A 72,089-nucleotide genomic window follows, 5' to 3' on the forward strand; every position below is an offset into this window, starting at 1 on the left:
TTTTCCAATTAAAGGACAATCGAAACGGGATTTGTTTATTTATTTCAGAGTCGCCACTTGGGAGGTTTAGGGTGTCCCAAGTCACCAATTTTGATCCCGAATCGAGGAAATGAATGACTCCATATTACAGTCTGCGTACCAGAAATCCGGATAAGGAATTTGGTTAACCCGGGAGAAGGTGTTAGGCATTCCCGAGTTCCGTGGTTCTAGCACGGTCGCTCAACTGTTATATTCGGCTTGATTATCTGATTTTATACAAATATGAACTTATGTGCCAATTTTATCTTTTAACCGCTTTCATAATTATTATTATTTTTTACAAGGAATTGCAACGTCGTGAAAACATACCTCGAATCACGTTACATCAATGTACACGTGATTGTTGACATATCTCGACTCGGTTGAGATTTGGATTTGGGTCACATAAATGTGCACCCGAGTTAAGGAAAATAAATTATTAAAGGCGCGCTTAAAGCAACTAGTGTATTGTTATTTTGGGGAAAAGCCATGAAATTCGCTAAACGGCATGTCCGGAATTCTAAGTATTTTTATGTATATACATTTAGAGAGCCCCGCACTTTGTACATCTTTGTTTGTCGAGGCTCGTCTCATTCCTTATGAAAAGAATTTGCAACGTCATGGAAATGCATCTCAGACCACGCCACAATCAATGTACCCGTGGTTAGAGACACATTTCGATTCCGTTGAGATTTGGATTTGGGTCACATAAATGTGCACCCGAGTTTAAGGAGATAACATTATTAAGTACGCGCTTAAAGAGACTATCGCGTTATTATTCTGGGAGGGCCGTGAGATTTGCTAAACGACCCGTCCTGGAAACTGAATGCTTCGATAATATACATTTAACGAGGGCCCCGCAGCTTGTGCAATTTTATTTATTTTTGTCGAGGCTCATCTCGTTCTTATTTTAAAAGGATATCCTATAGCAACTACGTTTCTTGTCGTGTTTGTCTCTACTAATTGAAAACAGTAGATAGTCCTAATTAATTATGTGCTTGCAAGTTATCTATAATAGCATTCAGAAATGCTTAAAAATCAGAAACGAGGCTGCTTGCACAGTCAGCCGAACAAATAATCACGGGCCCAAATCCAGCCCATGCGTGATGGGCCAGACCTGGGCCATGGTTTGTTCGATGCGGGCCTGCTTGGTCCGTTTCGACCTGGGCTCGACCTTCGCGAGGTTGAGATTGCAAGCTATGTGTTCTTTGTCTTAAAACATGGTTTACCAGTTATATGAAACAGTTTATCGGAAAGGAAAGAACTTAACTAGTAGAGTACGATTTTCATGCTTGGCATACATTACAGAATTATACTACACCATTAAACTAAATCTAAGATACAACCTATTGCATTGGGCATGCTTTTATCTACCCGCCTGCATATACAATTGGATGTCAAATTACCCTACATATACAGTTGCTATGTGTTAAAGCTAACCCAGTATCCGAACAAAATACAAGCTATCATACATCCCGGATCATTTAGTGTACAGGCTATACATAAATAAATGATCTTCAACCCTTTTCTTTGTATTCATACTCAACTTCAGATTACATTGACAGTATTAGTTGTGTACCTGGTATAGAAGAACAAAAGAAGAAAGGAATGATCAGCTGGGCAGTATGCAATAAACACAGCAACAGCAGATACACAGCAACAACACAGCAACAAACCAACAACCACAAGTGTTTTCCACAGTCCACAGACAACCAGCAACAGTTTCCAGAACAAAGAAAACCAGCAGATGGTCGAGCACCAAACAAGTAATCCCAGAAAGAGTAATGAAACAAACAGAAGTAACAGAGTGTTTTATGCAACAACACCAGCAGTCCAACAATCAAACAGCTCAATCAGTGCAAACAACAGAACTTGGCCGAGACAACTTGGCCAAATACAAACTCTTATGTAGCTTTCAGACAGTGTTTGGTTACAGTGTTTACTAGAAATTTCCTTATGTTTCCAGTTTTTCTCTAAACTCAACAAGACCTCTCTTCAGACTCAATTTTCCCCCCCAGCCCATTTTAAGTTCTGAAATGGCCTATTTATAAGCCAAACGACCCAGTGCAGCTAAGCTGCCTGGATCCTCCCACTTGCAGACTGCCCATACTCTTTAAACCCATGCTTAAGCATCTTTTGATGCCAACCATTTTGTTCCCCACACCTGGCTTTTCTTTAATCAAGAGTTATGGGTTCGTTTAAGTATTCATTTTAAACCCCATACTCTTGTGTCTTGTTCCCCATTGGTATTAGTTTAATCCCAAATTAGTACCCTACTTGTCAGCTCATTTAAACTAAGCCTTTTTGTTCTTTTCAAACCCCAGACTACCCTTGTTAAGCCTTGCTTATTACTGCCCTGCCCATTGCAGCATCAGGGCATTCTGAACTCACAAAAGTTCAAATTCAGGACTGCCCTGGACTGAACCTTTTTAGTCATTTTTGCAATGCAAACAAACTTATTTCAGACGATGCCGGGCATTCAGTCAGTGACAAGGTTCAATTAGTCATGTGAAATTATTAGCTCATTTGATCCATTAGTTATAGAAAACTAATCGACGAGGTTTATCGAGTCGACTATACTAAATACAACAGGTAATAATCAATCGTTCACATAAACAATACGTACAGGGACCCAAAGGGCATCAGACAACTTTTGTTCAATTACTGGGAACCTATATGAACTATTTATGCGACGACTATCCTAATCGAACATGTTTATCATAGGATACATTCAAATCACACACAGAAAACAATCGACCAAATAAAAGGTCTTTGACAGAGATGGAAGAAATCAGAAAAATAACAAAAAGAACAAACAAACACAACGAAACATGCTGACAACTTAATTAACACTAAACAAAGGGAAAGGAAAACTTACCGAAAAATGTTTAAACCAAACTGACCCAAATCTGACTCAACTTTGACCATTTGAGGCCGAACAAATTTTAACCAGGGTGTTCTCACATGAGAACACCTTGGTTAAGATCCATTAAACCTCAAACCCTTGTTAAGGCCGGCTGGATTCCAAGGCTATCCGTGTTCTAGGTTTTGGATTTTCAGATCTGGTTTTTTAGGAGTTGTGGGTAGATTCGGACCAAACCAAGTCTGGTTTGGTCACGAGGAGGGTCCGGGGAGTGTCTGGTATGAAGATGGGGTGGTTTGGTATAGATCGAGTTTCGTCTCAAATCTTCAAATGAAGATTCGAGACGAAGGAAGGTGATTCGAGGCAAATGGATAGCAGATCCATGTTTAGGACAGTGAGGTGGTCCTAGGGTGTTCAGGAGGTGGTCACCGGCGTCCATGCCGCCGACTTTAATGGCGAGGGAGACTAGGGCGGCTGCTAGGGTTCGGGGACGGGAAGGGGTTGTGTTTGGGACGAGGGTGTACAGTGGGGAAGGTGGGGTTTGGTTTGGGGGGCGTGGGGTGTAATGGAGAGTTTATATATGTATTGAGGGTTTAGATCCTGGCCGTTGGATCAAGTGAGATCTATGGCCAGGATCTATTCACTTAGGAAAGACGGTGTCGTTTGGGCGTGATGGTGGGTGAGACCGGGTAAAGGGCATGGATCGGGTCATGTTGACGGGTTTAGAGGAGGGCCTGGATCCGTTGGATCAATGGGGTTGGACGGCTTAGATCATCTTGCCTGAAACGGCGTCGTTTGGGTAAACAAGCAGTCTGATCAAGACCGTCCGTTTGAATCAGATCAACGGTTCTAATAGGGGTATTGATACGATGTCGTTTGGGGTCCTGTTGGGGCAGCCTGATTTGGACTGGGTTTTGGGCCTTCAAAATTTTGAAATGTCATAGGCCCAATCCGATTTCTTGCACTTTTCTTTTTTCTTTTTTTTTATTTTGTTTTCTGATTTTTGAAATACAACTAAATTAAAAAAAATGAATTTAAAATACCCATTAATCAATACTTAACACAATTGTTCACACACATATATATATAAAACCTTTTAAATGGTTAAATTACAACCTAGAAATGCATACCTCTTTTTTTGTATTTTGCTTGATAATGATTAAATGAAAAATGGACAGACCCACAAATGACTAACAACACATGTCACGGAAAACTCGAGAAATTGTACAGCGAAATCATTTGTCACTATTTTTTATTTTCTTTTGGAGCGATTGTCCGTGAAGCAAAAATCACGTGCTTACAGCTGCCCCTCTTTGCCCGAAGACACGAAGGGTTTTCGCGCAAAGATAAAGCGGGCGATTTTTGCTCGTCCGAGTACTCCGTGTGAAGCATTTTTTGAAAACGACTTGACCGAACCTTTGCTTCAGAGGTTTCCTACATATCCTGGGCTAAACAGGAATCAGGTCAATATAGTTCAGGAAACTTTGGTAGCTGGGACTACCGTGTCACTGTAGTGCTTGCTGTTGTTGTGCGCTGTTGCCTGCCGCTGTAGGATGCTACCGCTCAACCGATCTCCTTGTTACATTGTTCTTGAAAGGAAAAACAAGAAGCTAAGTTAGAGTATGAGATCTCATCTATCTTCAACTTGTTCTTGTTGCCTTGCTTTCTTGTCGGCTAACGCTTTCCTCTGATGCCCTTATTTTGTGAATTTTTGGGAGATGATGCTGGCCCTTCGCCTTTTCTGAATGTCAGTTTTCATCACTTTGCTTGATTTTCTGGGAACATGGCTTTCTTCTTTAAATCTTTCAATGGTTTCTTCAGTGGTATGGCTTTCTTCATCAAAATTGTTATATTGGGCATGCTACAACGTTCCCAAACTGCTTCTTCTGAGACGTGTTCCTTCTTCCTTTTGAATCGCGCGCTTGCTTTTGCAGCTTTCTGCTTCTTGGTGCTGGGGATTTTATTGTATACTGCTTGGGGGACCTCTGTTGCAACCTTCCGTCTTCAGGTGGGGTCACTGATTCCAAAATCTAGAACTTAAATGTATTCCCGCATTATACTGGTGGGCGACCTAGAACTTAAATGTATTCCCGCATTATACTGGTGAGCGACCTAGAACTTAAATGTATTCCCGCATTATACTGGTGGGCGACCTAGAACTTAAATGTATTCCCGCATTATACTGGTGGGCGAACTAGAACTTAAATGTATTCTCGCATTATACTGGTGGGCGACCTAGAACTTAAATGTATTCCCGCATTATACTAGTGGGCGACCTAGAACTTAAATGTATTCCCGCATTATACTGGTGGGCGACCTAGAACTTAAATGTATTCCCGCATTATACTGGTGGGCGACCTAGAACTCAAATGTATTCCCGCATTATACTGGTGGGCGACCTAGAACTTAAATGTATTCCCGCATTATACTGGTGGGCGACCTAGAACTTAAATGTATTCCCGCATTATACTGGTGGGCGACCTAGAACTTAAATGTATTCCCGCATTATACTGGTGGGCGACCTGGAACTTAAATGTATTCCCGCATTATACTGGTGGGCGACCTAGAACTTAAATGTATTCCCGCATTATACTGGTGGGCGACCTAGAACTTAAATGTATTCCCACATTATACTGGTGGGCGACCTAGAACTTAAAAGTATTCCCGCATTATACTGGTGGGCGACCTAGAACTTAAATGTATTCCCGCATTATACTGGTGGGCGACCTAGAACTTAAATGTATTCCCGCATTATACTGGTGGGCGACCTAGAACTTAAATGTATTCCCGCATTATACTGGTGGGCGACCTAGAACTTAAATGTATTCCCACATTATACTGGTGGGCGACCTAGAACTTAAATGTATTCCCGCATTATACTGGTGGGCGACCTAGAACTTAAATGTATTCCCGCATTATACTGGTGGGTGACCTAGAACTTAAATGTATTCGAAATTATTTCCCCGTTCTTCCGAGAAAATTTTTGACAATCGCAGAAAATTTTCTGCCCCGGTTTTTGGTGACTTCCCTGGAGTTACATCTTGCTGCCATCATCAATCCTTTGTTTTCCTGCAGCAGACAAAAGGATTTAATTAGTTTTCATCGTGGTGGTAGAGGGTGCCTTTCCGGCGGATGATTTTTCCTTTCTTCTCTTTTTCTTGCTCTATGTCCCCATAATTGGTTAGTGGACAAAATTGCCTGCTGGGGGTCTCTAGCCTGCTGGGGCTGGTTTTCAATTTGTTCCCTTTTCTGCTTTCTCTTTAAGCACGAGCTGTGGGAATCTGCTTTTACTCCCGAAACTATTCCCTTTGGAGCTTACTTCCTCCAAAACTGCGAGGCACGATTATTGTATTGCCTGGTGCCGGCCTTTAAGACTATTTGTGTTATCCTGCATTGGATGAATTCCCATTAGGTCTCTGGTAGTAAGCTTTGAAAAATCCTTTTCAAGACAAATTTTAGGAAGAGAAATAAAAGCTAGAAAAGGAGAAAATCTTTCTGAACCAATATTTGGTGGGAGAAGAAACTCAGAAGAACTTATCTGGAGGACATGGCAGGTCCCCGTGATCATGACGTGCACCATAGATTCCCGACCCAGTCTATTTGTATCAATCGATTTGCCCGATGGTCTGACTTGCTGGGGATGATAAATGACTGTCCATTTTGTTGCTAATGTGGTCGCTTTTTGTTGATCTATCTCGTCGCCTCATGGTGCCCTTCGAGGGGTTTTCACCAATGAGACTCTCTCTTTTCTCTCATCTCCCGGCGCCTTATGGTGCCTGCGAAGGTTTTCACCAATAAGACTCTCTCATTTCATATCTCTCATCTTACGTCGCCTTTCGGTGCCTTTGAAGGTTTTCACCGATAAGACTCTCTCGTTTCATATATCTCATCTTACATCGCCTTTCGGTGCCTGTGAAGGTTTTCACCGATAAGACTCTCTCATTTTATTTCTTTATTGAAGAATCGGGGTGTTGTCGATACGACCCTCTCTTCTGGAGATCCCTTTGACCATCAATTCAACCCCAGTCTTATGATCTCTTCTTTGCTGGGGATCGGTGTATTATTCTCGGCTTTATTTGCCTGACTTGGCATCTCTTGGATATTGATCGGGAGGTCTTTTGGATGTCGATGTTGGTTTTGGTGTGGGGTTAAAGAAAGGCTATAAAAATGAAAATAATTTGATGGGTGATGTACTACAACTTTTGGAATCAAACCTTTGTTGAAACTTAAAACATAACCTCTGCCCCAGTTTTCTTGCTTGGGGAATTTATTTTTACACTTATGTTGCGCTATGTGCGTTACGCACACTGTGCCTATTATGCACACTATGTACATTATGCATCCTATATTCACTATGATGCATACTATGACCGAGCCGTGAGGCGCCTACGTATCCTCTTTGAGGAATCAGGTCAAACGTAGTTCCCACGGTTTTGTATTTCTTATGATTTTATCTTCCTTCTTTCTTTTCCTTCTTTTCATTTTCTTTTTCTTTTCTTCTTCTTTTTTTTTTCATGTCTTTTCCATTAGTGATTCCAAAAGAGGGGTATGAAAGAATAACTTAAGGCTCAAAGGGGGAAGCAAGGGTTAAAAGTGTTTGGATAGAAGAAAGAATTGCCTCCGTCATCTCATTATCCAATAAATGCCAAATACAAACAAATAAACCAAAAATTTCCATAATTAAAGAAATTACGCATAATATCTCTTGACTGCATCTGAATTGATAGCCATGTCGACACATCTACCTTCGACATCTGTCAAACACAAGGCACCGTTGGACAATACTCTAGTCACGATATAAGGCCCTTGCCAATTTGGGGCGAATTTGCCTTTTGCCTCGACCTGATGTGGGAGGATCTTCTTCAATACCTGATGCCCTACTTTAAACTTCCTAGGGCGCACCTTCTTATTATATGTTCTTGCCATTCTCTTTTGGTACAGCTGACCATGGCACACTGCTGCCAATCTTTTCTCATCTATCAGGCTCAACTGTTCCAATCGAGCTTTGACCCATTCATCATCATTAATCCCGGTTTCAGTGACAATTCGGAGGGATGGAATTTCGACCTCCGCCGGTATTACGGCTTCAGTTCCGTACACCAACAAATAAGGAGTTGTGCCTATGGAAGTCTGGACAGTAGTGCGGTAACCCAACAAAGCAAAGGGTAATCTCTCGTGCCATTGTCTGGACCCTTCCACCATCTTTTGCACTATCTTCTTGATGTTCTTATTGGCTGCTTCGACCGCTCCATTCGCCTTGGGACGATATGGGGTGGAATTGCGGTGAGTAATCTTGAATTGTTGGCATACTTCTCTCATCAGGCTGCTATTAAGATTCGCGCCGTTATCCGTGATGATCACTTTTGGGATCCCAAATCTGCAGATGATATGGGAATGAACAAAGTCCACCACTGCCTTTTTGGTTACCGATTTGAAGGTTTTAGTCTCAACCCATTTGGTGAAGTAATCAATGGTCACTAGAATGAACCTATGACCGTTGGATGTTGCCGGCTCGATGGGCCCAATGACATCCATGCCCCATGCCACAAACGGCCAGGGTGCTGACATCGTATGTAACTCTGTCGGCGGGGAATGAATCAAATCTCCATGTATCTGGCACTGATGGCATTTCCTCATGAAAGTGATACAGTCGTGTTCCATGGTGAGCCAATAACACCCTGTTCGAAGGATCTTTCTTGCCAATACATATCCGCTCATGTGTGGCCCACAAACTCCAGCATGTACCTCTGCCATAACCGTCATTGCTTGACTGGCATCTATGCATCTCAACAATCCCAAATCCGGGGTTCTTTTGTACAATACTCCTCCGCTGAGGAAGAAACCATTCGACAAACGCCGAAGGGATCTTTTTTGGTCTCCAGAGGCATGTTCTAGATATATCCCCATTCTGAGGTATTCCTTGATATCATGAAACCAGGGTTCGCCATCTGCTTCTTCTTCTATGGCATTGTAGTAGGCGTGCTGATCACGGACCTGGATGTGCAGAGGATCAACATACATTTTGTCAGGGTGGTGCAACATTGATGCTAAGGTGGCCAAGGCATCTGTAACCTCATTGTGAACTCTCGGGACGTGTTTGAACTTCACCGATCGAAATTGCTTGCTCAGATCATGCAAGCATTGTCGGTATGGTATGAGTTTTAGATCTCGTGTTTCCCATTCTCCCTGAATTTGATGTACCAAGAGGTCCGAGTCTCCCAAGACCAAGACGTCTTGGACATCCATGTCAGCAGCCAAGCGCAGACCCAGAATGCAAGCCTCATACTCGGCCATATTGTTGGTGCAATAGAAGCGTAGTTGAGCCGTAACAGGATAATGCCGTCCTGTTTCAGAAATGAGTATTGCCCCTATTCCAACCCCTTTCGCGTTTGCAGCTTCATCGAAGAAAAGCTTCCAACCCGGCTCCTCAGGTAATTCCAACTCATTTGTATGCATTACCTCCTCGTCAGGAAAATACGTTCTTAAGGGCTCGTATTTTTCATCAACGGGATTCTCCGCCAAATGATCGGCCAGCGCCTGGGCTTTCACGGCTGTCCTCGTCACATAGACGATATCAAACTCTGTGAGCAGAATTTGCCACTTTGCCAACCTTCCCGTGGGCATAGGTTTCTGAAAGATATACTTTAATGGGTCCAAACGGGATATGAGATAAGTAGTATACGAAGACAGGTAGTGCTTCAACTTCTGAGCTACCCAAGTTAGGGCACAACATGTTTTCTCGAGTTGAGTGTACTTGACCTCATGTACTGTGAATTTCTTGCTAAGATAGTAGATGGCCTGCTCCTTCCTTCCTGTGTCATCATGTTGCCCCAATACACAACCAAATGAATTTTCCAAGACCGTTAGGTAAAGAATTAAGGGCTTCCTAGGCTTCGGCGGGACCAATACTGGTGGATTAGACAGATACCCTTTGATTTGGTCGAAGGCCTCCTGACACTCTACCGTCCAACCTACCGCAGCATCCTTTCTCAGCAACCGAAATATGGGCTCACAAGTTGCTGTGAGTTGGGCGATGAACCTGCTGATGTAATTGAGTCTACCCAGCAAACTCATTACCTCTGTTTTGTTCCTTGGCGGTGGCAAATCTCTGATGGATTCAATTTTGGATGGGTCTAACTCAATCCCCCGTCGACTGACGATGAATCCTAGCAGCTTTCCTGATGGAACCCCGAATGCGCATTTGGTCGGGTTGAGCTTGATATCATACCTTCGGAGTCTTTGGAAAAATCTCCTTAGGTCTGCTACATGGTCTTCCTGACGCCAAGATTTGATGATCACATCATCGACGTACACCTCGATTTCTTTGTGTATCATGTCATGAAGCACAGCAGTCATTGCTCGCATGTATATTGCCCCGGCGTTCTTCAATCCGAACGGCATTACCCGATAGCAGTAAGTTCCCCATGGCGTAATAAACGCTATTTTTTCCGCATCTTCCTCGTCCATTAGGATCTGATGATAACCCGCATAGCAATCTACAAAGGATCTGATCTTGCGCCCCGCGCAATTATCGATCAAGATATGGATGTTGGGCAATGGAAAATTGTCCTTGGGACTTGCTTTGTTGAGGTTGCGGTAGTCGACGCACACCCTGATTTTTCCACCCTTCTTTGGGACTGGTACCACATTGGCCAACCACTCGGGATATCGAGTGACCCGAATGACCTTCGCTTGCAACTGCTTAATCACTTCTTCTTTGATCTTTACACTTATTTCTGTTTTAAATTTCCTTAGTTTTTGTTTGACCGGAGGGTATGCCGGGTCAGTGGGCAATTTGTGAACCACTAAATTGGTGCTCAATCCAGGCATATCGTCATATGACCATGCAAAAACATCTTTGAATTCCATGAGGGTTTTGATCAATTCTTCTATGACATTCGGCTCAATGTGGATGCTAATTTTGGTCTCTTGGACGTTATCAACGTCTCCTAGATTCATAGCCTCAGTGTCATTTAGGTTAGGCTTGGGTTTCTCTTCAAATTGGCACAGTTCTCGGTTTATCTCTTCGAAGGCTTCACCTTCGTCACATTCAGATTCATCATTACAAACGACCTCTTGCATCATTGAGTCGGATTCAGATTGATTTATTAGACTAGGTCGAAGATCCGCTGTGCATGCCATGTCATTAGAACCAGTAAAAAGAGAACTGTTCAGAAAGAAAAAGAACAAAACAAAATTAAAATGGGACAAAAGAAAAGAACTTCATTAAACTTGCGGGATAAAAGGGTTCACACTTTTACAAAAACGAAAGTAAAATTTGGATTACACCCTTGAATAATCCGGACAAAACAAAACACACAAAACATAAATCAAAGCCTACTACCAAGACTCCCCTCGGACAGGAAGAGGAGTAACTGTCCAATTGTTGGTCTTGGCCTCAAGCCCCACAAACTGTATTTCTGCTCTGCTGGAACCTTCTCCAGCTTCCACCATACTGACATTCTCGAATAGCCTCTCAAAACTCTGATTCAGGTCTTCATTTATACCGATCAAAGGTCCTAGAATCTTTGGGACCGGTGACCCCTTGGCACTTGCTTTAACAAAAGACCTTGAGAGGCGTGGCACTGGTTTAGGCAGAAACCAGACCCTCTTATTCATCTTTCGCGCTTGCTTCCTATCTGCTACGGTTGGTTTGAATCCCAATCCGAAAGTTTCCAGATTTTTAGGTAAGGTGACAGGTTGGACCATCCCTTGAAGCTCGACTCCCAGGCCTTTTCCTGGCACAAATCCATTACCCAGCATTTCTGAGACCATCATGACTGTTGCGGCAGCTACCCTAGGGTGCGGGATGATTTCTCCTTCAGAAATTTTGTTGGCCGACCCTGTATCGAAAATCTGGTAGACCCAAGGACCTTTGTCATCAGCGGTCTCTATGAAAGGTACAATGGTTCCGCCCATGGTGCACGTTGTATCCTCGCCGTGTAACACGACCTCTTGTATTTCCCACTCGAACTTCACCATCTGATGTAGGGTGGAAGGCACCGCTTTGGCTACATGAATCCAGGGTCGTCCCAACAGCAGGTTATAAGATACTGTGGCGTCTAATACCTGGAATTCCATGGTAAACAGGACTGGACCGATGGTCAGTTCAAGTACAACATCCCCCACAGTGGCTGTTCCGTTTCCGTCAAACCCTCGGACACAGATACTGTTCTTGTGGATCCTTCCGTGGTCGATCTTTAACTGGTTCAAGGTAGATAGTGGGCAAATATTGGCGCTTGAGCCGTTATCCACCAATACTCGAGTTACCACCGGTCTTCACATTTGACAGCTAGGTATAGAGCTTTATTATGCTCCGTACCCTCCACCGACAGGTCATCATCTGAGAATGTTACCCTGTTCACCTCGAAAATCTTGCTGGCAATGGTTTCCAGGTGGTTTACAGAAATCTCACTGGGTACATGAGCTTCGTTCAATATCTTCAACAGGGCCCGACGATGCTCCTCAGAATGGATCAGTAATGACAACAGTGAGATCTGGGCCGGTGTTTTTCTCAGCTGTTCGACCACAGAATAGTCTTGTACTTTCATCTTCCTCAGGAACTCTTCAGCCTCTTCTTCGGACACAGGTTTCTTGGTTGCAACTAGGTTGGTTCTTCTTAGCTCTACCAGGGCAAAACATCGACCTGATCGAGTCAACCCTTGCGCTTCACAACTGACTTCTTCCACCTGTTTTCCTTTGTACATCACTACCGCCTTTTCATATTTCCAAGGCACAGCCCTGCTGTCAATCATCGGCAGCTGGACCACAGGCTTTATGGTCACCAGTTCTCTACATACCCCTTTTAACACGACTGCCGGTGTGGGCGGGATCCCTGATATTACCAACTTGCTTGGCTCGGGTTTGCTTGTTATGGCGGACGGGCTCTTTCCCAATATCACTACCGGCTTGACGCCTTCTCCCTGCGACTGTACACTCGTTCCTCCACTGGTTGAGACTTCTTTCGGGGCGGCTTGGATCATCATCACTGTTTTTGAGGGTTTTCTCAACTCTCCTCCCTCACACACCAACTCAATCATGTGAGTTTCGTGGTGCGCTGGCAGTGGGTTTTGGTTGATGTTAGGAGTTTCTGGTGTCTAGACCTCGATCTTATTGGTGTCGATAAGATCCTGTATGGCATGCCTTAACTTCCAACATTTCTCGGTGTCATGCCCGAGCATTCCCGAGCAGTATTCACAACTGATTGATCGATCCAAATTCTGAGGTGGGGGATTTGGTTCTCGAGTCTGAACAGGACTAACCAAACCCAATTGCCTCAGCTTGTGGAACAAAGCGGTGTAGGTTTCTCCCAACTCCGTGAAAGTTCTCTATTTCCGCAACCTGTCATTCCTAGCATCTGGATTTCCCCGAAAACCTGCCCCTGGAGGGTTTCTATATGCCCTTGGTGGAGGATAGGTGTTTTGTGGTGGTGCATATATGTTCTGGGGAGCCGGCGCGCGCCATTGCGGGCGAACCGGAGGATGGGTGTATGCTTGAGCCTGGTGTACAGAACAATGTGGTTCTCGAGGTGGATAGAAATTTTGTGGTGGGTTGTATGGGTAGTTTGACCTGTGAGGTCTGGGTTGGTTGTAGTGCGGCCTGCCAGCCCTGGACCAACTGCCTGCCTCGATCGTGGCAACCTCTTCTTTATTTCTTCTTAGCGCACCTCCCGTGCCGCTTTGAATAGCCTGGGTTGTGGCTTTGAGTGCCAAATAGTTCAAGATTTTGTCAGACCTCAGACCCTCTTCTATCATGACCCCTATCTTGACCACCTCGTTGAAAGATTTTCCAACTGTTGTCACCAAGTGACCAAAGTAGGTTGGATCCAGTGTCTGCAAGAAATAGTCCACCATCTCTCCCTCTCTCATGGGAGGATCGACTCTAGCTGCTTGTTCTCTCCAGCGGAACCCGAACTCGCGAAAACTTTCCCCGGGTTTCTTCCCAGTTCTCAATAATGTGAGACGGTCAGGGACTATCTCGAGATTGTACTGGAAATGACCTGCAAAAGCCTGCGCCAGATCATCCCACATGTACCACCTGCTGGAATCCTGCCTGGTATACCATTCTAGTGCAGATTCGCTCAGACTTTGGCCGAAATAGGCTATCAACAGCTCATCCTTGCCGCCTGCCCCTCTCATTTTGCTACAGAATCCCCGCAAATGTGCCATGGGATCACTGTGCCCTTCATATAAATCGAACTTAGGCATCTTGAACCCAGCCGGGAGTTGGACGTCTGGGAAAGGGCACAGATCTTTGTATGCTACGCTGACTTGATTGCCCAGCCCGTGCAAGTTCCTGAAGGATTGCTCCAGGCTTTTGAACTTTCTCAATACTTCATCCTGTTCAGGGGCCTTAGCCGGCTTCTCAATCTCTGTCGGCACTTCCAAATGTGGATTGTAAGCCTGTGGTTCGGGGGCATGAAACGTAGGCTCGGGGGGATAGTATTGTGTATCGTGAGCCTGAAACAATGGCTCACTGGTCGTTCTTTGCAAAGGGGCTGATGTTGGTCCCACAAAAATGGGAATATTGGGTGTTGGGAGAGGTTGATGGGGTGGTGGAGCTTGGGAATCATGAGGGCTTCTTTCTTGATGATAAAGGGGATTTGGGCGGCTCGTGGAAGGGCCAGAGTGAGGGTATTCCGGCATATGTCCCAGTGTTTCAGGGCTCTTTTGTGTTTTGGCTAGGGCTAGCTGCATTGCATTCATCTCTAGTCCCATCCTTTCAATCTTTTCCATCGCTTCTTTTAGCAACTGGCTCATTGGCCTTTCTTCCTCATTACTATTCTCTGAAGTAGTCATGTTTGTTGCTACCGGTCCTTTGGATCTGGTTTGGTATGAGTGTGTTGCCAGAGTTCTTTAACAACTAACTTGTCTGGATCAGACAACAACAAACTTTGTTAGCGTTAGAGTTTAACAGATTTGATCATAACACGTAGAGGATGCAATGCACCTAGGCAGTTAACCGTTTCTACATGCTTTGCTTCAAACAACATGCGTCATCCCGGTTTGCTCATTCGTCCCTTTTTTAAAGTATTTTGGGAAACCCTGTGTTTTATTTTATTATGTATTTTCTTTTCTTTCTTTATTAAAAGCGGTCGAATCTTATGAGGATTGCCTACGTATCACGTCCCCGCGTGAATCAGACCAGGCGTAGTTCTGCCATGAGGCTAACGTTTATAAAAAAAGATGAACAAACATTACATTTGAAAACTTTGTAAAAACAATGTCTTGAAATACACACATTCAAATTGAAAAAAAAAAGATACAATTCTTAACATCTCATAACGTGCCCCACTTTCCACTTGTGTTGTAAATTATTAGATCATTTTCTCAAGGCGGGGCTTGACCCGGATGACCTCCCAATGTTCGATACATTCTTTCCAACTCCACTGCTAGATGACGGGCAAAGGTGGGTGCATGCTCTGTAAACCTTTCATAATCCATTCTTTGGCAGTTTACATAACTTTGAGAGGTGTAGACCGCCAGGTCGTGGATCTGTGCCCTGAAATCTTGGAGATGTTGGCCTTGATTCTGCAACTGCTGCTGGCGAGTGGTGGCTATATCTCGGATACGGCCTTCACGATCTAGGGCTGACTCTAATAGAGCTCGGAGTCTGGCCTGCTCTAATCTCATCTGTGCTCTTTCTCTATCAGTGTCCGCTTGTTGATGCTCTCTGTACCTTCTTGCCTCTTCTAGTTGTGCACGAAGTTGGTCTTCTGATCGTATCCAATGGTCTTTTTCCTTCTTGAATTGTGCCCTGTCTTTCTCAGATTGCCTATCTTGGCGTTCCTTATCAGATCTGGCTTCTTCGTTTAATTGTTGGATCCTTTCTTTTGCTTTGCTCAACGCCCTTTCTTTTGCAGCAAGAACGGAATCATAATCTTGCATTCTTTCAAAAAGATTGGCGATGGGTTTTTGATCCTTCCAATTCCTCATTTGCGTTTCAGAAGCCTTTTTCATTCTCAGAAATCGAGCATGAAGACCTTCATTCTTACAGGCTAGACTCTTCTTCTCGCCTTCAGCTTCTTGTGCTTGCAAATCCTTCTCCAGACTGAGGTTCCTAAGATTTTCCTTTAGGGCATGGATAGTTGCTTTGTACCCCTTCTCTTTTTCTCCCCAGATCAACCGCTCTTGGATTTTATCATTAAAGTTTTGAATATGGGGTCTTTTAGTTGGCCTTCTTAGCTCAGGTTCTGGTACATCATCCACGCGAGATCGTTTCTCGAACTACCTTGCATATCCAGGATTTATCTCACCCTTTGTAGTGTCTGGGACTTGAGTATCGCTTTTTAAGTATCGACATCCATTCCACATCTGCTGAAGTAACGCCTCAGGAATAGTGGCCTCTGGGTGTAATTCGATTTCTTGCGTACTCAAATCTTCATCATCAGGAACTACTTGATATCTTCCTAGTTGTCTTAGGACTCTCAATGGCGCATACGGCTGGATGCTTCTCAATCCCAATAGTAGCAGATAACTATTTGAGTTTGACATATGTATCACTTCCCTCATCGGTAGCCATCCCAGAGTCCATTCAATTTGATTTGCCGTTAGAGCCCTTAGCCGAGATACCCATGCTTCTATCCCTTCTGGAACCTGATAATTTTTCACTCTTTCCTCATAACCCTCGATGTAATTATCGTTGCTTGGCCCATACTGTATGATCTTGGGCTGTTGTTGGAGATGTTCAATCAGCCACATTTGCAACAAAATTTTGCATCCTTCGAAGACTTTTGCTCCTGCTTTACATAAAGTCAAAGCCCGATAAATGTCTGAGAGAATGATGGGGACAAGGGTGTGGTTTTCCTTGGTGGTGAGGATTTGCACAACCTTTGCGTGCGAATATCGATTGTTCGTTCTTTGTTCGGGAAGACCATGATTCCTAGCAAAGCCACCATGAAGGCGAAGCGACGGTGAACCTGCCATGCGTCTTTGTCTTGTTTGTTAGTAAGGCCTTTCTCATGAATTTCAAACCCATCTGACTTTCCGAACCTTGAATACAAAAAGTTGAAAGAACAACATCCGTTGACGACATTGTTTTTCCTGATTTGACTGCTGATGTTCAGAAGACCGAAGAATCGATGTACCGAGGGAGCCTTCGTGAATATCAAGCTTTGATTCCTTAAACTTCCGTCGAAACCAACATATCCAGCTACCTCCTCTAATGTAGGAGTGAGCTCGAAGTCAGAGAAACGAAAGACATTGTGAACAGGGTCCCAAAAAGTTACTAATGCCGCAATCAGATCATCACGGGGTTTAACTTTCATAATATCCGGGAGATTTCCCAAATGCTTGATGACCCACTTTTAACCATCTTCGCCTAATTCACACCACCACATTTGAAGCTGGAATAGAAACTCTTCTGTATTTGCGGATGAGAGGTTTTGTGTGGTGCTCATTTTGTATCTGAAATTTAATTTAATAAAGTCAAGACTCATTTTGAAAACATACTCTAATCATTTTCAGTCAAAACTATTTTCAAGATTTAAAACTATTTTTGAGAATTTTTCAAACTATTTTCAAGATTAAATACCTTTCAAGATTAAATACCTTTATTTCAAGATTTGAAAACTATATTTTACCTTTTTATTTTATTTTTTATTCTTTATTTCAAGATTTGAAAACTATATTTTATTTTTTATTATATATATAATTTTTTTTTAGTTATATATAAAAAAACCCATTTTATTCCTCAGCTCTTACCATGATTTCATTTAAACCGGTCAGCAAGCATGTTCGAGGCAAATGAATGCACATATAGCAAGTAGGATGCATCAGGATGGTCTTTTTATTTCGGGTTCACCAGTCCTAGCCAGACCCAACCCCTGTGTTGAGTCCCCTAAGTCAAATGCACATGATGCAAATAAACGTTCCTACTAGGGATCCGGTACATGGCTGAGTTATTCTAAGTGTGAAACCTGAGGTTGATTGTTCTAAACCTGGCTTACCCAAACGGACAGTTTGAGCCGAAGCGGGGGCAACGTACCGGGAGCACGAAAGTCTGCCCGGCCTAGTTACTTGTCCTAACTCCGTCTTATTTGGTATGACTTTAACAGAAAGGTGGGTCACGCGCACGTGTACACCATAAATTCAGAAGACTCGGAAAGAAGGGGGTTTCGTAACAGTTGTATATATTCACAATTCAAATAATATTAAAGCGGTAAAAGCATCATTTAGCACATTAGGCATATATCATGTAAAAATCAGATAATAAATAAATCCAACTATAACAATTATTCTAAGCTCGAATTCTTAACCCTGAACCAGCGGTTCTGGGTTATCATCCCCAGCAGAGTCGCCAGAGCTGTCACACCTCCTTTTTCCGCACCCGAGAGGGCGCAGGTGAGTTTTTCCAATTAAAGGACAATCGAAACGGGATTTGTTTATTTATTTCAGAGTCGCCACTTGGGAGGTTTAGGGTGTCCCAAGTCACCAATTTTGATCCCGAATCGAGGAAATGAATGACTCCATATTACAGTCTGCGTACCATAAATCCGGATAAGGAATTCTGTTAACCCGGGAGAAGGTGTTAGGCATTCCCGAGTTCCGTGGTTCTAGCACGGTCGCTCAACTGTTATATTCGGCTTGATTATCTGATTTTATACAAATATGAACTTATGTGCCAATTTTATCTTTTAACCGCTTTCATAATTATTATTATTTTTTACAAGGAATTGCAACGTCGTGAAAACATACCTCGAATCACGTTACATCAATGTACACGTGATTGTTGACATATCTCGACTCGATTGAGATTTGGATTTGGGTCACATAAATGTGCACCCGAGTTAAGGAAAATAAATTATTAAAGGCACGCTTAAAGCAACTAGCATATTGTTATTTTGGGGAAAAGCCATGAAATTCGCTAAACGGCATGTCCCGAATTCTAAGTATTTTTATGTATATACATTTAGAGAGCCCCGCACTTTGTACATCTTTGTTTGTCGAGGCTCGTCTCATTCCTTATGAAAAGAATTTGCAACGTCATGGAAATGCATCTCAGACCACGCCACAATCAATGTACCCGTGGTTAGAGAAACATTTCGATTCCGTTGAGATTTGGATTTGGGTCACATAAATGTGCACCCGAGTTTAAGGAGATAACATTATTAAGTACGCGCTTAAAGAGACTATCGCGTTATTATTCTGGGAGGGCCGTGAGATTTGCTAAACGACCCGTCCTGGAAACTGAATGCTTCGATAATATACATTTAACGAGGGCCCCGCAGCTTGTGCAATTTTATTTATTTTTGTCGAGGCTCATCTCGTTCTTATTTTAAAAGAATATCCTATAGCAACTACGTTTCTTGTCGCGTTTGTCTCTACTAATTGAAAACAGTAGATAGTCCTAATTAATTACGTGCTTGCAAGTTATCTATAACAGCATTCAGAAATGCTTAAAAATCAGAAACGAGGCTGCTTGCACAGTCAGCCGAACAAATAATCACGGGCCCAAATCCAGCCCATGCGTGATGGGCCAGACCTGGGCCATGGTTTGTTCGATGCGGGCCTGCTTGGTCCGTTTCGACCTGGGCTCGACCTTCGCGAGGTTGAGATTGCAAGCTATGTGTTCTTTGTCTTTAAACATGGTTTACCAGTTATATGAAACAGTTTATCGGAAAGGAAAGAACTTAACTAGTAGAGTACGATTTTCATGCTTGGCATACATTACAGAATTATACTACACCATTAAACTAAATATAAGATACAACCTATTGCATTGGGCATGCTTTTATCTACCAGCCTGCATATACAATTGGATGTCAAATTACCCTACATATACAGTTGCTATGTGTTAAAGCTAACCCAGTATCCGAACAAAATACAAGCTATCATACATCCCGGATCATTCAGTGTACAGGCTATACATAAATAAATGATCTTCAACCCTTTTCTTTGTATTCATACTCAACTTCAGATTACATTGACAGTATTAGTTGTGTACCTGGTATAGAAGAACAAAAGAAGAAAGGAATGATCAGCTGGGCAGTATGCAATAAACACAGCAACAGCAGATACACAGCAACAACACAGCAACAAACCAACAACCACAAGTGTTTTCCACAGTCCACAGACAACCAGCAACAGTTTCCAGAACAAAGAAAACCAGCAGATGGTCGAGCACCAAACAAGTAATCCCAGAAAGAGTAATGAAACAAACAGAAGTAACAGAGTGTTCTATGCAGCAACACCAGCAGTCCAACAATCAAGCAGCTCAATCAGTGCAAACAACAGAACTTGGCCTAGACAACTTGGCCAAATACAAACTCTTATGTAGCTTTCAGACAGTGTTTGGTTACAGTGTTTACTAGAAATTTCCTTATGTTTTCAGTTTTTTTTCTTTAAGCTCACAAGACCTCTCTTAAGACTCAATTTTTTTTTAAGTTCTGAAATGGCCTATTTATAAGCCAAACGACCCAGTGCAGCTAAGCTGCCTGGATCCTCCCACTTGCAGACTGCCCATACTCTTTAAACCCATGCTTAAGCATCTTTTGATGCCAGCCATTTTGTTCCCCACGCCTGGCTTTTCTTTAATCAAGAGTTATGGGTTCATTTAAGTATTCATTTTAAACCTCATACTCTTGTGTCTTGTTCCCCATTGGTATTAGTTTAATCCCAAATTAGTACCCTACTTGTCAGCTCATTTAAACTAAGCCTTTTTGTTCTTTTCAAACCCCAGACTACCCTTGTTAAGCCTTGCTTATTACTGCCCTGCCCATTGCAGCATCAGGGCATTCTGAACTCACGAAAGTTCAAATTCAGGACTGCCCTGGACTGAACCTTTTCAGTCATTTTTGCAATGCAAACAAACTCATTTCAGATGATGTCGGGCATTCAGTCAGTGACAAGGTTCAATTAGTCATGTGAAATTATTAGCTCATTTGATCCATTAGTTATAGAAAACTAATCGACGAGGTTTATCGAGTCGACTATACTAAATACAATAGGTAATAATCAATCGTTCACATAAACAATACGTACAGGGACCCAAAGGGCATCAGACAACTTTTGTTCAATTACTGGGAACCTATATGAACTATTTATGCGACGACTATCCTAATCGAACATGTTTATCATAGGATATATTCAAATCACACACAGAAAACAATCGATCAAATAAAAGGTCTTTGACAGAGATGGAAGAAATCAGAAAAATAACAAAAAGAACAAACAAACACAACGAAACATGCTGACAACTTAATTAGAACTAAACAAAGGGAAAGGAAAACTTACCGAAAAATGTTTAAATCAAACTGACCCAAATCTGACTCAACTTTGACCATTTGAGGCCGAACAAATTTTAACCAGGGTGTTCTCACATGAGAACACCTTGGTTAAGATCCATTAAACCTCAAACCCTTGTTAAGGCCGGCTGGATTCCAAGGCTATCCGTGTTCTAGGTTTTGGATTTTCAGATCTGGTTTTTTAGGAGTTGTGGGTAGATTTCGGACCAAACCAAGTCTGGTTTGGTCACGAGGAGGGTCCGGGGAGTGTCTGGTATGAAGATGGGGTGGTTTGGTATAGATCGAGTTTCGTCTCAAATCTTCAAATGAAGATTCGAGACGAAGGAAGGTGATTCGAGGCAAATGGATAGCAGATCCATGTTTAGGACAGTGAGGTGGTCCTAGGGTGTTCAGGAGGTGGTCACCGGCGTCCATGCCGCCGACTTTAATGGCGAGGGAGACTAGGGCGGCTGCTAGGGTTCGGGGACGGGAAGGGGTTGTGTTTGGGACGAGGGTGTACAGTGGGGAAGGTGGGGTTTGGTTTGGGGGGCGTGGGGTGTAATGGAGAGTTTATATATGTATTGAGGGTTTAGATCCTAGCCGTTGGATCAAGTGAGATCTATGGCCAGGATCTATTCACTTATGAAAGACGGTGTCGTTTGGGCGTGATGGTGGGTGAGACCGGGTAAAGGGCATGGATCGGGTCATGTTGATGGGTTTAGAGGAGGGCCTGGATCCGTTGAATCAATGGGGTTGGACGGCTTAGATCATCTTGCCTGAAACGGCGTCGTTTGGGTAAACGAGCAGTCTGATCAAGACCGTCCGTTTGAATCAGATCAACGGTTCTAACAGGGGTATTGATACGATGTCGTTTGGGGTCCTGTTGGGGCAGCCTGATTTGGACTGGGTTTTGGGCCTTCAAAATTTTGAAATGTCATAGGCCCAATCCGATTTCTTGCACTTTTCTTTTTTTTTTTTTGTTTTCTGATTTTTGAAATACAACTAAATTAAAAAAAATGAATTTAAAATACCCATTAATCAATACTTAACACAATTGTTCACACACATATATATATAAAACCTTTTAAATGGTTAAATTACAACCTAGAAATGCATACCTCTTTTTTTGTATTTTGCTTGATAATGATTAAATGAAAAATGGACAGACCCACAAATGACTAACAACACATGTCACGGAAAACTCGAGAAATTGTACAGCGAAATCATTTGTCACTATTTTTTATTTTCTTTTGGAGCGATTGTCCGTGAAGCAAAAATCACGTGCTTACAGGGAGGTTTCACTCGATGGCTAAATTGTTTCGAAGCCTATTGTTTGGAGCTGATATGATCGAAGATCTTTTGCTTATGCGGAGGGTAGCCTGATTAACCGGCTCTTTTTGAAGTTTTTTGAAGTAATTGAAGGCCTGTGATTTTATTGCGACGGTTGGGCGTCCCCGAGTCGTGTTAATTTGGCTGGTACAGCCTTGTAACCGTAGTCATTGTATTTGTTTGTAGCCTTTTAGTCCCCGAGTGAAGTAGTTTCGGCGTCTATATTGAGGGTATGCCTTTTTAGGGGTCTTACAAGTTCGGATATATAGCCTAAACTATAAGATCAGTATTACGCCTTTTGTAAGGTCTTATAAGTTTGAACATGTCTTACTTGAGGTCTTACAGATAGGTTACTTGGTACAAGTATAATTCATGTCTTGCTTGAGGTCTTATAGATAGGTTACTTGGTACAAGTATGGTTCATGCCTTGCTTGAGGTCTTACAGTTTTGGTGTTGCCTTTTGGATGTCATATGAGCTCGAGGTTTCCCGCACGGGGCATTATGGCCTCAAGTTTTTGACAGCTCAATGGGTGTCAGTCGGCGACAGTCCCCAAGGCATTGAGTGCTTGTTTGGCTCTAGAGCTGTTCTTTGTAAACTTTGGTATTGCCTTGTTGAGGGCTTACGAGTTCAAAGTTTTTGACCCAGAGGTCTTACCGCTTCGAGATTTTGACGTCAGTCCCCGAGTGTTCGAGGAATTTAAGGCCCTGGAGCCATTTTTTGTAAAGATAGCAGACTTCTTTGAAGCGCGAAGCATTTTTTGTGGTAAAAGATACTCCTTTGATTACTTGGTACAAGTATACATCTTTTCGTCATCAAGGGTTCAATTATTCTATGCGGACACGGTTCATTCAACCGTTTGGCCCAATACATCATTTTCCTATCGAGACCCTTTTTGGCTTCTCTTGATTTCTCTAGGGAGATGATCTACTGGGGGGATGCCCCCTAGTATTCGATGTTGATCGAAGAGAAGCCTTGAATACTTGTTAAGTTCTCCTTAGGCAGCATATAGATGTTGCCTTGTTAAAAACCTTGCCAGTAAAACCCTTCTTGGGATAAAATTTGGTCGAAGAAAAGAGTGTAACACATGCTTTAAAACCTAAGGTCTTCAAGCTGGAAGGTACTTCGATTCTTCTAACTGGACGCCTGCACATAGGTTAATGTAAGACGTAAAATAAAAAGGGAGGCGGTTATACCTTAGTTGTGATGGCGTTTCGAGCCTCGATATGCTTCAACTGGTTACTCCGGGGACGCGGTACGGTCATTTGTTCGTTCACTCAGGTGCAGTCGAGGATGTAGCTTGTGATTGCTACTTCTCTATTTGTTTATCCTTTGGCTCTTTCGATATTGAAAGTGTCGATGTTGGTGCTACATCGTGCACTACGAACATCTCCCTTGCTGCATGTTGTTCCCCGTATACCATTTTTATTCCATCCTTTATTGGAAACTTCATCATTTGATGAAGGGTTGGTGGTACAGCTCTCATGCAGTGTATCCATGGCCTTCCGAGCAAGGCATTGTATCTCATGTCTCCTTCGATAACATGAAACTTGGCATTTTGGGTTGTTCCAGCCACGTTGACCGGGAGGGTGATTTCCCCTTTAGTTGTCTCGCTTTCCATGTTGAATTCGTTGAGGACTCAAGAGGCGGGCACAATCTGGTCGAGCAGTCTGAGATGATCCACCACCCTCGACCTGATAATGTTGGCCGAGCTACCTGGATACACAAGTACACGTTTAATTTAAAATGTATTCACAAGAAAATAAATTACCAATGCATCATTATGAGGATGAGATAGGGTCTCGATGTCCTCGTCGCTGAATGTGAGAGCGTCCTCGGGTATGTAACCTCGAGTTTGCTTTTCCCTAGTGATGGACATTTTTGTTCTTCTGATAGTGGGTTCTAGTGGGATGTCAACTCCCCCAACAATCATATGGATGACATGTTGCAGTTCTTCTGTTTCATTTTTCCTGTTCGCCTCTCTTTCCCGGAATTGATTTTTTGCTCGGTCGCTAAGGAACTCTCGGAGATGCCCTTTGTTGATTAGTCGGGCTACTTCTTCTCGGAGTTGTCTGCAATATTTGGTCCTATGACTATGGGTTTCACACTTTAGGTTAGGATTTCTCTGTGACGGGTCTGATAGTACAGGTTTTGGCCACCTGGTTTCTCTGATTTTACCGATGGCAGATATGATGTCCGAAATATCGACGTTAAGGTTGTACTCAGATAATCGGGGTGCCGTCGTCGGCCCTGTATATCTATCAAATCCAGCTCTTCTCACGAGTCCCCAAGGATTCTAACCTCGGTCTGCCCTTCGGTCGTTTCGGGGTATGTTACGTATTGCGGCGTTTCTTTGATCTTTAGTGTATGGTTGGTACCTTTCCTTATTTGGTTTTGGCTCCTTTGCTAAGAGCCTGCTAAGATATATTGAGCCCTAGGGGGCTCCCAGTTGGTCTTCCTCGACCCTAATCTTCAACTGATATCGGTTGTGGATATCCGACCAAGTCACGGCGGGATATTCAACCAAGTTCTGGTTTAATTGCTTTGAAGCTACCGAGCTTCGTTCGTACAAACCTTAGGTGAAGGCCTGCACTACCCAGTCATCCGAGACTGGTGGTAATTCCATTTGCTCCATTTGGAAGCGAGACATAAACTCTAGGTAATATCTCGTTCTCTCTTTGTTTGATTTTGAAGACGTCGGATTTTCTTGTAGCAACCTTGATGACACCGGCATATGCCTTTATAAAAGAATCTGCCAACATGGCGAATGAGTCTATCAAATTTAGGGATAGGTTGTGATACCACATCATTGCCCCTTTTGAAAGTGTTTCCCCGAATTTCTTCAACAGGACAGATTCAATTTCGTCGTCTTTTAGGTCGTTTCCCTTTACGGCACAAGTGTAGGCAGTGACGTGCTCATTGGGATCCGAGGTTCCGTTGTACTTCGGGAGATCGGGCATTTTGAATTTCTTCGGGATAGGCTTCAGAGCCGCACTTTACGGGAATGGCTTTTGTACGAATTTCTTTGAATCAACACCCTTCAGGTTCGGGGGTGCTTCTGGGATCTGATTGACCCTTGAATTGTAGGTCTCCACCTTTTTATAATTAGCTTCTATCTTCTTTTCGCTTGATTCAATCCTCTTTGTGAGGTCCTCGAGCATTTTTATAATAGCGAGGTCGGTTGCTGACCCGTTGTCGATCGATCTTTTCAGCACTTGTTCGGCCTGAGAGGCCATTTTCGGTGTTGTTGTGCTTGGAGTTTTATTGTGGCTTTGCAGTAGAGCGATCACCAGTTATTGCCTGCAACATCTCAAAAATGACATGAAGGCTAACCTCTTGTTCCTCCTGAGCTGGGGTTTTCTGAGCTTCTTGTTGATTTTCTTGGCGTATACTCATGTTAGTGTGGGAGCTTATATCGACGTGTTGTTCATTGCGCGAGACCACGTCCACATAAATTGGTTCCGGTGCATCCTCAGGGTTTTTTGGTGGTACACCGATGCCTGGAACAACTACACCATTTTCTCCATGGTCTTCAAGACCGTTGTTTTCATGTACATTCACTGAGTTAGATATTTTGACCTGAAATCAAAGATTCTTTGGCAAGAAAAAGTGTAAAGAATAACTTGTGTTTTCAATAAACCAGCACGAAAACAATCACTATTATTTTTAGCCCCACGGTGGGCGCCAAACTGTTTACGTTAAAATTGGTAATTACAATTAGATTTGATTTTGTGGTTCTAAAAATACGTGATTTATTTTTATGCTAGTTGTTAGACAGTAGATGCTAAGTGTGAGTTAGAAAAATGATATAAGAGCTTAAAGACAATGTGATAAGCAAACCGAATGACCGAGAATCAGGGTCTCGAGCTAGCCTATACTGGGCCTCGAGGTTAAGCTAATAAGCTCGACTGGAAACGGTCGATGAAGGACTAACAGTTATAAGAGCTTTGATGAGGGCTCTTCATAATCAATGATGAGTAATAAATGAAGAATAATTAATGAAATACAATAAATGTAAGCAATGTAATAGGTATAAGCAATAAAATCGAGAGAGAATATGTTTGAGTTAGAGAGTAGAGAATGTTCTTGTTCTTGTATTGAATATTATGTGTGCAAAAAATAAGAAGGGTCCCCTTTATATAGGAGGGGGAATCCCAACATAGTACATATGCATTTATTACAAAGATAAACGGTTGGTACAACCATTTAATGCCGCGATACGGACTTGTACTATTCTTATAGACTTGGTCAGCCCTAACCACTTTCCTTGAGAATCTCTCACTCGTTCATCATAGCCGCCGATTTGCTCTGCCCCGAGGTCGAACATAGGAAACACTCGGGGTCGGGCCTCGAACTGTGCCTCGGGCCTCCTGAAGACGGGTTATGGGATGTCATAATGATCATAAAATCGGGCTCTCCCATTTTAGTCGTATACAATTTTATTTTGATAATATTATCAAGTGAATTCAACGATTCCTTACTCTTTTTAAATTATAAATATTTTGAAAATTGTTTGCTTTGCTTTAATTAATTAACAAGTTTTAAAACTCACCTTTCATCAATTTGATTCTCTCAAATAGTAGTAAAAATATTAAAAGTCTGTAGCCTAGATTAACCAATCTCTGTGGGATGATATCATAAACTATACTAGAATTTAACTTAGTGCGAACAAAAAAATCCTATGCACATTGATCTCGTCACTCTTGGCAAAATTATCCTTAGCAAAATATACCAAAATAATCCCACTTAATTTTATCTAATCTTTAGGTATTTTAATGGCAATTCTCCTCTGCATGCTTATATATATATATATATATATATATATATATATATATAAAAGATCATTATGACATCTCATAGCCAGTCATCTTGAAAGAATAAAGTACTTCTCAATTATTTTTATATTTAATTTAAATAAAAATTAATTAATTAATAATATTTTATAAAATTATTTATCTACATAAATAATATTAACTGCTAAGTAAATTTTTTCATGTTCTTCTTTGTAATTTGACACTTAAAGTACTTTTTGAAAATCTTGGCCAAACACAAATTATTGCTCAAGAGTCAAGAGTTAAATTGATTAGTCAAATACCAATTTCTTCTCTCAATAAATATATTTTCGAAAAGCATGTATTAAAACACATAACTTTAAGAAACTTTGCCATATAAATCATCAACTTAGTATCGCATAAATAAGGTCGTCAACTTGTGAAGACCGGACATGTCAATTTTATTTGTCTAGCACAATACCTGAACACTGTAAAAACTCAAATAGCATTACATAGGGAAAATTTCACATAAAAACAACTGGGATCCTTGCTTTTCAATTTTATAGTTCATATTTCAATTTACAACCAACTAGCTCAAAAATAATAGGTTAAGATTCAACATCCAACTCTAATATGTTCTCAAAATTACTATTTAATTTTTAAAAAAGATTGTTCAAGCTTTTAAGTTAATTTTCGAATCAGTAAATGTAACTCAAATATTAGTTCAACAAACCAAATCCATTTGGATGGTGAAAACTAAATTTTTCACAAGCTTGAATATGTAGGTTTAGATTTCGAATTTAATTTTGTGAGAAATTTGGAGTGGGTATTATCTAGAATTGTTAGAAATAGTATAAGGAGGTTGTATATAAAATTTGAAGTCATTTAATGGAGATTTGGACTGATTTTGAACAATAATTGCAACTGAAAATCGTGGAAGAAGTTCGCCTACAGACGCTTGTATAAAGGTGTATAAAAATGTATAATAGTGTATACGCTGTGTTTATACACTCATATACACTATTATACAAGATTATACATAATTATACAAAAAACTGACTTCGTCTTCTTCCTTGCATTTTTTCTGAAATTTAACTCAAATCTTGCTCAAATCTACTCCAAATTTAAATTTTGAACTCCTTTTGAAATTTTCAATCAATTGGAACAACAGCCAATCCAAACAACTAACAAATTCAAAAAATCATATTTTTGAAAGCAAAGCTGAATGCCCTTCAATGGTGGAATGTTGAACCTTCAATTTTTTTACATTGCAACTAGGTGACACAAGGAAGAAGCAGTAATGGGCGACGACCCCTTGAAGCATATGTAGAAGATGTGAGAAGAAAAGAGAGTGAAAGCAATGGTTGTGAGAATATAGATTTAACTCCATAGTTTTTAGAAGCAATGGTTATAAGAAAACATATTTTGAATTTACTAATGCTTTCAAAATATATACAATATGGGTTAGATCGGGTAAAACTTAAAAATATGAGCAACTTTTTGTTATGATGTGAAGTCAAGTGTATTTTCTTGTAATTCCTTCCATTATATAATACTGAACCTTTCAAAGGAAAGAATCGTCTGAAATAATTATTTTCCAACTGATAAGAAGAATCTACGTACAACCTTCCAAAAGCTGAGTCACGAATTATCACAAAATCTTATTGGTCCTTACTAAGGATTCCTTAGTAAAAAGGGGACCATCTTAATTAATACTAGTATATACCTTGGCAAGGGTTTATAATAAAGCACATGTATTACGGATTAACTATAGAACTAATTACTCTAAATCTCACGTAAATGAATAGAGAACTGCCAAAGGATGAATAATTGGAATGCCACTTGCAGGTCTCCTCACGTGTTAACTTTACCTCGACACATTCTAGTCACCCCCAAAAAAGTTTAGAAACAAGCTAAAGTGTAGAACGGCCCATCCCTTTAAATTGATTCGAAATAGCACGGGCTAGCCAGTTTTCGAATTGGTCATTGAAAAATAGTCACTATTTTGCTGAAACACGGAAAGTTCCAGCATAATATACTAGAGATTGATGCACTTGTGTATGAACTTCCAGCATATTATGCTGGAATTCCAACACACAGAAAGTTCCAGCATAATATACTGGAGATTGGAGCACATGTGTATGAATTTCTAACATATTATGCTGGAACTCCAGTGTATTATACTGAAATTCCGGTATATTATGTTAGAACTCCAGTATATTATGCTGGAATATCCTCAGAGGCTTGATGATGTTATGAACGCATATATATACCTATGCATTGTATGACATTTATACGCATATGCATGACATTATAAAAATGAAATGATTCTCAGAGCTATGCAAACATCATGTCGAGTTTTTTACTTCATGTTTCTCTCATGTCTATTATTTACTGATTTTCATTTCTTACATACTCGGTACATTATTTGTACTGATGTCCCTTTTGCCTGGGGACGCTGCGTTTCATGCCCACAGGTCCTGATAGACAGGTCGAGAGCCCTCCAAGTAGGCTATCAGCTCAGCGGAAGATGTTGGTGCGCTCCATTTGCTTCAAAGTTGCTTGTTTGGTTAGTATGATTTAGATGTGTATTGTTTGGTATGGCGGGACTCTGTCCCGGCCTTTATGAAAATTATGTATTCTTAGAGGCTTGTAGACAGGTGTCATGTACGTAAAAGATTGTATGGTCTTGTCGACCTATGTTCAGTGTACGAGTGGTTATTTTGGTCTTATAGGCCCGTATGTCTTATGTATAAGTTAGTATCACATGTTGTATTCTACTTATCTCACGGCAGCCTTCCGGCTCAGTTATTTATGATAATATGACATGAAAAGATACGTTATGTTGATACTTGATTGAGTAAGGTACCGAATGCCCATCGCGGTCTATCGGTTTGGGTCGTAACACTAGTAAAAGAAAAAATACTTTGCTTCTTGTTTGGTCAGAGAATAAGTAAGAAAGAATAATTAGTAAAGACAATGGTAAATCTAGTAAAATTTTGAATTAAACAATTTGCTAGTACTTTTAAATTTCGAAAGGGAAATATGAAAGTGGTAAAACCATTGGAGAGGAGAACAAAGATATGAGGACTAAGACAAAAAGAAAAGCAAGCGAGGCAGATTGTCCTTTTATATATCGAAAAAGAAGTGGACAGAACTCTCTCTTCTCTATTATTTTCTCTGTAGTAATTTTTTTTTCTGGGTTTTACGTCAAGGTTAATTAATTAATTAACTATTTGAGGGTAAAATTGTCAGGAAAGTGGACCTGCAAATTGTAATTGCATCTTGTGTCAGTTCTATTCCGCTGTCACATTTCCCTATGAAACGTATGGCTATTTAATTATAGATAAATCAGAATCTAATGTCTTCTTAATCCTCCCAAAATTTTCCACCGCATTGTCTCATGTAAATTGCAAACCACCTGTTATCCCGTGAGAGCTGCAAAGGAGAATACTAAAAGGAAAGAATACTAGCGTATTTAAGATTTGAACTTCATATCATAAAATAAAATAAAAAGGCAGCACGGTGCACTAAGCTCCCGTTATGTACAAGGTCCAGGGAAGGATCAGATTACAAGGGTCTATCGTACGCAACCTTATCCTGCATTTCTGCAAAAGACTATTTTCACGACTCGAACCCGTGACCTTCTAATCACATGGCAGCAACTTTACCAGTTACAAGTTAAATATATAAATTATTACTCCTTTCGTTATCATTTATGTGATGTTTAGTGGGCGTTTGGACATAAGAATTGTAAATTTCAAAGAAGGGCTAAAAAAAATTCAAGTAAAAATGATATTTGAAATTTAGAGTTGTGTTTGGACATGAATATAGTTTTAGGGTTTTTTTGAAGTTTTGTGAGTGATCTGAGTGAAAATTTTGAAAAATAACTTTTTGGAGTTTTTAAAATTTTCAAAAAATTCCAAAATGCATCTTTAAGTAAAAATTAAAATTTTTATGAACAAATGCTAATTTCGGTAAAAAGTAAACATTTTTGAATTTTTTTTATGTCCAAACGGGCTCTTAATCTATTTAAAAAATGATGATTTTATTTTCAAAAATAATATAACATTAAGTAGGCGTTTGGACATGAATTCCAAAAAAAAAAAATCAAATTTGGAATTTCACTAAAATTTGAATTGAAGATGAAGTTGTGTTTGGTTATAATTTTTGTAAAATATTTGGATGTCTTTTTTTCAAAATTATGAAACATAATTTATACCCAACAACTTGTAAAAAATATCAAAACCACCCCAATTTGATTATCCTACTTGAAATAAACAATCAAACATGTTATTGTTTAATTGTTATCATATTTTGCTTTACTGCAATACACAGAAGATGCAAAATCAATATCACATTTTTTAACATAGTCCGCTTCCCATTGTTATTACCATTGTTATCAAACATGTAGGTTAATAATTGATGAGGTGATTTTATAAAATTTTAAAAGTATAGGGTTAATTTGTAAAATTAAAAACTAGCAAATTCTCATTTTCAAGTGAAATTGAAAAAACTGGGAAGATTTTAATAACCAAACATTATTATAAAAAAAAACGAAAAAAAAAGAAAAATTGTGTATGTCCAAACAGGCTCTAAATTCTTCATTCCTATAATTTATAGTTACATAAGTATCTGTAAATATTTTAAACCACAAGTTTTACAAAATCCTCTCTTTCTTAAACTTTAACTTAGTAACCAGTCAAACAAAATTACTTTTATGAGACGAAAAGGAATAATAACTTTAGTATTAACTCATTTGCTTTATAAAGTCATAAATTTGATATTTGACGAAATTTTAGAAGTATTTTACATATGTATTGTATTTAATACTCCTTTTATCTCAATCTATGTGACATTTCTCTCGATATTTTGACTATTGGATTGAGCCAATCTAATATACTTTCAAAAATTGATCAAATTGAGAAACAAATTGTACCACATAAATTGTGATTTCACTTTTTTTTTCTTTTAATATAATATGCAGCACTAGAAGGGCGTAACTGGTAAAGTTGTTGTTATGTGACCAGGAAATCACGGGTTCAAGTCGTAGAAATAGCCTTCTGCATTTCTGCATTTCTGCAAGGTAAAGTTGCGTACAATAGACCCTTGTGGTCCGGCGTTTTCTCTGAACCTTATGCATAACGAAAGCTTAGTGCACCGGGCTGACTTTCCTTTTATTTTATGAAACACTAGTTTCCGAGTTCACTTAGAGTTCCTCAACAAAGGCTCGATCCGTTTCTTGTGAGGGAGATCACTTCTAACCAACATGGTTTCAAAACGTCAATAGGAGTTCCATTTCCAAGAGCGCAATATTACATGCCTTTTGTAACATGATTAATAGAATGGGAAAACAACAAGGAGAGATGATAAAAATGAGTAAAAACTAAAAAGTCTCAAGATTACTATCGTCGTTAATCCTTAGCCATAAGTGACCCCGTAACCGATGCCTTTGCATTTATCATTCTCCATTTTGGCAATTGCACTCTTCTTTCTTGCTCTTATCATTTCATTCATGACCAACCCCCACCCACAACACACCACCTTCGAAATTTAAACCAAGTTTCCATATAAATAGACTCGTGTCCGTTGAAATTTCAATATTACCAGACTGCCCATCATTCCTCAAACAGGTCATGCTTTGCAAGATTTCATGCATGTGACAACACTATGTCTTATTTGGTAAATAGTAAAACATCCTCAATAGAGCATTTTGGTTCACCTTATTAGGATTATAAAATTTTGGCACTCTGTCCAACAACTATTGCCTCTGTACAAATCCAAATTTATGTTGTTGTTTTGTTCTTGCTCTTGTTCCTTCCCCCATTCTCTCAGCCATCCCTCTTTTCCCTTTACACTGCATTTTTACTGACCAGAGGCTTAGTGAAAAGATCAGAGATAGAATTAAAGAAGCAAATCTAATTTTCTTTGTTTTGGGTGTCTGAGGTAAAGATTCAGTATTTGATCGGTCAGAGTAAAAAAAAAAAAAAAAAAAAAAAGAGTATCAGGAAGAGTACTTTTTAGTTTTTTTAATTATTCTTTTTGGTCTGAAATTGCTGTGTCAGTCATTGGAGTACAACACACATGGAACATGGTTGATAAATCAAGAAAGGAGAAAAAAGGTTAAAGTGAGGCTTAGCTTTGCTTTGCTCTCTTTTGAGTTGTTGATTTTAGTTTTGTTTGGAAGACAATAACAGAAAGATCAAAAAAATGGGTTGCTGGTATTCAAGATTAGAGAGAGAAGAGTTGGTTTCGAGATGCAAAGCTCGAAAGAGGTACATGAAACAGTTAGTGAAATCAAGACAAGCTTTTTCTGCTTCTCACTCTATGTACTTACGTTCACTTCGAAACACTGGCTCTGCTTTGCTTCAGTTCGCTACCGGAGAAACGGATCTCCACCCGCAAAACCACCACCTTCCTCCACTTCCGCCGTCACCACCACAACCGCGACGACTCGCCACCCCACCACCGCCGCCGCCGCCACCAATGAGCCCCACATCCTGGACTACCTCCACCACCACATCATCCGCACTCCCACCACCCCCTCCTCCGCCACCTCCACCGCCGCCGTCAAACTGGGATTTCTGGGACCCATTTGTTCCGCCTCCGTCATCTTCGAGGTCAGTGACGGAGGAGGAATGGGAGGAGACAACTGTTACGTCCGAGGTGGCGGTAACCACCACGGTCGGGGCGGCGAGCGTGGCGGCTCCGCCGTCAGTGGTAAGTCAGTTTTCTAAAGAGACCACAACTACGAGTGAGCTGGCGGTGGTGGTCTCTACGAAGGGTAAAGACTTGGTGGGAATCATAAAAGAGCTGGATGAGTACTTTTTGAATGCGGCAGATGCAGGTGGTCAACTCTCATTGCTTTTGGAAGTTCCCAGTTGTGCTTTCTCCGACCAAAGATCTTCAGGTATGTAACGTTTTAATTGCATGTGGATATGCACATGTACACATAAAAAAGCACATGGTACAACATGTTAAAGCACTATGTAATTGTGGTTTAAATTGTAGAGAAGTTGAGTCCATTTTCATGGACATTTGGAGGAAGTTCAAGATGGAATGGAATTGGAAGATTTTGTGATGATCCAATGAACAAAACTAGCAATGCGGTAAATGGTGCCAAAGCTTCCCATTGTTCTACAGTGGAGAGATTATATGCTTGGGAGAAGAAACTCTACCTAGAGGTCAAGGTAAACAACACCTAAATTTCCGTCTTCTTTATACAAAATTTCAGGGTCCTAGGTCACGGTTCGAGCCATCATCCAATCAGCCACTGGTACTTGTACCAGGATAGACGGCCTACGTCACACCCTTGGGATGCGACTCTTCCCAGACCCTGTGGGAATGCGGGATGCTTTGGATACCGAACTATTTTTTTAATTACCTAATTATAGATTGTGTTGTTTTACATATATTTTATTTAGTGGTTGCATTTTATGTTCTGATGCTATAATTTGGTTGTGATTGTAGCATGCTGAGGCATTGAAATTGGAGCATGAGAAAAGGGCAGCTCACGCGAGGAAGCTAGAGATGAAGAGGGCCGATTACGTGAAGACAGAGAAAGCGAAGAAGGAAGTAGAGAAGTTGGAATCACAAATGATGGTTGCATCCCAAGCTATTGAGACCACATCAGCTGAAATCATCAAATTAAGGGAGTCAGAGCTCTATCCTCAACTTGTTGATCTGGTCAAAGGGTTAGTCCTCCTCAACCCCTTTTGTCTCTGTAGAAAAATTGAAAGTAAATTTCTTTTATATTATCAGATCATTTAAAAGATAATTATATCTAACTGTTCCATGAGAAGTTGAATTAGCATATTAGAATGTAAGGCACATTTGATATTAAAATACCTTTAAATTATCAAGTGAAGTTAAAATTCCATCCTTCCTTCAATATTGTCCCAAATATCTTGTTTATTTTTCTTTACTTAAAACAAATGTTTTTTTTCCCTAAGAAGTACGTAGCAGATAGATCTTTTATTACAAGAAGTAGCAAATTACAGGAGGGCTGTCTCGTCTCGTGCCTGTCATAGCTCAGTGAATAAGTGAGTAAAGAGATTTTTTTTTTTGGGGGGGGGGGGGGGGGAGTGGTTTGTCAAAGTCAGCTCTAGGAATTTGTACAGAGATATTTCTGAAAAGCAACGCTTTTGACTCCTTTAACTGATTCGGTCCATGTCTTTGATTTGTCTTTTTACCACCTAAAAATATACGAAAGCAGCATATAACAGTGTGCTTTACTGTAATAAAAAAAGCGTGAAGAGACTGGGAACCCAACTTCAATCAATTCTTTTTTCTCCTATTTAGTTTTTATTTCTTTCAATTCAAAGCACTTGGTATTCAAGATTAAATTTTTCTTGAGTGTGGAACCAAAATATGGTTTATTTTTACTAAAAATACTCAAATAAGTGTAAAAAAAAAAAGTTACCAAAGTATATATAACGCCACTAATAGTGGCGTTATACTGACAAACTTACATAGCGCCATTAATAGTGGCGCTATATGCCTTATACCCTGACCCCACCAATAATGTCTGGTTTCAATAATTTAAATGTGTATAAAGCCACTTTTTGTGGCGCTATATACAAAAAAAAAAATAACCCGGCTAGCCATTTTCTATAGAAACATCGTAGAATCGCCCCAACTTCATTCAAAATTTTTTTTAACTCTTGTTGGTTTCTATTGTTGTTAAATTCTCCAGCATTTTTTCATTATGTCTGAAGAACGTAGAATAAGAGTATCATTATATTGGGGGGTGAGGTTGTGATGGAGAATAACTCTGTGGGCTACAGTTTACCTGCTAAGTGTAATGTTAAATTGCCACTTTCAATGGAGTACGAAACATTGATATCGTTGTTATGCAAAAAAATGAGTGTGAGAAAACGTTCAGTGATACTCAAAGTAACCGGAAGATATCCGTATTCCGTTACGCCGCAAGGGGTTGCTTTTTACTCAGAGTTTAACATCGACGATGATGACACTTTGAGTGATTTCTTGATACCAAAAACTATAAAACGAAATTTGAACTAAAAAAAGTAACTGTCATATTCGACTAAATATTGTTGTTAATGTACAAAAAAATATTATTTACACCAAAAAAACAAAAATATGGAAGACCGAATCAATGTGTCCCGCATCCGGTGTGTCTCAAAGTAGCCGTTGGCCTGAGGCGCATCCCCTGCCACCCGGGTACGCTATCAGGATCATCATCATCAAGTCGTCTCCTTATGGCCGGATGCGGCACAGGATGACATGTATCGGTGATGCTGTCAGGTCCAGTAGAAGGCTACATAATAATATCAAACTTAGTATAGAAAACTACATAACAATTCACAAAAATTTATATTGTCTTACCATAATCGTGTCTGGATCCTGAATGTAGTCATCTGTCGCAGCATCGCATGAAGCCTAAAAAAGTAAATTAATAAAGTTAAAACAAAATAAATAAGTTATAGTAAAAACAGTAATAAAATTAATACTAATAAACTCATACCTGCGCATGTGATGAGCTGCCATAACTCAGTCGGTGCCCACTATCAAAATCTCAGATCGGTCGAGCCTCATCAGTGGTAGACGGGCCAGGGAAATATCTACCCAACTCCACTCCTTGAAAATCCGAGCCCATGATCAAGAATTGACCCGATGGGGTCACTTGCGACGTCCCTGGAGTGTCATAAATGCCAAGGCTGTAAGACGGCATGTCGGTCTCATGCATGCCACCTCCCATATCAGCAGCAACATCATCAGCAGGAGCCTCAAAGCCCCCTTGCTGGGGACCTCCTCTCCGCCCACGACCGCGTCGTCCAACACCAGCAGGTCGTCGTGGAGCAGCAGCAGCTCGTCGGCCACCACCCCGTGGCATACCACGACCTCGCTGGTATGTGGCTGGGTCAACATAATCTGGCTGGTGTGCCAAACGCTGATCCGATCGGCCTCGCTGCAGTGTCTGGGCAGCCACATCCATTAAGCGACGACTATAGTCCTGCATGATCACAGGGTCGTGGACATAACTCTGCATCTGTTGCCCCATACGATATACGGTATGCAATCCAATCGCCTGCACAAAAGTTTTTAATATAAACTACGTATTTGACTAGAAATTACTATTAAAGTAATTGATAATAACAGAAAACATACCAGAGCCTCATGTCTCCCGGCGTATGAGACGTATCGACCATCTACCTGATGAACTGGGTTCCCGATAAAAAGTCGGGAAACAGTGCGGTACCATGCCATATAAACTTCGATAGGAAAGTGTTGCGGAGCTGGGGTCAAGTCCCCTCGGCTGTCCCAAATACCCAACTGCGCTGTCAGCCACTCAATAAATGTGTCGTCCACTCTCATCCTATCATCCCTCTCATAATGTAAAGGATCCCATGCAGGCTGAGTCGGTATAGACTGCGGAAATCCAAACTGACGAAATACTCGCTCTGAGGCATGATGCTCAACAATATCGAGGCACGTGAGAGGGGCGGAAGCCCTCCAAATATGGCGACCGTGCGTGCAATACGCTGGCAGGGTACCTATCAGCTCTTCGTTGTACGGCGTCCAGATGAACTATCAAATAATAACACAAACCGTTAGTTTGCGCAACACCTAGTTAAAAATTAATTGGTAAGTTTAGTTAGATATTCACCTGTGCATCCTCCAGAAAATCCAACACATCCCTACAGAAGGGGAGATTATGATGGCCATGATACTCTCGTGCAAGTCTACGACGCAATACCCACCTACAAGCTAGAGGGAGATCAGGAATATGTACATTAGCCGGTAGTTGTGGTAGAGGTGGCCGAAGTTGCAGAAATCGCTCCCACACCCAAACCTAAAACAGAAAGTTGACGTAAAGATTAACTCTAACTAGGTAGAATTGGAACTAAACGACAAATTATTTGAATAAGTTGTCACCTGTAGAAGTGGCAGAAAGCCAGAAACGTCTCTCTGTGTGCCCATGGATGCCCGGCACATCTGCCTGTACAAAAAAGATAGGACAGCACCACCCCAGCTGTAGCTGACTGTATCATCAAAGTCCGCAATATGATGCAGAAAACGAAGGCTCACTAGGTTCCCCGAAGTGTTCGGGAACAAGACCCCCCCAAATAGAAGGAGCAACAACAGCCTCGTATATTGCTCCACATCCACCTCCGCTGAGTCGTCGGTGATAGTATCGTGGATCTGCACCAAGTGGTCTCTAATGGGGACCAACTGCATACGACTACTCCCAATTGCTACATCTGGGTCCTCGGACCTGAAGCCCGTGAGCCTGTGCAGCATATCCATATATGCAGCCCGGTTAAAAAATCTCATGTTCCCAGGCAGTAAAACTGGCAAGCCATCGGTGGACAGGCCATATAAAATCTCGACGTCCTGGAGTGTGATGGTGGCTTCGCCGATGGGCAGATGGAAAGTGTGCGTCTCCGGTCGCCACCGCTCAATCAACGCCGTGATCAAAGCATAGTCGAGCTGTATCCAGCCAATGCTAATGATCCTATATAATCCCATCTCCTCCAGGTGATGGACCACACGGGGATGTAGAACACGGGGAGGAGTCAAAAACTCCCACAATAAATCCACTCTCCTGCCCCGAAAAGTCTGCGTAAGCAACTCTCCCCCCCATATATGCTCGGATCTATGCTGGGGCTGTAGGGGTAGTAGCTCCGAGGGCCGGGATGTATAGGTGCATCCATGTCGTCAACTGAAAATTTCATAATTTTTAATAACTATCATTAAAATTTATGTGTGTTTTTTATAATTTAAATTCATATTTTTTAACAACTTAATTGTAAAAATTATATATATACTTATGGGTTTCGTGCTAGATTTTCTGAAGCTCAGTGGTACCAAACTATCATTAATAATTTTATGTTTTTTTAATAATTTTTATTCATATTATAATTTAAATTCATATTTTTTAACAACTTAATTGTAAAAATTATATATATACTTATGGGTTTCGTGCTAGATTTTCTGAGGCCCAGTGGTACCAAACTATCATTAATAATTTTATGTTTTTTTAATAATTTTTATTCATATTTTTTAATAACTTAATTGTAAAAATTATATATATATATAACAACTTAATTGTAAAAATTATATATATACTTATGGGTTTCGTGCTAGATTTTCTGAGGCCCAGTGGTACCAAACTATCATTAATAATTTTATGTTTTTTTAATAATTTTTATTCATATTTTTTAATAACTTAATTGTAAAAATTATATATAAAAATTATATATATACTTATGGGTTTCGTGCTAGATTTTCTGAGGCCCAGTGGTACCAAACTATCATTAATAATTTTATGTTTTTTTAATAATTTTTATTCATATTTTTTAATAACTTAATTGTAAAAATAATATATATATATATATATATATATATATATATATGGGTTTCGTGCTAGAATATAAGATAATTAAACAATTACTACACAATACTACGCTACAAGGCTCTACATTTTACTACGCTAAAGGGGTCTACGTTTTACTACGCTAATAAAGTATACATTTTACTACGCTAAAAAATAATCTAAACTAAACGGCATAAAAACACATAAATATACATGAGGATATTAACAAACACATTTTTAGACTAATTTACATATTTTTATACAACACTAAAATTAAATCCGGATAAAATTTAACATGCTAGTTTCGGAAAAAATAAACACAAACCGAATAGAACACATACAAATCAAGTAATATGCATTGTTATAAAAGTTTCAACTTAAAATAAATCGAAATACCTCGATTTAGAATTTTTGAAATGTAGATAGATCGAAATTTTGACTCCGGAAGAGTGAATCCACAATAACACGAAGCTCTACTCGACAGTGGGACCACAAATATTAAACTTTTATGTGACGGGGGACCCAAAAAAAAAATTAAAAATGGGGGCAGAATCGGTGTGGGGGGGGACCAGAAGTGAAAATGAGGGAGATGGAAGTCGGAGATGGAACGAAGAAGAAGAAGAGGGGGGATTTGTATTAAGGAATATAACGCGCTATGTCTTCAGGTATAAGGCATATAGCGCCACTATTAATGGCGCTATGTAAGTTTGTCAGTATAACGCCACTAATAGTGGCGCTATACAGTAACGGTACAGTTAACGTTACTGTATAGCGCCACTATTAGTGGCGTTATATATACTTTGGTAACTTTTTTTTTTTTACACTTATTTGAGTATTTTTAGTAAAAATAAACCATATTTTGGTTCCGCACTCAATTTTTCTTAGGAGTGAGGCTGCCCTTTCAATCCCTAGGACAGATTTGACTATTTCAAGATTTTCATCATTCCAAGTTATGTCACTGGATCACCTATATTAGCCAATGGTTAAGAGTTAGTAGTATTAATTGGGTCATAATTCCTAAGTACCTTTTGCTTTTTAATTTCAAGATCAGGGGAAGTAGTCTTTAATTATCTATTTATTTTTTGGGGTAGTACTCTTTAGTGGGACTTTCATTTACTAAGAGTTCCCTTTCAAATTTTTAAAGTGGTCTACAGTTGACTGAAATTTAGGTTATCCTCCCTTTTCTTTTCCTTTTACTTTTTGGGTGGTGGGGGTGTTCAAATAGAAGTTAATAGCAAGACTTTTTCCTACTGCCTTCTGTTGCATAATGAACACTAGCAATATTAATAGCAAGACTTTGGCATTGGGATAAAGTTACGAGAATCAATTTCGCTCCTTTCTATCTCACGGGACAATGTTATCTTTGGCCGAATAAATTAATGTACAAATTAGTGCCTTGTGAGGAAGGATGGGTTAATTCTGTCACATTTTAGGGAAACCATTTTTCGAGCTTCATCAAAAAGGAAAATATCGCAAAAATCCTTTAAACTTTACCTTCTCTGTTTTGTCTTCCCTCTCCTTATTGTTTGTGGTTTGCAGATTGATGTATTTGTGGAGAAGCATGTACGAGTGTCATCACGTTCAAACACACATAGTTCAGCAGCTGAAGTATCTCAATACCGTGCCATCAACTTATCCTACCTCTGAGATTCATCGACAATCAACACTACAACTTGAACTTGAACTGGAACAATGGCACCTATCATTTTGCAACCTAGTGAAATCTCACAGGGAGTATATTCAGTCCCTTACCGGCTGGCTCCGTCTTAGCCTCTTCCAACTTGGCAATAATCCAGTACAGAAGACCAGCCAGGACAGTGCAGTTTATTCCCTTTGTGAAGAGTGGCATCTTGCAGTTAACAATGCTCCGGATAAAGTAGCGTCAGAAGGAATCAACAGTCTACTAACTGTTATCCATGCCATTGTGGTGCAGCAAGCAGAAGAGCTCAAGCAAAAGAAGAAATCAGAGATGGCATTCAAAGAGCTTGAAAAGAAGGCTTCCGAGCTTCGGTCATTAGAGTCCAAGTATGGCCCGTATTCTATACCCGACTCCTCTAGCAGTACGAGGAGCAAGAACCCTGTGACCGAGAAACGAGCTAAAGTGGAGGTGCTAAGAGCGAAAGCTGAGGACGAGAAGGCCAAGTATGATAAAGCAGTGAATGTAACAAGGGCAATGACATTGAACAATCTACAGATGGGTTTGCCTCATGTTTTTCAGGCTGTGACGGGTTTTGCCAATGTGTGGACACATGCATTTGAGTCCGTATATAATCAAGCTAAAAATACTGATCAGGTGCATGATTTGAAGAGGATTTTACCTTGAGATACAGATCAGCTTCCTTGTGGTCCGGGCAGCGTGCAGAAAAAATGTATATATGTGTTCTTGAAACTGTTTTCCTCCTGCAGCCTAGAGGGTTTCTTAATATGTGCTATAATTTATTGGGAAACTCATGAATGCAGATTTTCTTGAGAGTGAGCAAAAGAGATGATTCTGGTTTAAGCAATCTCTGCAGTGTAAGTATGGCTGCCGATGGAGGTAGATGATATAGGTTGCTAGCCTTTGGCATTAGAGGATGCTAGGATTTTTGAAGTATGTTTTTGCTTAGCTCAGGAAACAGTTACTGTGTTCCATTTTTCCTTTTGGATTGGATGTTGGGGAAAGTAGTTTTGCGAAAATTGCATTTATATGTATTTCTTTGTTGCTTTCAATCGTGTACTCACTGGTTTACTACTTGCTTTTTAGTCTTGAACAAGTGTGAGGCCTGGTAATTTCTAGGCTTGAATTTTCCCTTTACCGCAGGTCTTTGGCCAGCGTTGGGATTATAATCCACCCTCGTACAAGTTAAAAACGGGGTGACGGGAATATTGGTTTCTTGACAAGAACAAGTTAGATGCATATTTGAAGAATTGTACTATAGGTGAACGTATTCTAGTAACTACACAAGGTCACCAAACAAACAAACAAGTTGTCCCAACATCTGTTTCGCTCCTATTAAAGTTCCACAGGGAAGTGCATATGCTATACTTGATTGAAACACAACTCCCAGAAAATGGAATGCCTGAATTTTTTCAAAAAGTGTGTGCTAGTTCTGATCAAGTAACCTCGTTTTCCTTGATGGATATTCTTCACCTTAAATGTAGAGTGATAAGCTAGTACGCTAGATCCAAGTCGCGCACATTTCGTTGAATCTTCCTCAAATTTTAAAACGGAAGTCTTTACTCGCACTTCCACAATGTTCAAAAAATGACTTCAAATAGTATGAACTTAGCTGTACATTTTGGGAAATTACACCATTTCAGCTATGTACAAAATTTACAGGTGAAAAAGAGCTCCCGCATTGACCAAATATTGAATACACTGCTTCCAATTACCAATCTTCTATTTCATCGTCCGACATATCCAGCTTCTTCTCATGAAAACAGGTGCTACCCGAGTCATCTTCAACCATGTCGTCTGCTTGGAAACTTTCAGATGCTCGGCAACCAAGCCATTTCAGGGCAGGTCTATACTCGGTTGCCATAACTATCTGATTCGACAATGTTAGGCTATTACACAAGTCACCCCTCAGACTCAACATTTGACACTGCAAGCACATCAATTTAGTAAGGATGAAACATGAAATCAAGTCCAAATCAGTGGACTAGAGGTCAATTAGAACAGTAAGAAATTATAGTAGTGCTTCCTAAGCCACTCCTTAAGTGAGGAACATTATATTTAAGGACTTGATCTGGACTAATCCATGCGCTAAGATTTATATCAGCAAGATCAAGAGCAAGGTGCAAAGGACGTAATAGCAAAAAACTTACCTTATTGCGGCGCAATGATTGTTCAACCTCCCACAGTTTTGGACGTCGAATAGCATGCCACCTGATTTCTCACATGAATTTATGGTAAATGATTTTAGCTACTTCATATAAACAAATATAAACGGGTAACGTCTTTATACCTGGAAGGCACTGGATGAGCATTCCCAAATAATACTCCTCTGGCAGCAACTGAAGCAGCAGCTGACTGTACAATGTTCTCAGCTCCAAAGTCTCTGGTTAGAAGTCCATTAAGTGAAGATAGAAGAAACTCAGCATCACTTAAATATGAGGCCACAAGCCACGCGTCATCTATTGCTTCTTCATTCAAAAAGTCTAAAACTGCAATAAGATTGAAAATCAGAAGTTGAAAAAGACAAATACAAGGACCGTTAATCAGATGCATCAGCTAAGCTTCTATTGAAGTAATTCTTCAGAAAATGCAAGCTTAGTCTATGCACAGATATGATAATTACCAGTCCTTTTTTATCCCGTATCATGAGAAACCGTTATTTCTCCTCTAATCTAGGTAAGAATTTCAAAAACACATGCTATCTCAACATTCAGTTTGCTGGCAAAATCCAACACAAATGGAAATGCAGAACAAAATAGACCAAAAGAAGTTCAAGTCATTGGGTCTTGTGCTGAACCTAGTGCTGTTCTGATATAGCTCGCATACAAATCAGTTATGCACAGAATGGCAGATTTTGGTGCTAGAAACCCCCAAAAAAAAGAAGGGGGCTGGGTCTGGGGCTTAAACAGAGTCCAGTATCACTCCAGTGATGTTCATTCTAAGAACATGCAAAAGTCAAATAATATGACCATATTTGAAAAACCCATACACCGGAAGAACAAGAATTACCATTTTCATGTAGAAAATCAGAAAGAGTCCTCGCTTGCCCATGTGCTTGACAAAGTACAACTTCTGGAGCATCCATTTTAAGAGGAAATCTCATAAATTTTTCCTTCAGAATAAATGCATCTCTATCTACAATAAAATGAGTATGTATCAGAGGCTTTAAAGACAGTTCTCTCAATTATCCACCTTCATTCCATTGGCTGACTCTCATATCTTACTCCAAAGGGCATAAGATAACATGTTCAAAGATGAGCTATAGCCTTGTAGTAGAAAAAAATCTCACATACCAGGCATCTACATAAGAAGGTCAAAAGGTTAATTTCTATATTCCTCCAATCACTCCTTGGATAATCACCTATTTTCATATCAGCCATTCTTAACCAGTGGTTATTATTACATCTCAGGGAATCAGCTTTACAACTTTATTTAAACAATGTATTACTTGAAATGAAGAAACTCTCCCAAGATACAGTATTGCTCGTGTGGATTAGACATAACAACCCAAGATTGTAAGAATAGAGCATTCAAACTAATGCTAAAATGTGCATTTACCAGGAGGACGCATACTTGCAAAGGAGGAGAAATTCATTGCTGGTGTAGAATAGGTATGGAAGCACACAGTAACTAAGTTCTGTAAGCACTTGCGACTCACTTTATCCTGACAATGAAGTTTAGACAGATGTACCTGATGCAGTTGCGAGGTCATTTTCTCTTTTGTTGTGTAGAAATTTGCCTAATGCATGGAATATAGAGAGAGTTTCATCTTTTCCAAATGGCAAAGAAAACGCGTCATCCAAACAAATACTATTGTCCGGTCTTTCTTTTAAAGGTAGAATAGGCCTTCTATGTGGGTTAAGACAGAGATACTGCAGAGAAGTAATTGCATGTCTGATGTCACCTCCACTCGATTTTGCTATTAGCTCAATCGTATCAGCACTAACTTCACGCTGCTCCTTTCTACATATATTTGTAAGTGTTTTCTTGATCGAGTTGATAGTGACAGGGTTGAAGTTGACCTGAAAAGCATGAACTCCACTCAGAAAAAAGTTGACATACTCCAGTAACTTAGAATCTTATGTTGAATAACTACATCCTCCCGTGTTCGAAAAATGATTAACTTCCCCTCCGTCGAAGACAAGATAAGACCTTTAAGATTTAGATGCGAGAAAGATATATATATATATATATATATATATAGAGAGAGAGAGAGAGAGAGTGACCCTTCTGGCCTGCAGGCTATGGGTAAAATTGCAGGTGAAATAGCTTAAAGTTAGACAAGGAAGCTGCTTGGTTTGTTTGGTAAAATTGACATTTGATTCAAGATATACGGATGTAAAGAGTTCATAATGCAAAGTAAGTCTGTCAAGGAATGCAACCTTACAAGCACCAGCATTATGAAGAGACACAAGGAGTTCTTCCCAGCAGCGTGTGCTAAAGTCTGCAGAGTCATCCTTGTCATAGTTGGTGATCACTATGGCTGTTGGAATGCGGACTAATTGCACAAGAAGCTTCAAACACTTTTGAAGCTTTCCATATGCAACTCTTCCATTTACCACCGGAAGATCATCAACTAAGAGTATGACTGAAGCCTGTGATCCCTTCAAGGTTGGAGAAGTCAATCCATATTTTCTCACCCTTTCAACAAAACCTTCAAACTCATCCAGCTTTGACATGTATTGTAACCCTAGGCCAACATAAAACGAAATAAAGAATGATAATTTGATCAAACTAATTTTCTGAACATGCACTTGATGGCTTGGAGCAGATTCGTTTTCCATTAATTAAAACATGAATATGTACCTGAATTAGCGTTATACAAATGTTCTGACCAAACTGTTGGAGTAGGCGTGTTCCATTCCCATATTGTGGCACCAAGATGTGAAGCAATAGCATATAAAGTTGCCTAGACGATGATAAGCACTCATTGATCATGCATGGTTTGTGACCTCAAAGGAGTAAGACAAAATTCAAACATGGCACTCTTGATCCAGAATTCACAAGACTAAATTGTCGCACATCTCTCATGTTTAAATTCAATAAATGGTAAAGAAAAAAGTGGCATACAGTTTTTCCAACACCAGAAGGTCCAGCAACAAGAAGGGCATTATTATGATCATCCTGCATCAAGGAGAGGAAAAGTTTCAGTTCGGACAATGTAAATTCTGAAGACTGCAGAAACCACTTGTCATGTTTCAAAAAATACAGTAAAAACATGTGCACTTGGAAAGACTAATTTTGGCAAAAAGCACTTTTGACTAAAAAAGCACTTTTGGCCAAGAAAGAAGCTTGGTTGTTTGGCCAAGCTTTTAAAATCTACTTATTTGAAAAGCATTTTTCTCAAAAGTACTTTTCAAAAAAGTACATTTGGTAAGAAGTAGTTTGTGTTTGGCTAATTAATATGAAAAACACTTTTGAGCAACAAGTAGTGTTTGGCCAAACTTTTAAAAAGTGCGTTTAAGTGTATTTTTCTCAAAAGTGATTTTCAAAAAAGTGCTTTTGGAGAGAAGTTACTTTTTCTGTTTCTCTAAAACTGCTTCTGCTTCTATTCCAAAGCAATTTTTTTCCTTCAAAAAGCTTGGCTAAACACCTTAATTTTGGCAAAAAAACATTTTTGGCTAAAAAAATCACTTTCGGCCAAACAGGCTATAAAACCTCAAATTATTGATACTAAATGTCAGGGCTTGGGATTACCAACAATTATCTTTTCTAAAAGAAGTTACCAACAATTTTTTTTTTTTTTTTTGAGAATGAGAAGTCACCAACAATACCATATTACAATTTCCTGGATCAAACTTTTTTTTTCCTTTAAACGCCTTAACTGCTTACTTTTTCCACTTCAACATCTAAACAATTACCAAGGCATGCACAACCCTTATTTATTTTGGGAACAAGCAGGCGCAAACTGTGAAACAAAAGTATATTCCCAAACTGCTAAATTACCCTCTAGCATGATAACCAAGAGACAACGTGATGTCCATAATTGTAAAGTCCCAAGTGCCCCTTCCCCCAGGATTTCAAGGCATCATATTGCAAATAGGAAAACAAGAAAAGAGGCTTTATTATGAGAATGTGTATGCTTAATCTCTCTTCTCACTGTTCTATGTGTGCACCGACAAACACTCTTTTCCAAGGAAGCATAATAAGGCAACACACCCAAAAGGTGTGTACGCTAATAGACTATGCACCAATACGTAAGACAACATAACTATTGATGGTTATAAAACAGGACGAGATGACCGAATATCACATGAGCTATGTTGCTAGGAATCTCCAAAAATGTGGTTGGGTGCGCGTCGGATCCTCCAAAAGTAGTGCATTTTTTGAAGGATCCAACACGGGTGCGGCAGCATTTTAGAGAGTCCACGCAACATAGCACATGAGTAAAGGCACCAAAGTCCTACAATCTCTCGGAGTTAGTGTAGCTAAGAGCAGAACATAATTGAAGCAAAGGATTCATATAGGTGATACCAACTTTGGGATTAATGCTTAGTTGTTCTTATTGCACTATTATATCTGACTTTTGTCAAGAGTCTTTAAGTTTGGTTAAAGACATGTATGCCAAGGATAAGCGTAAAGTTTAGAGAACCTCTAGCTCTAGGAGAACCTTACTTTGAAAGAAAAATTATTTAGCATGTGAATGAAATGGAGCTGAGTAAAGCAAAATGGAAACTAATATGGCTTTAACTACCATAGCAGCATGTAGTCTTTCTTCAAACCATATTTTCACTTCTTCGACCTGCAAATTCCATCACAGGGAACCATTACTAAAAACTTCACATCTGAGAAAATTAAGAAAAAGTACATACAGCTCTATACCTTCTTCTTGTGAACTGCAAGCTCTTCCAGGAAATGAGGCTTATGTTTGTCAACCCACATGGCATTGTTGCTTTGAAGACCTGATTCAGTTTCATACAATTTGGTATTTTGGCAACCATGAGTAACTGAAGATGAAGAGATTGGGAGGACAGTGGAAATAAATACTTTTATGGAGGAGACATGTAATAGTGTGCAGTATGTTCGAATTAAACAATTAAAACATCACAAAATCAGGAGGAGTTGAGAGATGATCTTTCACTGTAGATGCAGGCCAATAAGCATTTACCAACTGAATCATCAATAGGTGGTGTATGGAGCTTGCATACCCAGATGAAACTTACGTCCTAGTTTTGCTCCAAAACCTTAATGTGTAAAATACAATATCTGGCACCCCAAAAGTGAAGAACAAATAAGATAGAGCAACAAATATTCTAAACAGGAGCATCTTAGGTAGTATTTCCATTCAACGCTTGGTGAGGAATAGTACTGTTAAGTTGACAAACCATAGCATCATGAGCAAGACTATAATATATCAACTGAAGCTTGCACTGCATGCAAAAGCTAATGGCTGTAGTCTGCAAAATGAATTGATAAAACTAGGACATCCAACTTCAGCACAACATTTTAATGAGATCAAAATATGATCCCATGGACGTAAAAGAAATGTGCAAAAATTGCTAATTCTTTTGATATGTAAATAAGGAATGTAGTTTATGAGAAACTAATGTTTATAATGACAAAACACTGCCACCTAACATGGGTCAGAAGCCTAGAATAAATGGAGAGGCAATATTGATCCCAGTTTATTCTTGAAATTAATATAAATAAGTACTACAACCAAATATTTTGAAACTAGCATACCAGCAGATACCTTGATGCCTGTGAAATTATCCTTAAACTCCTCACAAAACCGTTTCATCTGCATTCAATTATATCATATGTCATTAGTGTTCTGAGGTATACAAAAGTAAAAACTAGCAAAACAGTGCTTTTGTTTGGCTGCATAAGAAAATTAATCTCTGAATGACTAATGCAACATTTGTTTGTGGCTGCATAAGAAAATTAATCTCTGCATGACTAATGCAACATCTTTTTTAGCAGCTTAAGAAAAAATAGTTTCCAGTTAATTAATGTAGTTTTGTTGGCAGTAGTAAACCCATCATTACTTATGAGGGAATTTATATTATTTATGGAAGAGAGAATGTAAATGAGAATATGTGTATATATGCAGGTAAAAGTAATGATTATCAAAATTCCAACATCAAAATTCATACAAGACTAGCACGTGAACCAAACGGCCACTAAAGATAAAAAGTCTACATAAAGGCTAATTGATTATCATTTGCCGCAATCAGACAGTAAAACAAAAAGGCTGTGTGGAATATTAACCTGATAATCCTTTACCTGTCAATCTTTATCGGTTTCACAATGAATTGAGCTTTTAATGTGATAAGATTAGTTCGCATTTTTGAACTATAAACAAAACGGGAATTTAGAGTTTTAGCCAGTGAGTACAGAATACCACTGCACCTACTACTGCTTCGTGGCAATTGAGATTGAACTTAAGTTAAACATATATTTTTCGAAATACCTTAACTAATACATGCATGGATCAAACAGAAATCAGCGGATGCACCTGCACCAACTGCCTTTACTATACATCTGCCACTGCTATAGACCAAGCTTCATTTCCCGTTTATACAACTCAAGTTCACTCAAATGCAACGGCATAGTGAAATAGTAGCATTTGGTAAGTAGATAATACAAGTAATTAAGTCCAACGAATCCGATGTTCTACCTCATCGAAGCCACTAGCCTCTTTAGAGGAGCGTGGACATGACGCCGAAAGAAGCGCCGTTTTAGCCCTTTTAGGGTTCTTCCTCGGAACTGATGCCGATTTCGATTGTGATTTTGGTTTCGAGTGGGTGAAATTCGACTTCAATGAGAAGTCTTCATCGTCATCGGATGACGAAATCACAATGGCCGCGTTCCGTTTAGCTTTCTTCATTACCACAGGAAGGGTTAACTATTTTCTTTTTCTTTTCAGAATACTAAAGACTTTGAAGGTTCGAAGGCAGTGAATTTGAGCGAGTACGGTGAGGATTCGACGAGAATGGGATTATTGAAACCCTAGACAAAACTGAGACAAATGCATAACTGCAGACTGCAATGGGAAACTCTTCCACCTGAAATTGGTTGTTTTCGAAAGCAAAAACGCGGGTTTTTGTCAGAGCAAAACCCGCTAGCTTACTTGACAAGCTGATACCCCGCTCCTCAGTGTCTGGCAGAGCAAATAGTAAAACCTTTTGTAGTTTCTGAAAACTAAAGGGGTGTTCTTTTTATGCAAATGAACTTTAGGGGGCACAAATTGTCATCTTGGGATTTTACACAAATAGCATGATTATACACCTGGAATACACTTCTATTTTTTTAATGGTGAGAGATATTGGTAACAAGTTTTAGTACGTAGAACTATTAGATTTCTACTTTTTCTTCTTTTAATGGTCAGATATGTTCTCCCAAACAAATTTCAACGTGGATCTCTCAAAGTAAATATATCATAATTAATTTTACATAAGCATGGTCAATAATTAGAGTTAAATGAATTTAAAATTTTAGCTACGAACATGTTTTAACGTCTAGATGAAATATCATGAAATTGAAGACTGAAAGCAAAAATAGATACAAGCATAAGTGTTTATTTGATTATTCAGCCCTTTCTTAATTAATGGCCAGGGGTATTCACAACGAACTTTAGCAGGTATAACTATTTAGCTTTCTAATATTTGTTTTTTTTTTTGTCAAAAGGAAGAACATATATTATAGATAGTTAAATAGTACTAGTACATCAAACGTGATGCAACGTAAGCATCATAGTAGCTAGTGTAGAATGCATAATAGGAACTACAGGTGCCCCCGCATGGGGATCACTACTAGGTACTAAGTCATAAGTAGATAGTACATTAGTATTACAAGAACTAGTTATAGTAGGGAGCAACTGTGTTGAAACAGGTACAAGCCTCCTTTGTTGGGTGCCTTGTTGATCTTGCTGTAAATAAGGTGTAACAAAAAGTGGTGGTTGTGCAAAAAGTATGCACGTAGATTCTGCATGTGTGGATCCATATTTAGCTAAACAGTCGGCAACACAATTCTGCTCTCTATATATATGCTGGATGGATGGGCTACCCAACTGTAGAGGTAACAACCTGCAATCATTAATAATGTTAGTACAATGCATAGAAGTTATTTGAAATATACCGATGAGTTGTTGGGCATCTGTTTCGATGACAATTGGTGTCAAATGCTTTTGCACCGCTATTTTCACTCCCATGAGTAGTACAAATAGTTCTGTTTGTATGGTGGTACCCAATTTTGATTGTCCTGCAAAGCCCATAACCCAACTGCCTTGGTGGTTTCGAGAGACTCTACCAATGCCATATTGTTTATGTGAAAATGAAGTAGAGCCATCTATATTAAGTTTATATTAATTTGCAGCCGTCAGATGCCATTTAATATATAGAGGTATGAATTTGCAATTCTTTTTTCTCTGTTTGTAACTAGTTAAGTAATAATATTCTGTTGCCGTAGTAATTAGTAATGGAATATTTAATGGAAGTCATTTATTTTCCAACTTGTGTTTATTCCTTAGAAGCCAGATATGCCACAGGGCAAAAGGTATGAATGTAGTAGATGTGATGTGATGGGGGTGGGTGGTAGATGTGTATGAATAATGTCATACAACCAAGTGGTATAATCCATTGAAAGTGTAGTAGTGCACGAAAGTGGGAGAGGTATGCAGCAGTGGAAAGTTTATTATGGGGGATTAACCAAAGAAAGAACGACATTTTTGGTGGAATGTTCAAATTTCAAATCCAATTGTAACAAAAAAGTTGATTGATAGTAGGGTTGAGTGATGTATAACAAGATTTGACAGAGAAGATACCATCTAAGGTAAGAGCCCAAAAAATTTGATCATAGTTTGTTGTTGATAAAGGCATGTATATGTCCTTGATGCTTTGCTCAAATTGGTGTGGTAATATAAAAGGCAGTTTTTCCAAATGCCAAGCCTGGTTATAGTAGTAATTTGAAATTAGTTTTTTCTCCTCATATCTAGGTAATGGTCCAGTTATATAATTACGGAGTGTGAAATTTGGTTTGATCCAAGGATCAGACTAAAAATGCACATGGTTGCCATTGGTAAGGCTCTATTGATACCCTAAGTGACAATACAACCAACCCCGCATTATGTTTCTCCAGGTAGATGAGACAGTTCTTTTTATAAGATATTTTAGACGTAGATATATATGCAACAGTACTTGTGCCCAAAGTTGATTAGGATTTTTAAAAAGTCGCCATGCAAGATTTGCGTGTAATGCTTTATTTTTAATGGAGAGATTTTGAATTCCCAATCCGTCTTGATGTAGTGGTTAGGTTACTGTATTCGACTTAATAAGATGTAATTTTTTCTTTTGCGAAGTTGTGCCCCAAAGAAAATTTCGTTGATAGCGAGTAAGATGTGAAAGTATAGAGGTAGGTATTGTGTTATATTGCATGAGATGGTTTGGTAGTTGGTTGAGAGTAGAGCGAATGAGTGTTGTTCTACCTGCTTTTGATAAAAAAATTATTTTCCAACCCGCTAGTTTATTTTTGAAATTATCAAGTAAAAAATGGTAATCTCTTTTGGAAGGCAGTTTTGTAAAGATTGAAAATCCTAAATACCTTCCAAAGGTTTTCCCTTCCTTCATATGAAATTGTTGGAGAACTGTTTGTCTAGTTGGGACTGGACAGTTTTTTGAGAAGAAAATATTGGATTTCTGAAAATTTATAGTTTGGCCTGAGTGAGTGGTAAAGTTAGCAAGAGTATCAACAATTAAATCACACGTAGCATGAGTCAACAAAAAATAAGTGAGATAGTTGAGGTCCCCTTTTAGCAAGGGTGATGGGTTGTCAAGAGCGATAATCAATTGTTGTGTGGATTGTGCGCGAGAGCATTTCAAGACAAAGGATAAACAAATATAGAGATAATGGGTCTCCTTGTCTTAGGCCTCTGGTAGGTAGGAAATATTCGGATGGGTTGCCATTAATAATTATGGCTGTAGATGTAGTAGTGATACATGAAATAATTAATTGAGTAAATGTTGGAGGAAATTGAAGGGTAACAAGAGTGTAATAAATGAAAGACCATTCCAATTTATCGAAAGCTTTTTCAAGATCTAATTTTATAAGCAAATTAGAATTGTTACCTCTCATTTTTTGGAATCTTGTGATTATTTCTTGAACTATAAGTGCATTATCTGCAGCTCGTTGATTTTTCTGGAAGCTAGATTGAGTAGGATTAATAAGATGTTCCAGCATTGGTTTAAGCCTATTGACAATAATTTTTGTAATAAGCTTATAAATAATATTACATAGACTGATAGGTCGATGTTGGGAAATAGAAGATGCATGTTTATTTTTAGGGATCAGGCAAATTAGAGTATTATTAATGTTAGGATCTATCTTGTGGTCTTTGAAAACCTTATGGCAAAAGTATTTTACTGAATTATTAATGATATGCCAATATTTTTGATAAAAGAAAGGGTGTAGGTCATCTGGACTTGGAGCCTTTAATGGTTTAAAAGAATGTAATATATTAATGATTTCATGATCTTGGAGGGGTTTGGTTAAGGAATTTTGTTCATGCAGAGTAAGAACATTGGAAGGTTGGATTAGATGATGTCGATTTGAGCAAAGTTTTTGTGTTTTAAAGAGAGACTAATAATAATTGATAATATTTAGTTTAATAACGTGAGGCTCAGTTATCCAATTGTCCCCTTGATCTTGTAAAGCAGTTATACGATTATGTCTACGACGGTTTAAAGTGGATGAGATGGAAAATTTTCGTATTTGCATCTCCATCATTTAACCAGTTAATACGGGACTTTAGTTTCCAAAATTCCTCTTCAAGTTTTAGGATGGCATTAAAGTCATATTTTAATTGACTTTCCAAATGTTGTAAAAATACACTACTAGGATAGTTAGGGGAAGACTGAATACCCCCAAAACGAGCCAATATTTTTCGCTTACGTATAAAGATATTTTCAAAAGTAGATTTATTCCATTCTTATACAATATCAATTAAATTTTCAATTGCTGGGAGTAATTGAAAATTATTATTCCAAGCTTCTTGGACTAGGGAAGGGAAGGTAGGATGTGTAGCCCAGATAGTTTCAAAGCGAAAAAAGTTTTTGACAAGGGAGAGGGCAGTGTTGAAGTTCTATTAATAGTGGACAATGGTCAGAATGTGTCCGTGGTAAATGCATGACAAGTGCATTGGGGTAAAGCCTAAGCCAGGCATAATTTGCTAAGAAGCGATCAATACGTTCGAGAATATTATGACGATTATGACGACCGTTTGTCCAAGTATAACGACTACCTTTATAGCCTAAATCAGTAAAATTACAATAATTTATGCAATCTATAAACTTGTTGGACCTTGAAATATTAATTTGTTGGCCTCCAAATTTATCGTTGGCATGAGTGATGTCATTAAAATACCCCCGATGAGCCAAGGTCCCTTATAATTATCATGCATGCACATAATGTCATTCCAAAGAATATGTCTATTACCTAAATCATTAATTACGTAAATTGCAGTAAATAGCCACTTTAGAGTAGAGGGGTGTACCTGGATGTAGCAGTGTATCTCTTGGCGTGTGGATGCCATTAGTTCTATTGTGAGTGCATCACAAAGCCATAAAATTGTTATGCCTCCCGACTGGCCAATAACACCTTCCTCAAGTAGTCCGGTGAAATTGAACTCCTCTTTCAAATGTTGATGATCCTGACAGTGTGTTTCCAATAGCACAACCAAAAAATGACGATTGTAGTCAAGTAAGGAGCGAAAATTACGTCAAAAATTTGCAGACCGGGCTCCTCTACAATTCCATATGATGAAATTCATATGAATATTATTTGGGGTGAGCAGTGGACTGCTCTGTTGGTCCCTCACTGTAGTAGTGCTCTCTCCTGGTGTCAGACGTAGGGTTGACATTAGTAACATTGCATATTTGCCTACGTATGGATTGGTGGTGGGCCTGATGTGGAGGGATGTTGTCATTAGATTTGAGGGACAACAAATGTAAATTTTTCTTTCGTATTTCTATTTCTAGACAAAGACTTTTATTCCATCGAGCCATGCATGCACTGGTCTTGTCTCCATGTTGTAGAGTATCACTGCTTCGAGTTCTTCTTGAAATTATCTGTTTTGTTCTACTTGATTGTGAGGGTGTGGTGGGGGATAGAAGAGGAGGTGTAAAGGGTTCCAATATGGGAGTGGGGCTCTGTAGGACTGAATAGGGTTGTATCCATGGTGTTGTTGGAGTTTGGAGAGGAAGTGGGTAAAAAGGCATTTGAAGATAGTGTGGGTGAAGGTGGGTGGGGCCCAAAAGGGTGTTGGTAGCTGGAGAGGATGATATGGTGTCAGATATGGACTTTGCATCATAGACCAATGGTACCGGCCATAGAGTTCCATCCCTAGGGTCATTCACTCCATTACTATTTGCGCAAGGTCCACTGGATTGTTGATGAGGATTGTCACTTCCTGATGATTTACCTCCATAGTGAAGGTTAGAGCATGGTTCTGAAGAGCAATCTCTAGCCAAAATGATGGTTCTGTCATTGCATATGGTGTTTGAGCAGTGTATATTATGGTGTTGGGTTCCATAATTAGATGTGGAGGTAGGAGGGAGTATGGATTGAGGAGATGAGTGAGACGATGAATGTTCTGTGTGTTGGGAGTGTTGGAGTGTCTGTGAAGGTGGTTGAAGTTGTTTGGCATCATCTTTTGTATTTGAAGGACTAGAGAAGGGATTAGGGATGGGTTGTATATAAATTGGAGTCTAATTTAACGAGGAGGATGTTGAAGTGGTGGAATTGGACGGTGGAGTATTATGAATTGAAAGATTTTGATGTAGAGGTAATGGAGTGGTAGTAGGTGATGTATCTTGTAATATGGTTTGCATGGGAGATACAGTATTGTGGCGTGATGAGGAGGGAAAACCAGCATTGGAATTAGAAGTGTGGTATTGAGGTCGCTCAGTCTAGCTCAGGTATTGTGATCTCACAACGGAAGTATGCCTTAGACATTTGTCACGACCCAAACCGATGGGCCGGGACGGGTACCCGGTACCTTACTCAACTGAGTACCAACGTAACGTATCTTTCTTAATACATCATCATATACACATGCATACGGGCCTAATAGGCCAACATGATCCTTTATAAACTCAAAACATAGGCCGACAAGGCCGTACAATCTTTTATGTACACAACATATGTCTACAAGCCTCTAAGAATACATAAATGTCATAAGGGTCGGGACAGAGTCCCGCCATACCAAACAATACACGTCTAAATCATACTAACCAAACGAGCAACTCCGAAGCAAATGGAGCGCACCAACATCTTTCGCTGAGCTGATAGCCTACTTGGAGGGCTCTCGACCTGTCTATCGGGATCTGCAGGCATGAAACGTAACATCCCCAAGCAAAAGGGACGTCAGTACGAATAATGTACTGAGTATGTAAGGCACATAAATAAATACATGAGAGATATGGAAGACATATAGAGTACATGACTCAACATGTAAGTCTGAATAACTTTGTAAATCATAAATTACTTTTAACGTCATGCATATGCGTATGAATGTCATATCGTGCATAGGTACATATTTCATAATATCATCAGCCTCTGAGGGCATCCCATCATATCATATCGGCCACCGTGGGCAAAATCATCATCGTATACCAGTTGATCAGGTGGTGGTGCGTATATAACGCCATAACCTTTCCCATATCCCATATACATATATACATACATATATACGTGTATATAACGCCGTTTGAATCATACTTACATATATATGCGTATATAACGTCGTTTGAATCATATTTCGGCCACTGTGGGCAACATCATCATCATATACCAGCTGATCAGGTGGTGGTGCGTATATAACGCCGTAACCTTTTCCCATTCCATATACATATATTTACATATATACGCGTATATAACGCCATCTGGTCATGGGTCAATGCACATGAATGCAATGCATGAAAAGTACGTCAATAAAATCATTCGGAAGGTCATAAGACCACTTTGCCTCTTGAGAAATATCATAAAGTAACATCTTTTCAACTTTCGTATTTTTCTGAGACCCATGAACAGATGATAAAATATTATGACACATGGGAATTAAAGAGCATATATATTTCTATTACTTCTATGAGTAGAGTCACTTATGGAGTTTGTGCATTGGCACATTTCGTTCATATTGTATGGATCATGCCAAAAGAAAGAAGGGATAACCTTAACATACCTGAGCTCAGAATTCATCTTTATCTAATCCTTTTGTAGCCAATAGAAAAAGCTTCTGTTTGGTAGCAGAATTGACAGGGACGAATTATAAGCAAGCCTCACATAGAGTTGTATTTAATCTCTCACGGGTAGCTGGGAAAGCTTCTCTTTGCAACTGACTGTTGAGAGGAAAGTAAATATTTTTGAGCTTCCAACAAAGTTTTTAAAAACAGTGGTCTCTTTCAGGCATGAGGCTTAAAAACATTGTATGTAACAATTACAAGATCCAGTTTTCTTGAATTTCTCCTAACCTAACATTTCAGAAATGATTTTCTGGTTAAGCTGTCGTCCATTTGGTTTTCTTATAACTGTTGCTTAGAACCTGTGGACCTTTCCATGCTTTGAGAAATATGATGTTTTGCTCCAATTCAAAGTTTAAACCTAAGATTTGAAAATGAGGGCGGTAATTCCTCTAGCACTTGCCACAACACTACAGTTTAGTATGGACATCTCCTCTTTCCTTTATCCAAGGTACAATCATTAATTGGACCAATAGGAAACCTTAAATACATCAGAAAATTGATGAATGCAAGGGGGGAAGTAAGGGCATTACTTGTTGGAAGAATGTAAAAATCGTGTAGTGATTTGTAGTAGTTGATGTTGAAGGATGTAGAAATAATGTGCATCTTGGGAAGATTAATACTTTAGCCATAAGGATGAAGACAGATTTTATAGGAAAATATGGAACCGTTGGTAATAGATGAACAAGTATTCAAAAGAATTACAATTAGCTAAAAAATAAGGAATCTGGTAAAAAGAAAGGGTGTTTTTCCAACGACACATTGGTTCTTTGTCCTCAAATAAAAAAAATATGACATGATCAAACATGAAAATAGAGGTTTTTAATCTAGAAATGCCACATATTTGTTAAGACCCATGAGTCACAGTGACTTAACCTATTGTTGCCACGTTCTTAGCTTAGTAATCTTATCCAAATTCTTGTTTTTAAATAGTTAACAATTACCCGCATAATTAAGAATTGTCTCGAATTACTTAAAATTCTACTTATTTTTAATACATTTTATACACCATACTATTACGGTCATGTTATACCATATAAAATTAATACATACACTACTATTTTATTAAAATATCCATGTAAGAATACATATATTTTCTCAACTTTTAATTGTTCTAATCTCATATAAAGAGTACAAATTTTCGTACGCTTAATTTTTTTGAAATGGTAAAAAGATAACCTTCTCTTTATGTGAGAAAATAATTTCTATCTTTACAATAAAGAAAACCTCCTAAATTTTCCTATATCGCGTGAACAATTTAAAACATATTCGAAAGTAGTAATATTACTAATTATATAAAATTATTTTTTTCCCAAACCATTTTTTTTCTTTACAAAAATGTTCTACTTAAAATACCATATCAAATATATACATATATAACGGTGTCAAAGTCGCTAAACTTACGGGGTGTAACATCCTTCCCCCCTTTAGAACATTCGTCCTCGAATGTTAACTCGTAGAGATTTGCAAAATTTTCACTAGGGTCTTCTCTGTAAATTAAATTTAAAACCAAACTATATCTGAAGTTTCGACTCTTTACAGCCTTTCATACTTGAGTATGTCGTATCTTCTTCACATTTTCCCTTCTTACCTTTAAATCTCGCATTGTATCTGTTGTTTCTTTCACAACCTCCCTTTAATATAGGTGGAGTTCACGTCCATAACTTGAAGCTCTATTATAATACTCACACCTTTGGTACATACACAATCCGGTGGGAGCTTCGTACTGACTTCTTATGAGGCTGGTACTTCTTCTAACTGGCTTTATTGTAGAGCCATTATAGATTATGGTTGTTGTGCTATTTCTCTTGAACATCTGATATTAAGAGTGATTCTGTCATGTTCCCCAGCACAACTTCTATAATTTTCTAGGTCCAATAATCAGACTCCTGATTTACTTCGGTGATGTAATTCTTTAGTTCCTCTTCCTTCTAATCAGTCTTTACGTAGGCTTAAGCTATCTTCCACTATGCGGCTCATGGTATCAGTTATTACCTTAGCCTTTCATGGGCATTATGGAATATCCATGATACAATCTTCTAACAATTTAATCCGTTGTCTATGCCCTGGGTTTAATTCTTTCTTTTAACTTATACCGGAGTCTTTTATGGCTGTATGATTGTCAACAAATATGCTGCATAGATAATGTTCCAAAATCTTGAGTGTATCTATAATGTACTAACTCTGGATCATTGATCGAATGATTCTTTTGTTCCCTCTTAGCTTTCTTTCAACGTAAGCTATTACTTTTCCTGGTCTTTTTGCCCCCTTATTGCATCCATACTTAGCTTATCTTAGTGCCCACACTTGATAGAGTTTTCATACAACTCATATGATCTCGAATATTACTTTTAATTCTTACTTTCCGTTCATTAGCCATGGTAGGTGCCATTTTCCTTTGGAATGCTTACAATGTGGTTGCGAGATTGTTGTTACACGACCATTTCTTCTTTAGGTTGTTGTGCTATGGTTGAAGCCTTCTTTCTTATCTCCTTAGCTAGTCTTTCGTTGTAGTACTTAGGGAGAACCCTTGACTCTTGTAAAGCTGTGAGCTTATTACAGACCTTTTTGATGTCCTTACTTGCCTGTAATTATCCGTAGTTGCTTACCTCCATGCCCTTTGTGCTTGTATGGTTGCTTCTGAACCGATATTTTGACTGCCTTCCCAGTGGCACTTTTTTTATCCCGTAACACTCATACGGTACCTTTAACTACCCCGACTCTTGATTGATTATATCTCAAGTATTATAATGATATTCTCCAAGGCTGAATTCTCCATGTTGGGTTCTATAATATTTATCTTACACAATCTGATGACTCGTCTGTAACCTCCTGTTTAGCCATAATTGGGATCTTCCTGACCAATTACTAACTACTCGTTGGCCCATTCTCATATCAATATTCCTCGTAATCTTTCTTGGATTACTTCCTTTGTCTTAACTTACGTCTCACACTAGCTCCTTATTTATTAATAACAGCTCGGGCAGGAACCTTTACTCCCTCTCCTCGACGTCGTGCTTGCACAATATTCTTGAATCGTAGCATATCTGTAAGATTTGGATAAGTGCCATCTCATTCCTCTTTCATTTATCGTATTCTTCCTCTACCATTCCATAGTCACTAGAACCCCTTTATTTTAGTGACTAGAACCCCTTTATTTTGACTTAATGCCACATCACTCCATATTCCCCCCTTTAGGGGTGTACTAAGAGCTGAAGCCAAGAGGATCTACCTATAGATGTTTTACCTCTTCATCTTTGGCGTCGTTTCTCAACATCAATGATCCTTACTCGTCTTGCGGCAATCCTTCTGTACCAAGAATGACAAATTCTATTATTCGTGAGGGTGACACTTAGTGTAACTAGTACATACAATCCCTTAAGCTTAACTTTGCTCACATTGCTTGCTTTAAGGAAGCGTCTCCCTAAATGACCATCCTTTGAATTCGTCATGAATTCTCTTTTGTGGTCCATTCTATTATCGCCGGAACGAAATATGAAATTCCCATGATGTCGAGTACTTTTCAATCATTCAGTCCCTAATTCATATTTAGTTTATCTTATTTACCAGTCCATACTGATTTCTATTACTCTGGGGATTAACTTTCCCCTCTGGTAGTCGCGTTGGAGTCACAAACTTATTTCTCAAAATGAGGATATAATCTTATGACCTATACTCTTTTGTTATCTTAAGGCCCATCACCTTTCGTCTCTTCCTTCATTTGACTATAGGTTCTGTAACACTCTACCGTTTTTATCCATGTATCACACCTTATTGATAATGTTTCCTTATCTCTCTTCTCATTACTCTGCTAATATTTCTGCATATCCCTTTTCTTGTGAAAACTTCAATACGACATTCTTTCGCTTTTAGCTTCCCTTTGCTCCATCCAATGGCTCTTTGGGTTGCTCAACATCCTCGCTCTACTAGGGATGAGAGCCACACTTAAGGTAATATTTATCCCTTCAAGGTTTATAGTGCATGTCTTTATAGTACACATATCTAGCTGCACTATTTTATAGTGCACCATCTAGTATCTCATAAAGAGATCTATTAGCACATTTGCAATATCCTTCGGAAATGTCAACTGACCAATCAATTCATCCATCATATATTCTTATACTACTTTTGTTAACCCTTATAGGACATATCTGGAAGGGGTGCAACAAATTGTATATACCTCTATTACTATTGAATATAACTCAAAAAGCTTATGTTCCTCTGCCTCAATTATTAATGTTGTTAACCTTTATTAACTGGGCGCCTCGTACCCTTCTTCATCTTGCTTCTTTTGCTTGTTGAAACTTGTATTTATCTTCTTAATCTCTCATTGTCTTTCACCATAAAGATGGATAGGCATTCTTACCTTAAGGCTTCTTATTAGGAAGCTTACACCTTTCAGTACACCCATGATCTGCTAAAGACCTCACATTTACTTATCGTAGGCATCATAAAAAAAAATTCAATTCCTCTGACTTAGCTTTTCCACAACAATCTCTCTTTCCAACCTTCTTTTCGGATATAGGCATCATCTTATTACGAATAAAATAGAATTTCAGAACTTGGATTCTTATAAGGAGCTCTACCACACGATCTAGAGTAAGAAGAAAGAGTGACAATCCTAAATGCCCTGTAGCCTCCTGCTTATAAGTGTGGTGCACGACACATCCATAAACAAGACTCTACTAGACACGGCTTGTAGACTCCCTAGGACAGAACTGCTCTAATACCACTTTTGTCACGACCCAAACCGATGGGCCAGGACGGGTACCCGTCCCGGCCCATCGGTTTGGGTCGTGACAAGAATGCTTGCATGTGGGTTGAGGTATCATGTCCACTTGCATGGATTTGGATAGGTGTTGGAGTATGTTTGAATTGTGATTGGGCCGTAGGGGTAAGGTGGTCTGTTAGTGGGAGAGGATTAATTAAAGGGCCGACTGTATTAGTTAAATCATCCCTTTCATTATTTAATAAAATGTCAAATTTATTAGTAGTTAAAAGTTTTTGTGGCACCTTTATTAAGTGAAACAGTTGATGTGGAGTCTTTAGTAAGAATATTATTTTGTGGCGGATTAAAAGTGTTAATAGATAGATTATTAAACAAAAGCTTGTTAGGGTTGTTAATTATATCTATTGGCTTCACATGCTTACCTTGGAATTGAGAAGCTAAAGAAGTAACATATGTTGTGGCAGTTGATTTCATTGGAAATTTCTTCGGAAACTGTACAATCTTCCATTCGTCATTAGTAGACTTAGTGGATGTAGTGGTAGTTGTAGTGGAATTTGTGGGTGGGATATAAGAACATATCCTCTGATTATAGCCAAGTCTATCACATTTAATACAAAGCATATTTAAACCTTCGTAAAGGATAGTTTGGTTATTGTTGCCTATAAAAAGATGAGTTTTTAACAGTTGATCCAAAGGTTCCTCCACACATAATCGTGCATATCTGCCTCGTGTTGTTGTAGAGGTGCATGTATCAACTGTAAGAAGTTTACCGATTTTATTTCCCAATTTTTCCAGTAGTTGAACATCGTAAAATTCAATGGGTAATTCTGGCATACGTAACCATATTGCTGAAGATGTTATTTTTGTTTTAGAAGCCATAAATTTTGGCTCCCATTGCCGGACGGAGAGAAAATGGTTCAAGACGAACCAGGGTCTATCATGCAAGGCATAAATTTTGTTTTCCTCCTTCTGAAATTTGAGAAGGAAAAAGTCAGAGCCTAGATTGATTAATGGAAGGTATTCAGTTGGTTTTCATTGGGCATAAATTTTTTGCCGAAGAAGTTGGTGTTCAACCTTTCGACCAAAAACCTTGACAATAACAACATGCTTCCATGGTGTATAAAGCCTTGTTTTCTCTTCAAGTGTTAATGGGATGAAATTGGAAGGATCAGTAGGTGCAGTTGTTTCTTCAAGGATATCTAAACTAGGGTTAATGGAGGAGGTGGTGTTAGTAAGGGAAGGTATGATATTGTGGGAGAGGAGTGTATGTAGGTAAGATTTTGCAGTGCAATTTCCTTGTTGTGTTTGGGAAACAGGGGAATAGATATTCATGGTAGTACCTGCACTGATGTCCGGTGGCTTGGGTGGTATTGAAGATGAAGATTCATATGGTGTAGAGTTCATAGTAAAGAGAATTTTTTTTATTTGGCTCTACTAATATTTGTTCATTTTAATGGTTGGATATATTCTTCCGTAAAAATTTCAGTGAATTAATTCCTTGAATGGTCATTCAAATTTTGGAAATTGCCTACAAAAATTACTTTTGTTTCTTTTAATATAACTAGTCTTAGTGTACGCGCGTTGCGCGTGTATCATGTATAAATGATATAAACTTTTTAAAATAGCATAACTAATTATTCGAAAGATTTATTTGTGTTACATCTCTTTATTTTTACTATCTTGATTCAGCTTTGAAGCCAAAGAATTTGATAGCTTGCGGTCTTAGATAATGAGGATAATGACCGTCGCATGAACTTCTATAAGAAGTTAAAAGAATTCTTTCATGTAAAATAATTTTTTTTATTTTTTTTGGCTTTTTAGTTCTGTCACAGTAAGCTTATTTCTTTTGTCATTAAAAAAGAATATTTCTTTGTCGATTGGAATTGAGATCATTCTGGTGCAAGCAGTCATGTAGCCATGTATTTTGCGATTTGGTTCATAGTATATTCTAAATTCTAACAATATTTTTTTAAATTTGCACACAGTAAAAATATAACTTGATTATTCATTGTAAGATCATGTATGCTTTGAATATTCTTGGCTCATTGTTTTGAAGAATTTGGTAAATAAGTATATTTTTACAATTTTCTAAATTTTTGAGCACGCGCACAAAAAATAAAGCTACATATCAATTGTGAGATTACTTCATATCAATAATATTTTGAATGAGCAACCGGATTACTTTGTATATTGTTACTTTGTGTCTAATTTTTGGAGCATGCTCCTAAAAGAATCATCAATGATATTTAAATAATGATAATAATAATAATAATAATTAAACAAGTAAACTTTTGTAGTATTACTTCGCGTTGATGATGACAAGGTTTTGTGGCGTTAGTTTTTTTGTGTGGCTTTTGCCACGACCTATTTTTCCATAATTGGTTATGATGGCCCCAATACCATTGTCAGGCAAGCCAACGCGAAAGTATTAGTGAATTCTTATTTTACCTACCCAAACAGTTACAACATTTTTCTTAATTTGCAATTAAAAATAGGTGATAATATGCAACATTCAATAATAATTATACGATCCAAAAGAAAACGTCTACTAATGTGTGTGCCAAGACCTGGTATCGCAAGCTGTGGGAAACTAGAAGAATATACAAAATAATACATCTATCCTACTGTCTGAAACAGAATAGATAGTCAAAAGTAAGGAAGACTCCATCCAACTGTCGATCGGTACAGGAAGGGAAGCAACTCACCGTGGAAGTCTCAGACTATGATCAGGGACGCGCACCGGTCTGGTAGTCAGATGAACCGACCTCAGAACCTGTACAATTAAGTACAGAAGCGTAGCATAAGTATATAAACAATATGTACCCAGTAAGTATCCCATCTAATCTCGAAGAAGTAGAGACGAGAGGTCGACTTGATACCTACTAGGGACAAATAATATAATATGATGTTATGCCAGGCATGATGGCCACAATATGTAATAGTTGAAATAAGTATTTCTAAGTCATGTCATTTTTAATACCCTAGTTAATCCTTTACAATTTAAGCCATGTATCACTCAGGTCATCAATAACAAATTCACATAAATATCATGCGCATGTTATGCTGAGGTCGACGGCCTGATCCAACATAAAAGAAACTGTGCACTGCCAAAGGGTCGAATGACGCGAACCATAGATGCATCTATTTCTATCGAGGCGATCGGCCCGATCCACAAATATCAATTATCAACAGAAAAATACAAGAAGACACATTTATATTCAAATAAACTCATCCCAGTGTTCAACATAGCATATGTTCACTTATGTTCATTTCCAATTCTCTAACATATCCTAAATGGTCACATTAGCAAGAAAACATATAACATTTGCAAATATAGCATGACACGGGTCCTAAAGTACCCGGACAATTAACATGATAGTAGCTTCGCACGGACTCTCGTCACCTAGTGTGTACGTAGCCCCCACATTTAGTAGCAAATTATACAATTATTACTCCTATGGGGACAATTCCCTCTTACAAGATTAGAAAGGAGACTCACCTCGCTCCAAAATGCACTTCCAATACCAAGAACGAGCTCGAACTCTTAATTTGGAGCCGAACGATCCAAAACTAGTTAAATGGGGTAAGAACTAGTTAGTACAAGCTCATAAGATCACATACTAACTATTAAAGCAATTTTCCAACCATAAACACAAGTTTCCAAAAATCCGACCTTGGGCCCACTTGCCCAGATTCCGAAATTTTTCGAAGAAAGTTGTTCTTTGTAAACTAAGGATCAATAATATATAATTTCTACTTCACTTCATACCCAATTTCGTGGAAAAATCTAAGTTTTATCAACACTCTAGGTTTTGCTCTAACCCCATGATTTTACCTAAATCCTAGTGTTTAATCTACCTAAGACACAAGTATTAAACTAAGAATAGGTGGGATAAACTTACCTCAAGATGCTAGGTGGAAGTCTTCTCTCAAAAGCTCCCAAAATCGCCAATGGAGGAGTGAAAAGTGGAAAAAATGACTTAAAACCTGTATTAAATGAAGCTCACTGCTTCAGCGATTTCTGCATCTGCGGTCACGGGAACGCATCTGCGGTCCCGCTCTTGCGAGAAATTGGGCGCATCTGCAAAATCGGCTAAGCGGGCTGCGACCGCTTCTGCGGTCTTGAAGCCGCTTCTGCGGCTTGGGAGTCGCTTCTACGCTTCTGGGCCTGGCCTACCTTGGCCGCATCTACAATAGGTGGACCACTTCTGCGGTCTTGCACCTGCGGTATACCAACCGCAGGTGTGGTTATGACAAAAGCAGATGCTTCAACACTTCTCAACATTTCAAATTTCACTCGAGCCTCGTCTAATTGACGCTCGGGGCTCCCGGGCCCCACCCGAACATACCGACAAGTCTGAAATTATGAAGCGGACCTAATCGAACCTTCAAAACACCCGAAACAACGCTAAATCTAAGAATCACCCCCCTAAAACCCATTGAATCAAACTTATGAACTTCAAGTTCTTAATTTTCCTCTAACGTGCCGAAACGCCCTTAAACTACTCGGATTGACACCAAATTTTGTGGGCGAGTCTTAAATGTTATATTGGACCTGTATCGGATTCCGGAACCAACATACGAGCCCGATACCCATGTGATTAACCATTATTTAGTTTCTTTAAATCCTTAGAATTTCAGTTTAACAATTTCTAATAAAAATTCATTACTCGGCCTAGGGACCTCGGAATTCGATTCTAGGCATACGTCCAGGTCCCATATTTTCCTACGGATCCTCCGGGACCGTCAAAACACGAATCTGGGTCCGTTTGCTCAAAATGTTGACCAAAGTCAAACTTAGCCTTTTAAGAAAATCTTAAGGAATCAAATGAGCATATTTCAACCCAAATTCTTCCAATTCCCGAACCAACCATCCCCGTCGGTCATAAATTAGTTAAAGTAAGCGCGGGAAGTTTTATTTAGGGGAACGAGGTTCTAAAAAGCAAAATGACCAGTCGGGTCGTTACATTCTCCACCTCTTAAACAAACGTTCGTCCTCGAACGATCATAGAAAGTACCTGAGGTGCTGAATAAATGTGGGTATCTGCTCCGCATGTCCTCCTCGGACTCCCAGGTTTCCTCCTCGACTGGTTGGACCCTCCACTGGACCTTTACCGCTGAAATCCTCTTGGATATTAACTGGCGATCCTGTCTATCAATAATGGCAACTGGCTCCTCCTCGTAACTCAGGCTCTCATCCAACTGAATAGTACTGAAGTCCAACACATGGTACAAATCGGCATGATACCTCCGAAGCATAGACACATGAAAGACTGGGTAAACTCCCGATAAACTAGGGGGTAAAGCAAGCTCGTAAGCAACCTCCCCAACTCGTCTCAACACCTTAAATGGTCCAATAAACCTTGGGCTCAGCTTGCCCTTCTTCCTGAACCTCATAACACCCTTCATTGGCGAGAGTTTCAAGAGGACCTTCTCGCCAACCATGAATGATACATTGTGCGCCTTCTGATTCGCGTAACTCTTCTGTCTAGACTGAGCTGTGCGAAGCCTCTCATGAATCAACTTTACCTTGTCCAAGGCATCCTGCACCAAATCTGTACCGTATAACTTAGCCTCACCAGGATCAAACCACCCGATAGGAGAATGACACCGCCGACTGCATAAAGCCTCAAATGGAGCCATCTCAATGCTGGACTGATAGCTATTGTTGTGAGCAAACTCTGCTAAAGGCAAGAACTGATCCCACTACCCTCCAAAGTCAATCACACATGCTCTAAGCATGTCCTCCAAGATCTGGACTGTCCGCTCCGACTGTCCATCGGTCTGTGGATGATATGTTGTGCTAAGCTCCACGCGGGTCCCCAACTCACCCTGAACAGCTCTCCAGAAATGCGAAGTGAACTAAGGGCCTCTATATGATATGATGGAAACAGGCACATCGTGCAACTGGACTATCTCCTAGATGTAAATCTGAGCCAGTCTCTCCAAAGTGTAAGTAGTCACAACCGGTATAAAGTGTGCCGACTTGGTCAACCTATCCATGATAACCCACACTGTATCAAAATTCCGCAAGGTCCGGGGCAAGTCAACTACGAAATCCATAGTAATGCGCTCCCACTTCCACTCTGGTATAAGCATCTGCTGAAGTAGGCCACCCGGCCTCTAGTGTTCATACTTGACCTGATGGCAATTCAAACACCTTGCCACATACTCCACTATGTCTTTCTTCATCCTCTGCCACCAATAATGTTGCCTCAAGTCACGATACATCTTTGTAGCACCCGGATGAATGGAATACCGCGAACTGTGTGCCTTCTATAGTATCCTCTCCCTCAGACCATCAACATTAGGAACACATAGGCGACCCTGGAGTCACAAAACACCATCCTCTCCAATAGAAATCTCCTTAGCACTACCCTGAAGGACTGTCTCTCTAAGAACTGCCAAATGTGGATCATCGAACTGTCGGGCCTTGATCTGCCCCAATAATGAAGACTGAGCAACAACGCATGCAAGAACTCAGTTGGCCTTTGAAATATCCAACCTCACAAGTCTGTTAGCCAAGGACTGGATGTCCAAAGCTAGTGGCCTCTCCTCTGCTGGAAGGAATTCCAAGCTACCCATACTCTCTGTTTTCCTGCTCAAGGCATCTATGACCACATTTGCCTTGCCCGGGTGATAAATAATGGTGATGTCATAATCCTTTAGCAACTCAAGCCATCTACGCTGCCTCAAATTGAGATCCCTCTGCTTGAACAAGTGCTGTAAGCTGCGATGATCAGTATAAACCTCACATGATACCCCCTACAGATAATGCCTCCATATCTTAAGAGCATGAACAATCACAGCCAACTCCAAATCGTGCACAGGATAATTCTTCTCATGGATCTTCAGCTAACGCGAAGCATATGCAATAACTTGCCCCTCCTACATCAATACACACCCTAATCCAACGCGCGAAGTGTCGCAATATACCATATACATCCCTAAACCGGAAGGCAACAAAAGAACTAGTGTTGTAGCCAAGGCTGTCTTGAGCTTCTGAAAGCTCGCCTCACAATCATCGGACCAGCGGAAGGGAGCACCCTTCTGGGTCAATCTAGTCAGAGGTGATGCAATAGATGAAAAGCCCTGAACGAATCGTCTGTAATAACCCACTAACACTAGGAAACTCTTGATCTCGGTCACCGAAGTAGGACGTCGCCAACTCTGAACTGCCTCAATCTTCTTAGGGTCCACCTTAATACCCTCTCCTGACATAATATTCCCCAATAATGCCACTGACTCTAGCCAGAACTCACACTTGGAGAACTTAGCATATAGCTTCTGCTCTCGCAAGGTCTGAAGCACTAGCCTCAAATGCTGCTCGTGCTCCCCCAGGCTACGAGGGTATATCAAGATGTCGTCAATGAAGATAACGACAAATGAATTAATGTAAGGCCTGAATACCCTGTTCATCAAGTCCATGAATACTGCTGGGGCATTAGTCAAGCCAAAAGACATGACCAGGAGATCGTAATGGCCACATCTAGTCTGGAATGTAGTCTTCGGAAAATCCGAGTCTCGAATCTTCAGCTAATGATACCCTAAACTCAAGTCGATCTTAGAGAACAACCTAGCACCCTGCAACTGGTCAAAAAAATCATCGATATGAGGCAACAGATACTTGTTCTTGATGGTTACTTAGTTCAACTAGCGGTAATCAATGCACATCCGCATAGTCTCATCCTTCTTCTTCACAAATAACACTGGTGCACCCCAAGGCAATACACTGGGCCTAACAAACCCCTTTGCTAACAACTCCTCAAGCTATTCTTTCAGCTCCTTCGGAGACATACGATACGATGGGATAGATACAGGCAGGGTTCCTGGAGCCAAATCAATATAGAAATCAATGTCATGATCCGGTGGCATGCCAGGAAGATCCGATGGAAACACATCGGCAAACTCTCAAACTACTAGAACTGAATCAATCGTCGGAGACCCTACAGTGGTATCCCGAACATAAGCCAAGTAAGCCCAACACCCCTTCTCTACCATATGCCGAGCGTTCAAGAAAGAGATAACTCGGCTAGACGTATCAACTGTGGAACCCTTCCACTCCAACCCTGGCATCGCTAAAGTAACAGTCTTGGCATGGCAATCTAGGATGGCGTGATACAGAGATAACCAATCCATGCCTAGGATGATCTCAAAATCGATCATATTGAGCAACATAAGATCTGCTCTAGTCTCAAAACCACAGAGTGTGACCACACAGGATAGGTAGATCCGATCCACAACCACAGAATCTCCCACAAGAGTGGACACATGAACATGAGTGCCCAAGGGCTTAGGAGCAATAACCAGAAAACGAGCAAACAGAGATGACACATACGAATAGGTAGACCCTGGATCAAATAATATCGAAGCATCTCTACCGCAGACTGAAATAATACTTGTGATGACAACATCTAAGGCCAATGCATCTGGCCTAGCTGGAAGGGCATAAAATCTGGTTGGAGCGCCGGCTGGCTGGCCTCCACCTGACTGAGCAGTAGCTGGCTGACCTCTCCCTTTCTGGCCTCCACCTCTAGGACGGCCCCTACTAGTTTGCCCTCTACCTCTAGGTGGCGAGGCAGCCGGTGCTGAAATCATAGGATGCTGACCCTGCTATACTGTCTTGCCCCAAAGCCTGGGGCAGTATCTCCTCATATGACCAAGGTCTCCGCACTCAATACAACCCCGTGGTGTGGCGACCTGCTGCCCCGATGGCTGACCCTGATGGCCTGTAGACCCACTGGAAGAAGCCTGAATAGCTGGTAGATGGTATGAACTCTCCGGCATAGCACTAAAATAAGAATCAGAAGAACTCTGTGGACCTAAATAATCGTCGCAGGAACGCTGAATAGCTAATGGGCGGTAAGAACTCTCCGGCATTGCACTGAAATATGGTCTCACTGGAGCACCTTGAGAAGGTAGTAGTGGTGCTGAATAGGGGGTCTGTTGGGCTGACCCCTCCCGAAGTGACCTCTACCCCTAGTTGGGGCACCTTTGAACTTTCCCGAAAATCGGGCCTCTTGTCCTACTGAATCTGCTCTCTACCTCTCTGGCGATATCCCTCAATCCTATGAGCAATCTCTACCACTAGATGATACTCAGTACCATCTCCACCTCTCGGGCCATGCTAGCTCGAATACCTGGGTGCAACCCTGTAACAAATCTCTGCACTCTCTCTGCATCAGTGGGAAGTATCATGAGTGCATGACAAGACAACTTAGAAAACCTCGCTTCATAATCGGTCACGGACATCTGACCCTGCTCCAGATGCTCAAACTGATACCGCAGCTCTTCCCTCTCAGAGGGTGGAATGTACGTATCCAAGTAACTATGCGAATTGACCCCAAGTGAGGGGAGGTGAACATGCTGGCCTGCCAAGAACATAAGATTGCCACCATCTACGAGCCCTGCCCTCTAGCTTGAAAGTAGTGAAGTCAACCCCATGCGACTCTAATAACCTCATGTTGTGTAGTCTGTCTCTACACCTATCTATGAAGTCCTGGGAATCCTCATGACGCTCACCCCCAAAGACAGGAGGGTGAAGTCTAGTCCATCTATCCAATAACTTTTGTGGGTCGCCATCTGTAGCTGGTCTGGGCTGGGGCACCACTGCAGTCACTGGCTGGGCCCCATCTACAGGTAGTGCACCCGGAGTCTGATACACTACAGATGCATGTCCATGGGCCTGAGCAGTAGGGGTCTGTGCTCCCCCTCCTACCTGTGATATAGCTGGATCTGCTAGAAATAAGCCATCCTGAGTCATGGAATCCATGAATTGCATCATACGGCCCATGATCTCCTGAAAACCCGGTGTTGTCATGAAGTCCGCCGGGGTAGGCTCAGCTGCGGGCACCTCGTCCTGCTCCTCAATGATAGGATATCCCGCAGGATTTGCTGGTGGGGCTACTGGAATAGCTCTGGGATG

At 39.8% G+C, this 72,089-nt stretch overlaps 3 protein-coding genes across 5 annotated transcripts; 1 reads left to right on the top strand and 2 right to left on the bottom strand.

Moving 5' to 3' along the window:
• Positions 1–32,945: 32,945 nt before the first annotated feature.
• LOC107782351 (protein ALTERED PHOSPHATE STARVATION RESPONSE 1) lies at positions 32,946–42,252 on the top strand. The gene is made up of 4 exons (XM_016603226.2): positions 32,946–34,113; positions 34,215–34,393; positions 34,674–34,897; positions 41,083–42,252. The coding sequence occupies exons 1-4, from the start codon at positions 33,414–33,416 to the stop codon at positions 41,864–41,866; spliced, it is 1,887 nt and encodes a 628-aa protein (XP_016458712.2). The 5' UTR covers positions 32,946–33,413; the 3' UTR covers positions 41,867–42,252.
• LOC142175111 (uncharacterized) lies at positions 36,245–38,904 on the bottom strand. Its single transcript, XM_075241669.1, has 2 exons — positions 37,335–38,904; positions 36,245–37,254 (listed from the first exon to the last, which is right to left on the bottom strand). Exons 1-2 carry the CDS (start codon positions 37,539–37,541, stop codon positions 36,742–36,744), a joined length of 720 nt encoding a protein of 239 aa, XP_075097770.1. The 5' UTR covers positions 37,542–38,904; the 3' UTR covers positions 36,245–36,741.
• Positions 42,253–42,742: 490 nt separating the features above from the next.
• LOC107782349 (cell cycle checkpoint protein RAD17) lies at positions 42,743–50,301 on the bottom strand. Of its 3 annotated transcripts, none has more exons than XM_016603224.2 (12): positions 49,821–50,301; positions 48,884–48,941; positions 48,023–48,102; positions 47,895–47,942; positions 46,271–46,324; positions 46,007–46,109; positions 45,583–45,890; positions 44,892–45,222; positions 44,210–44,335; positions 43,491–43,689; positions 43,351–43,411; positions 42,743–43,127 (listed from the first exon to the last, which is right to left on the bottom strand). In XM_016603224.2, exons 1-12 carry the CDS (start codon positions 50,028–50,030, stop codon positions 42,912–42,914), a joined length of 1,794 nt encoding a protein of 597 aa, XP_016458710.1. In that variant the 5' UTR covers positions 50,031–50,301; the 3' UTR covers positions 42,743–42,911. The 3 variants fall into 3 exon arrangements, with proteins under 3 accessions (XP_016458710.1, XP_016458711.1, XP_075106093.1); XM_016603225.2 differs by having other exon boundaries at positions 48,894–48,941; positions 49,821–49,908; XM_075249992.1 differs by lacking the exon at positions 44,210–44,335.
• Positions 50,302–72,089: the final 21,788 nt, after the last annotated feature.

Source organism: Nicotiana tabacum, chromosome 3 (genome assembly GCF_000715075.1).
Source record: "Nicotiana tabacum cultivar K326 chromosome 3, ASM71507v2, whole genome shotgun sequence".
Taxonomy (NCBI): domain Eukaryota; kingdom Viridiplantae; phylum Streptophyta; class Magnoliopsida; order Solanales; family Solanaceae; genus Nicotiana; species Nicotiana tabacum.

Excerpts from the sequence above, each read along its gene's own strand:
- LOC107782349 (XM_016603224.2), bottom strand. The coding sequence starts at position 50,030 with ATGAAGAAAGCTAAACGGAACGCGGCCATTGTGATTTCGTCATCCGAT. Across the intron at positions 44,336-44,891 it reads TGACCTCGCAACTGCATCAG|ATAGAGATGCATTTATTCTG; the intron begins GTACATCTGTCT and ends ATTTTATTGTAG. Across the intron at positions 43,128-43,350 it reads AATCATTGCGCCGCAATAAG|TGTCAAATGTTGAGTCTGAG; the intron begins GTAAGTTTTTTG and ends ATGTGCTTGCAG.
- LOC107782351 (XM_016603226.2), top strand. The coding sequence starts at position 33,414 with ATGGGTTGCTGGTATTCAAGATTAGAGAGAGAAGAGTTGGTTTCGAGA. Across the intron at positions 34,114-34,214 it reads CTCCGACCAAAGATCTTCAG|AGAAGTTGAGTCCATTTTCA; the intron begins GTATGTAACGTT and ends TTTAAATTGTAG. Across the intron at positions 34,394-34,673 it reads AACTCTACCTAGAGGTCAAG|CATGCTGAGGCATTGAAATT; the intron begins GTAAACAACACC and ends TTGTGATTGTAG.
- LOC142175111 (XM_075241669.1), bottom strand. The coding sequence starts at position 37,541 with ATGAGAGTGGACGACACATTTATTGAGTGGCTGACAGCGCAGTTGGGT. Across the intron at positions 37,255-37,334 it reads CCGGGAGACATGAGGCTCTG|GCGATTGGATTGCATACCGT; the intron begins GTATGTTTTCTG and ends ACTTTTGTGCAG.